This window comes from Glycine soja, chromosome 11, assembly GCF_004193775.1.
Source record: "Glycine soja cultivar W05 chromosome 11, ASM419377v2, whole genome shotgun sequence".
Classification (NCBI taxonomy): Eukaryota; Viridiplantae; Streptophyta; class Magnoliopsida; order Fabales; family Fabaceae; genus Glycine; species Glycine soja.
In genome coordinates, this window is record NC_041012.1 from 17,889,478 (window position 1) to 17,961,566 (window position 72,089).

Consider the following 72,089-nt stretch of genomic DNA (forward strand, 5'->3'; position numbering starts at 1 on the left):
CAAAAAAAATTTAAAGTAAATAAAAATAACACCGATAATTAATATAAACAATACTAATAACATATTTAAAAAATAATAGCAAATTAACACTATAATACTAAGAGAACTTTTTTAAACACGTTACTACAAAATAGTATAATAATATCAATTTAAAATTGCGCAAAAATATTATAAAAAGAAAAATAAACACGAGAAAAAAGTATTACTCATTAATAAATGGTTATTATAGTAACAATAAAAACTATATAATAATATAAAAATAAAAAAATAGGTTTAAATATGATTTTGGTTCTTAAAAAATATAATCATTTTAATTTTGGTCCTTTAATTTTTGGTTTTATTTTGATTTTACTCCTGGTAAATTTTAATCTTTGCTGTCAAGTAATAAAAATAATATATGACATAGCAATGAAATTAACAATTAAGTGACATGTCAAAATTATGTGTAGTTAGTAAGGACCCACCTTTGTTACATAACTAACAAAATTATTTGATTTTTATGTAATGTAGAAACTCTTTGATTAGTTTATTTATGAAAATACTATAATTTTTTAATTTCCAAAATCAACAAATAAAGCTCAAAACTACAGATATAAATGATAAGTTTATAAAACATGACTAAATCAAATATAATGCCTCATGCCACTTCAATCTTTTAAAAGAAGATATAACTTTAATTACATAAAACTCTTAGAAACACATGCTCAATTCAAATCTAAGTTGGTCATCTCTATACATGAAACTAAACTAAGGAAAAGAAAGAGAAGAATGCATAGTTTGGGATCATCACGGTCATAGTCACGTGTCACACACAAGAGCTAACTTACCAAAACAAAATATACACATATACAAATGAACAAATTCCATTTAAGGAAAAGAGAGAGAAAGATAATCTTATATACTTCGAAAAAGTTGAGGGATTAAAAATCTTAATGGAAAAAGAGTTGAGAGACCTTGACCAGTCAAACAAAAGTTTAAGGACTAAAAATAAAATTTTGAAAAAGTTTAGAGACTAAAAACTTAGTTAATCCTACTTCAAAAATACTTTCCATAATAATCTGAAATTTGTGTGCATCCAATGTGTTCCCAACAACAAGGTAATATTTTTGTCTACCCACCGAATTCCCAACAACAAAGGAATATTTCTATGCACCAACTAGGTACCCAACACATTTCAATGACAAAACATATTTGGAATCTCCTTTGATTCTAGATACATTATCTCCATATCCATCATTTCAAATGGTTTGACTTAAGGATCCAAATACATCTCAACAAACAACAATTCAGACAACAACAAAGAATCCATCTTAACATAATATAAACATCATATCCTCAACATAATCATGATCATCAATTTCAACACCTCAAGGGTTGACCATATGATAAACTCACCAACATTTCATTCAAATCTCATTCCATCTTTTCAAAATCATTCTCTTCTTAACAAGAAACAATATTTCTCAACACATATTTTAAGTATCTTAACCAACAATAAAATAGTTATTTCTCCTCTTTATAGGTAAATAGAAACTTGAGGACAAAAGGTATTAATCTCAATTTTCTTTCAAAGTTTTACAATATCATTAAAAATTCACCTCTTCAAATCACAGATATCTCAAACAAGGAAAATAATCCTCTTACAACACTGACAATTTTAATCAAGTTTGCAATATGTTTCCTTGCTTAAGCAAGAATTCCATAGACCATTTCCTTTATTATGGTTTTGGTGCTTAAGCATGGGTCAATCTATGCTTAAGTGTCATCTTGCTTAAGCCTGAATTCACTCTCGCTTAAGCCCCACAATCAACAACAAAATTGTTAGACAAGTGGTCTCAGAAATTTTAAGAAGGGGGGGGGGGGTTGAATTAAGATTTTGTTGACTATTCCTAATTGAAAATTTCCCTGCCTTAGATATTCCCTAGATTCAATTATTTCTTTAATTATAAGTTACTCAAATAATAAATAAGGAGAAGTAACCTTAAAGAAATATAAACACAACAGAAAGTAAAAGAGATTAAGGGAAGAGAGAATGCAAAATCGGATTTATACTAGTTCGGCCACAACCCGTGCCTATGTCCAGTCCCTAAGCAACCCGCTTGAGATTTCCACTATCCTTGTAAAATCCTTTACAAGCAATGAACCACAAAGGACTTCCCTCCTTTGTGTTCAATGATTACAACCAAGAAGTTATTCTCACTTCTTGCAATGAACCCCAAGGAGCGTTGGTCCCTTGTGTCCAATGATAACAACCAAGAAGTTATACCCACTTCTTGCAATGAACTCAAAAGACGTTGGTCTTTTGTGTCCAGTGATCAACCAAGAAGCAAATCCTGTTTCTTACAATGAACCCAAGGAACGTTGGTCCCTTGTGTTCAGTGTTTGCAACCAATAAGACATTCTCTTGAAAACAATCACCAAGAGTAGGTCTCTTAAAAAGCTTTTTGTAAGAATGAAGGAGAGGAAGAAAATAGAATAGCACAAGTTTTTGCCCAATGAACTTTTCTTGACAAAACAAGTGTTGAACAAAAACTCTTAGAAATATGTTGAGAATTAGTGTTAATCAATGTGTTGAAATTCGTGTCATGGTCATATATTTATAATCATTTGATGGCTCTTGAAGAACCATGTTAAAAGTTGTGACTTTTGACAATTTCTTCAAAACCAGTCACTTTAAAAAGTTGTGACTCTTGGCAATTTCTTCAAAACCAGTCACTTTAAAAAATTGTGACTCTTGGCAATTTCTTTTTCAAAACCAGTCACCGGTAATCGATTACCATTATGGTGTAATCGATTACACAGTTTATTTTATCAAATGTTGTGACTCTTCATGTTGAAGTTTGAAATCCAACGTTCAGAACCACTGGTAATCGATTACAAATATTGTATAATCAATTACACTATTTTGAAAATAATTTGTCACAAGTTGTGACTCTTGAGATTTGAAATTCAACGTTCAAAAACATTGGTAATCGATTACATGCCCATGGAAATCGATTACTACTTTGTAAAACAGTTATAAAACTGTTTTGGGCTTTTGGTAAACGATTATTGCCTTATGGTGGCAGTAATCGATTACCAGAGAGTAAAAACTCTGGTAAAAGATTTTTCTTTGAAAAATTCTTTTGGACAAATTGTGCTATTCAATCTTTTCTTTGAAAAATTCTTTTTATACTTATCTTGATGCTTTTCTTGAGGTTCTTGTATATCTTGAGTCTTCTCTTGAATCTTCACTTGAATCTTCTTGATTTCTTTAATCTTGTTTGAATGTATCTTTTTAAAAATTTTTGGCATCATCAAAATAATCTTGGAAGCTTTGCTTCTACAAAAATTTCCTCTGCAGCCTATCTTGCTTAACTGAGAGTAACTCTTCGTTTAAGCAACACAAGGTTGTAGGAGTTTGAAAATTTTCATATTCGTCTCCAATGGCTTCTATATCAACCCCAATTCGAATTCTACTCAAAATACATGCTTTCAATACCAATCAACACCAAAACAACACCATAGAAGGTTCCCAAAGACATAGAGGCAAGCTTCCCTTACCTACAACATCCACAAGCTAGGTCTTTGAAGGAGATACGGGATCTTGAGCTCCATCCAAGGGATTTCCTAAAGTCAACAACACCATCGCACCACAAACATGGAACCAAAACCAAAAACATCACTCAATTAAAGGTTCTATATCAAAAATCCATCATGGGTTTACCCAAGGGAAAAAAAAAAGAGAAGAGGAAGGAGCTCACTTTCCATGGAACTCAACCCAAGCTCACAAAGAGAAAGAAAAATTAGTTGGCCATGAAGAGTTCCAGCCTTAACTCAAAGAGATTCCATCGGAGGAGGAAGGAAAGGAAAACATGAGTGGAAAAGGAAGAAGGAGAGGGCTCTAGGAAAAGCAAAGGGAAGAGAGGGCTTTGGAGAGAAAAATGAGATTTTCTATTTATACTTGCTACCATCGACCATTCTTGCTTAAGCGCCACCCAAAACTCGCTTAAGTGCCACTTCTAGAGACCCATTTCATCCCCTTTAACACTTGCGCTTAAACATAGATAAAATTGAGCATAGGCATCATCTCACTTAAGCTCAATTTTACTCCTGCTTAAGCCCCAACTCGCTTAAGCTAGAATCTTCCCTCGCTTAAGTGACAGTTTGGCTGAGATGAATCTCTCCTCTATCACTCAACTCTCTTCAAGATAAGTGATCCAAAAAGGTAATGGGAAAAACCCAAACTACTCCATAGATCACTCACATACTTTATTACTTAAGGTTTTTAAATCCTCAAAATTATACTTAATTTTCTTGCATTTTAAATCAAACACTTATCATCCATTATGAAAATCATAGTGTTACATAGTTTTTTTTTTATAATAAATTGTTTTTAAATCCCTCATTAGCTAGTTTGATGTTATAAACTATTTTGAATTTAAAAATAGATCACTAAAAAAATTACACACAACTGCTTGTCATACTCTTCAATGACATGATAAGCCACTGGGATGTTAACGTTATTATGTCATCAATTAATGATGTTACTTGACTACAAGAATTAAAACAACAAATATCAAAATTTACAAGGACTAAAAAAAATTAAAGGACCAAAATCACATTTAAATAAAAAAATTAAACTTATACAAGATACCAAGTCTATTTATATAATGTGTTGAAATTTACTTAAGCTTAATTATATATTTTACCATCCAACTTTTATTGTTTCACAATTTTTGCCACACAAGTTTGTTTTTCACAGATACCACTCAAATTTTTATTTTTAGTGAAATTATGTTGTTTTGTTACTAATATGATGATAAAATGTAAAAAATTAAAAAATTGAGTGTTAGAATTAGCAAAATGATAATAATTAAGTGACAAAATATATAATTAAGCCATTTACATGTTGGCAGCCCTTTTCTTATATACTTTCTGAATCCGTACGTCTTTGCTTGCTAGCTAGACGTTTTGTGCGATTTAGTATCGTTTGCCTTAAAAACATGGTGTTGTTACGGAGGGGAGAAAGTAACTTTATCAAAGAACTCAGTGGTTATCATGCTTAACCCATATGGGGGATAACATATTACATTTTAAATTTATTTTAATTAAATTTATGAATATTTAGTGGATGAAAATGACATATTTTAAAAATATATAATATTATTTTATCTTTTGAAAATATAATACAATGAAAAGCATATGGAATAAACCGAATATTTATATTATAGGTGTTAATAATACATCATATCTTACTAATTCAATGTGAATAAAAGTTACTTTTTGTTTTAGTTTAAGATATTAGCTGTGTGGGATCATTAGGGTGGCTGGTGCTAACCTAGATTAGTAATCCTCTAATGTGATGCCGTTATGAGTAGTTTCATGCAAAAACAAAAATAGTCTACATGAATTTAAAGGCGAATTTGAATTATATTTCACACCATCTAAATTTAGTTTAAATTTTTAATGCCTTATATCTTTTAAGAAAATATAAATTCTAAATTATTATGTATTAATAATATTTTTTATTTAATGAATAATATTTTATGCAATATTATATTGTATATATATATATATATATATTATTTATTTTAAAACATAAATTATAAATATGTTTTAGTTATAATTATTTACTTTCTACAATATTAAGATTGCCATATATTATGGCAATAAATCAAATTAACCTAATTTTATCTCATATAAAGTTGAAGTCTTGATTAAATTAAATCTAAATATAATTATAAAAAGCGATCAAAATTTTAATTCAAACAGAGACAAAAAAAATCATTTTGAACTCGTTGGACACAAATGATCTATCAAATGTGTACTAGCTTATTCAACTAAAGAGGGAGAGAAGTTGCAAGAATCATTAGATTTGTCCAAGTTTATATAGAAATATTAAACAAGACTATGGAAGACGCACAAAGAAAGACCAACTCTCACCATGTTCTTGAGTCCGGTTGATGTGATATATGATTCTTAGTGCATGAGACAATTAACCCAAGAGAGGTGCGACAAGTTAAAAATTTCACGGTTAAGTTAGATCAAAGATGATGTGATTGTGGTTAATTCTAAAAGGTACACATGACTTGCTCACATGTTGTTGTTGCTTGTAAGCATGTTCGTCATGAATATAGGACCTACATAGATCCTGTGCATACATTGAAAAGTGTCTCAAACATTGAAAAGTGTCTCAAACGTGTACAAAGGGTTGTTTGGCAAATTGGACAATGAAGTATATTGGGTGCCACAATGTCATGAAACACGAATTTGTCCAACAAAAAAATGTTTAGAAATTCAAAAAATCATCCAATATCCTCTCGTATACACACTGAAATGAATATGAGGGAAACAAATCAACCCAACAAAGATTCCATGTGCCACATCCCAAAACATTCAAAAAACAAATGTATTCAACGTGTTAAAAATGCAAGCTCAAGCCAACAACATTAATTTTATGTTGTATTGTTTGTAATTATCAAATGAAAATGAAAATAAAATGGAAATCCACTGTTAAAAAAATGAAAAATAATTGAATAAACAAAAAATATGCAAAAAAAATATGCAAAATATTTTTTTAAAAAACAAATATATACGATTGATAAAAAAAAATATTTTAAAAATATAGAAAAAAAGGCAGTTAAGAAATTGGTTTGAAGTAAAAAAAAAAAAACTGTGCAATAGTGATTTGTATTATTGGGATAAATAATTTTTGCCTTACGTAATTTTTTTTATATCTTTTATGTAAAAAACTCTCGTAAAATCGATCAAAAAGTTGATCTAAAATGCATATTTCCCGTAGTGTACTTAATTTAATTTTCTCCCAAGTCACCGAAAATTATCATTTGGACTTAAACCAATCCAATTCGGCCCATTCCACTTAATCACCATCGATCGACTACCGTATCATCTTGGGTCTATGTTACTGAAAATTTAAATTTCGATTAGCAACACTAATATATCTTAATTATTTTTACATTTTTTTTTTGTCAATTTAGTTTTCTACAATGGCTAACATATTTATATAGGGAAGCTTAGGTGACAAGTTATATTGATTGATAGGTAAAACAAGGTAAGACATAAACCTCATTCCATTCATTTTTATCCGAACAAATCGGATATCAGAGTTATATATTTTCAAATTATTTGTTTTCGGATGTTGGCCACAGCCACAACTTGGGCCATCTAGAATGATTTATAATCAATCTCTCTACTAGATTATACCTTGTGTCTCTTTTTAATTATGTGGTCCTATACATATCTACTTCTATATTTGGACACTCTTGTTTTGCCTACTGCTTTATTCTCGTTCTGATCACTTTATGTAATCTCTTTCATTAATAGTGGATACATGACAAAATATTGTTCTCTTGTATATACAGTAGTTATTGTGAGATGACCTTTAACACAAGGCATCATGGGGATGATGGCCATCAAATGGGTAAAGCTTCATGTCTTAGAAGAGCCATGGAAGATACTCAAAACTTAACATTTTGTATTTGTCCATTTAAAGATGCTTTTCTTAGAGTATTTCTAATGCTAATTGCTTAATAAGTTGTTTATTTTTAGACATTATTGTTTAATTATTTTTACCATTAAAGATGATATACATGTCATATTACCTAGGTTGCTTGAAATTAAGTTTCAATTGCTTGTATATACAATGGTTGCTTATGAGTAAGAGAAAATATTTTCTTGTCATTTAAGGATAATTTAAGAGCTGCTGAAAACTATCTATTGGAGCAAAATATGAGTTGCTTAATTATAACATGACATTGTAGGAACCAATTAACATAAGATGAAAAACTCAATGAAGTTCTTATATTTCATCCGTTAAAAATGCTCTTATACATGTAAAGTCATTACACTTTTGGTTGCATTTGGTGTATGGAAAAGATTTTAGAATAATTTTGGATTTCATTGTTCTTTTAAGATCAAGATTTGATATATTTTTTTTCTTGCAGTGATACATTAACATATTATTTTCTAATACTTACATGCAAATATTTTTAATTTAATTAAATTTGATCTTAATTAAAAGCTAACCAAAGATTAACACACTATGATATGACATAGTAGGGACCAATAAACATAAGGTAAAAAATTCAAAATGAATTCCTTAAATTTCACTCATGAAAATACTCTTATACGTATAAAGTCATCACACTTTCGGTCGCATTCGGCATATGGAAAATGTTTTAGAATAATTTTGGATTTCATTGTTCTTTTAAGATCAAGATTTGATACATTTTTTTCTTGCAATGGTACATTAATATATTATTTTCTAAGACATACGGTGCATGCAATTTTTTTTAATTTAATTAAATTTGATCTTAATTTAAATTTAATCAAAGATTAACACACTATGACGTGACATTGTACAAACCAATTAACATAAGGTAAAAAAACTCAATAAATTCCTTAAATTTTACCCATTGGAAATGCTCTTATACATGTAAAGCCATCACACTTTCAATTGCATTCGGCGTATGAAAAAAGATTTAGAATAATTTTGGATTTAATTGTTCTTTTAAGATCAAGATTTGATACATTTTTTTTCTTTCAGTGATACTTTAATATATCATTTTCTAAGACTATACATGCAAATATTTTTAATTTAATTAGATTTGATCTTAGTTAAAAGCTAATCAAAGATTAACACGTTATGCATGACATTGTAGAAACTAATTAACATAAGATAAAAAAAACTCAAAATATATTCCTTGAATTTTACCCATTGAAATTGTTCTTATACATATAAAGTCATCAAAGATGAACACTTTCGATTGCATTTGGCATATAGAAAAAAATTTAGAATAATTTTAGATTCACTGTTCTTTTAACATCAATATTTAATACAATTTTTTTTAAGTGATACATTAATATATTATTTTTTAAGACTTACAGTAGATGTAAATATTTTTAATTTAATTAGATTTGATCTTAATTAAAAGCTAATAAAAGATTAACACACTAAAGATCGACAACAAGCTTGTCCTTTATCTTTCTTGTCAATGGAATCAGAGCAACAAATGTAAGGGCCCCGGTCTTAATTTATATAAGTACCCTAAGCTTTACAAAGGGAAATTAACAGGCATTTTGTTTTCACTTGATGAATAAATGACACTGATCAAAGTCACAACAAGAATAGAATTGGGGTGATAAGGGATTTAGCATTTAGATTTAACCTCTTATGATTGGTGGTGAGACAAGGAGACATTGATTAAAGTGGAATAAAGTGGGATGGGGAACATGATAAGAAAAAATATTTATAATCTAATGGTCTTTAGCATCCTAAATCAAATTTGTGCCCTACCAACCCCTCTAAGGAGAATATTTTAATCACCATGGGATGATGATGGGGATCGAGAGTACCCTTATGTGGCGATTCCGCCTCTCAAGTTCGGCTTGGTGGGTCCTTATCCTATTTGCAATATTATCATTCGTCAGTGAACAATTTCTGACTATCCAATCGTGATGAGGCTGATGCAGTAATATTTTTTGTTTTAGTTTTAATAATTAAATGGCTCGATTGTGAAATAACACTTGTGGGCAAGGATCCTCTCCCGTAATGGTGAGAACTGGAGGTGCACTCAAGAAGATGTCAGCGGTTGGATCATTTGAATTTCTCTGATCTCGTCACCTGTCCTTTATTAATAAAAAGAATAAATTCATATGGGTGAGAATAATTTATTTAATAAAAAATTTATATAAATTTATCATGTATAAATTTTTTTATTAGTGATAATTAAACATCATAAATGAAATTAGTTTATTGCCAAGTGAATTGAATGATCCACCTGACAAAAAGAAATTCAATCTCTTAGTACTTCAGTTCAGACTCTAAAAAATACAAAACACTGTTGTCTATCTCTTTACTATGTTATTACAGGAAAACTGAGAAAGATTACCCATTAATCGCATATTGACATGGCAAACAGGTGAACATAAACTTTCTCTGCAGTTAATGTAAATCGTCGGATATGACAACTCATTCTCTTCCACTTTCACCCTCTCAACGGCCTATATTTGTGTCCACGCATGTATGAAGGGAGTGTAGTGCCTTTCCATATGAAATGTTCACTGAGCAGCAATCAAGCCCGGCTCTATTATATAATTTCCATCTTTGGGCTTTTGGAGTTGGGGAAAGTTACCAAAAGGGTAATTATTTTTGTAATTTACTAAATGAAAGTGAATTTCAAATTAATATCCATAAAAGAATAAGTCACATTTTATGAATTTTGAAGATAGAGTCGTAAATTATTATACAATTTTTTTTATTGGAGTCGTAGAAAAGTAAACGACTTCTAATTTTTTAAAAAAAATTATTTTTTAACGAATTTAAATTAATTTTAATTTTTAATTTCTAGTTCAATGTTTTTAATCAATGCTTTTAATATTTTTGTTACTAATATTAACAAATAATATCAACTTAAAATTTATCAAATAATATTAAATTCTTTTAAAATATTTTTTATTTAATTTTTACAGTAAACTAATAATTTCATACAATATTATTAATTAATTTTATTTGATAAAATTATTTTAATATTAACAACAAAAAATAATTTAGTAATAAAAGTAGTTGTTAAAATAAAAACACCACACTACATTAATATAAAATAAACAATACAAATTAAGCACAAACATAAAATTTAAAAGTAGAAACAATATTAGTCGTCAACGTGCTTGTATGGACAATTATCACGATTATGTTCTTCAGTTCTCCACAATGAGTATCTCTTAAACCTATTTAGAATTGGTTCGTCCATCTCATTATGTATACGACTAGTAGTTGACCTTCTTGCTATGTCTTATCGCTTCGAAGGACCAGACATAAAATATAGTCCTAGATATTGAAGTCATTTATCTTCGCTTCCAAGGGAATGAAATTAATGATGATAAACTTTGTAAATGTTTTTCAACTTGTATACAGGGTAAAAAAAGTCATCGCATTCTAAATTGCAAGAAGAACATGCAGTAATTGCATGCGAGCAAGGAATTTGAAGTGCCTAAAATTCTCTACAATCACACCACCATTTGTTCAATTTGACCGTGTATGCCATTCATCGTCACCCAAGTCGGGTATTTGCAATCTATTAAACCTCAAACTCCCCTGCCTCCTGAACGTACATCCGAACATAATGTAAGGAAGTAATGTGTCGATTTTCTTGTATCATGACATATACCTTTTCATAGTACCTATGTCCTGCTTTTATCATATTCATGATTTTAATCCCATTAGTAACAAATGAGTAATTTATTTTATTAAATGTGTCCTTGACTAAGGTAGTAATAGGCAATGTCTGAGCTCCTTTCAAAATAGAATTCATACACTCGACAAGGTTGGTAGTCTTATGCTCATATCATTTTCCTTCATCATAGACCTTGGGAATTTGGTCCAACCAATTTGCTGCTTGTCGAAACTCTTATTGCATTGCGATAAACTTTGCCTTAAATCCTAGTTTTCTCATCTCATATCCTATGACAAAAGAAAAAACATAATGAGTAATAAATATGTTGAACATGTAATAAATAAATTATTTGACACATGAAGTGCTTAAATGTTTACCCATATTGATGACTTGTTTTATTAAGTCAACATTTTTAAACTTTTTATAAAAATTTGATGCAATGTGGTGAATGAATTACACAGAAGCTACATCCGGTCCAGTCCATCCAACTCATTCTGATTGCAAAGCTGCTAGCAAATCGGTTCCCTTATCTAATATAACACATAAATTTGGTTTATGTGTGACATATCTCCGTGGCATAGATATGAGATGGAGAAAAAATATTTTTTGGCCTTACAATCATCGTCACTGGATTAACAAATGGAATCATTAAAATGATTATATTGTTCAAGGTGAAGTTCACCATGGTATTTTGTATGAAAATTCAGAATAAATGCAATGATATATATGTCTAATTAGACGATATATATTGTGAAGGGACACTATCTATCGAAGTTGTAAGTTTACTTAAGAATTTTGATAAAGTATTACTATTATTATTCATTATTATTTCTAACTTGGTAATTCTTAATTTTTAGTATTATCCAGCTCATCACCACCATTAATCACATTTGAACCCAATGTAACTCTAGTGCATGTTTATGGGTATATGCCCCAACATCATTAATTGCGTACACAATCTATTTATTGATTAGCAGGCTTCTCTGGATATATGTCTCAAGGATGTGAACAAAGTTTTCAAAAATCGAGAGTCTCATCATATATGTCTCAATACTCATTTCAAGTTCTTTCTACTTCAAATATTTCTGAAGGACACTTACAAAAGTTTGCTATCACTTTCAATACTCTGCCATCTATATACAACCCACCAAAAATAGTTTCTTTCTTGTATTTTTGAGGATTTTCTTGTAATGGAAGGCTAAGCCTCTTTGTTTGGGAGTTACTACTGAACCTTTTGATGTAATACTCTTACTACCTATTTAATGTTATTTCTCTGTGCTCATTGCTTCTATGGCTTGATCACCCATTTGTATGTGTAGTTAGGCTTTTTAGTATTGGAAAATGCTTTAAAACCTTAGAACTTGATAGAGCAAGCTAGAAATTTGTATGTCTAGGAATGAAGTACAGTGATCTAATCCATTTTACACTGTAGGCTTAGTGCAACTCTTTTAGAACAAGTTTGTTGAGGAATCAAGGACAAAGTCTAAAGAGAGTTAGGCTCATTCATGTGAGGAATCATGATTTGAGTAGTTTCTCAGTGTAAGAACACTAGGATAACGTTAAATAGAGAAAAACACATTTTATATAGCAAGAGAAATTCAGTAGGACACTCCCCAACGCTTTTAACTTGATAGTTGTCACTTTTTATAGCTTTAAATATTTTGTTTATGTTCGAATAGATTTTACAGTACAAAACCCAACATTTGCTTTATTTCAACCCTTATAAGTGTTTACATACCGAATATATGTGGTCTAGGTGAAACAAATTTCTTGAGGATATGATACTTAGTCTTACCGCTTTATATACTACTTGTGCGAATCAGTACACTTGCCGATAGCTACCAACAAGTTTTTGGCACCGTTGCCAGGGAATTTCTTTCCTCTTAGATAGTATAATTCAGTTTAGAAACATTTATTCTTTGATTATTTCCTGTGAATAAATAGAATTCAATTTTTTTTCTCGACTTGGTTAACTGCTGCTCTGTTTAGTTGTTTCTTGTATGCGAGGTAATTCTTCAGCAGGGATTTAGCTCCATTAGATTTGGAGATTGAAGCTACTTGCAGGAGGAACAAGGTAGAAAGAAGGAGGAAAGCTTTACAAGAGAGGACAGTCCAACCAAGTGCCGAGGGAACTCTTTCATCATAATCATCTTCGTCATTTCCAACAAACTTGAGGGAATCCGAAGTTGTTGCATCTAAAGCTCACATCATGGTGGATGAGCAACCACAAAGGGTTACTCTTGAGGACTACTCCAGCTCTATCGTGCCACAATTTTTCCCAAGCATTGCGCGACCGGAAGTTCAAGCTCATAATATTTCATATCCATATTCCTTGATTCAGCTGATTCAAGGAAATCTATTCCATGGTTTGCCTAATGAAGACCCTTATGCACACCTTGCAACTTACATAGAAATCTACAATACAGTGAAGATCGTATGGGTGCCGGAAGATGCAATAAGGTTGAGCTTGTTTTCATTCTCCTTAGCTGGTGAAGCTAAAAGATGGTTACATTCTTTCAAAGGGAACAACTTGAAGACATGGGAGGAAGTAGTAGAGAAATTTCTGAAAAAGTACTTCCCTGAATCAAAGACAACTAAGGGCAAAACGTCTATTTCCTCATTCCATCAGTTTCCAGATGAGTCTTTGAATGATTTCGTGGTTTGCTGCGGAAGACACCTACTCATGGATTCATAGAGCCTATTTAGTTGAATATCTTCATTGATGGTTTGAGACCACATTCCAAGCAATTGTTAGATGCTTTTGCTGGAGGATAGATTAAGTTGAAGACTCCAGAAGAAGCAATGGAACTCATTGAGAATATGGCTGCTAGTGATCATGCTATTTTGTGTGATAGAACTCATATACCCACCAAGAGAAGCCTGTTGAAACTTTCTTCACAAGATGCATTGTTGGCACATAATAAGCTGTTATCTAAGCAGCTAGAATCACTCATCGAGACACTCAACAAGTTTCCAACATAGTTACAAACGACTTAGCCCTCTCATTCAGTTGTTATGCAAGTTGAAGGCTGCAGTATTTGTGGAGGAGCTCATGAATTCGGCTATTGTATACCCTAAGATGATGCTGCTAAAGAAGTAAATTACATGGGGAATCAAAACAGGCAGGGATTTCATTCAAGCGGCTTTTCAGGTTACCAGCAAAGAGGAAATTTCAATCAAAATCAAGGGCAAGGATGAAGGTCACATCCAGGGAATCAGTTTAACAAGGATTAAGGAGGACCTTCCAATAGACCTCCTAATCAAGGACCTAACTTGTATGAGAGGACCACCAAGCTGGAAGAAACTTTGGCTCAGTTTATGCAGGTGTTAATGTCTAATCATAAGAGCATTGAGTCAACCATCAAGAACCTGGAGATCCAAGTGGGGCAGCTGGCCAAGCAAATAGCTGAGAATTCTTCTGGAGGCTTTGGAGCTAATACTAAGAAGAATCCAAAAGAAAAGTGTAAGGCTGTCATGACCAGAAGAAAAAGGGAGACCATTATGGAGAATGAAGGAAGGGATAATGACGAGGAGGAGTTAGGAGTTGAAAAAGAAAAAGAAAAAGAGGGAGATCATATGGAGGAGAGAAAAATAAAAAAAAATGAGGAAGAAAAAAATGCAAAAAAGAGAGATAGTGAAGAGGAGAAGAAGACTAAGAGTGAGTTGGCAAGAAAGAAGAAGAAGGAGGTTGTCCCAAGTTCTGGAAAGGAAGCACTATACCCTTTGGTGTCATCTAAGAAGGACAAGGAACGAAACTTTGCTCGTTTCCTTGATATCTTCAAGAAATTGGAGATCACTATTCTGTTTTGAGAAGCCTTGCAACAGATGCCACTCTACTCCAAGTTTCTCAAAGATATGCTGACCAAGAAGGGAAAATGCATCCACAGTGACAACATTATGGTGGAAGGAAATTGTAGTGTTGTCATTCAGAGGATCCTTCCACCAAAATATAAGGATCCAAGGAGTGTTACCATCCCTTGCTCAATTGGTCTTGTGTTAGTTGGAAAAGTACTTATTCACTTAGGGGCTAGCATCAATCTAATGCCCCTATCCATGTGTAGAAGGATTGGAGAATTGGAAATCCTACTAACAAGAATGACATTGCAGCTGGCGGATCACTCAGTTACGAGGCCATATGGTGTAGTAGAAGATGTATTGGTCAAAGTGCGTCAATTCACTTTCCCTGCAGATTTTGTGATTATGGACATTGAAGAGGATGTTGAGATTCCATTGATTCTAGGCCGTCCATTCATGTTGACAGCCAATTGTGTGGTTGATATGGGAAAGGGTAACCTTGAGATGAGTATAGATGATCAAAAGGTTACTTTCAACCTATTTGATGCAGTGAAACATTCAAAGGACCAAAATGTCTGTTCCAAGATGGAGAAGATTGAGAATGAGACAACTCAGATTGCCAGAGCTAAAGTGTTACAAGACCCTTAGAGGTAACATATGTAAAGCTAGCGACGTTAAAGAAGAGCTTACTGGGAGGTAACCCAACTTTTTCTTAATTTTCTCAATCATTTTTCTGTTAAGCATTGCATGTAGTTAGGTTTTGACTCATTTGAGATTCCTAGAGTAAGGTGTTACGCATGTTTTGTATGATAAACGGGTCGGCCAAAAGCTTCTCAGAAGCATTGGATGAGGAAAGAACTTAGGAAATTTTCAGTCATCCAACTCGCTCAGCGTGCCCCATGCGCTAAGCGAGATGTACCCTATGCGCTGAGTGAGTATCAATTCTCGCTAAGGGAGCCAACCCCCATCCATTGGTTGTTGGGGTCTCGCTAAGTGAGATAGTCGTGCTAAGCCTAAGATCCTATGGGGTTGTGTATTTATTGAAATTGGGCTAAGCGAGTCATCTTGCTAAGCGCGGCATAGTCTCTCGCTAAGTGCGCCTATGCGCTAAGCGCAAAATGCTCTCTGCCTGGACCTTCATGATAATTGGGCTAAGTGGGCCATCCCGCTAAGCCCAAAACCCTCTTTGGAATGGCAATAGCGCTAAGTGAGACCATCTCGCTAAGCGCGACCCCACTACTACATCAAAAAAGCTGCATAACTCGCTAAGCGTGCCTCCTGAGCGCTAAGCCCAAAAACCTCTCGGGTTTCCTATTTTTCGAATTGAGCTACGTGAGTCAGTCCCGCTAAGCGCATGAGTTTAAATTCTAAAAATTCAAACGTCATTGAATGCTCATTTAGTGAGTCACTCGTGCTTAGTGAGCAGATCAAAATTGCCAAAAATAAAACATAACTGCCTTAGGCAGTTACCTTTGCATCATTTTATAACCTCGTACACACATCATTGGAAATCATTTGCATTCTTGCTTTGTGCTCATATTCTTTCTCTGCTTCTTGCCTTCAATTCACTTCAATCTCAGCAATCCAAATAAGTTTCCTTATTCTATTGTCATTTTAATTTTCTGAACCCTAGGGTAGAAGACCTATAAGTTGTTCTGTGATTTTGTGTTGTTGATGTTGTTGTTACTTTGTGTTTACTTGCTTAGTTAGTATGTTTTTAGGGCTTTAATTGAGTGTATAATTTAGGTTGTTTGTAGGTCTAAGCCTCAGGCTTCCTATGCCTGAAAGTGGCTAGGGAGTTGAGGCATCGAAGCCCTATTTTCTGGAAATTTCGATGCACTCGCTAAGCGAGCCCTGCCCGCTAAGCGAGTACATCCATTTTGGTTGAATTTCTGGGTTTTCTGATGAAAACGCTAAGCGGACCCTGTCCCGCTAAGCAAGTTCATCATTTTTGTTTAAATTTCTGCATATTTGTATGAACTCGCTAAGCCATTGCACTACGAGTTAGTGAGCCTTTAAATTTCAGTTTTTAATTTCTGAGTTCGCATGAACTCGCTAAGCTGGCATGCCGTGCTTAGCGAGTACACTTAGTTAGGTCTGTTACTAAGAGGCTTTTTGCATTCCCTTCTGTGAATGTATGAATACATGATTTTGATGATGCCAAAGTAGAATCAAACAAGGTTGCTTTAAAGGAGAAACATTGCTTCAAAATTTATACAAGGTTGCTTCAACAAACAAAGCCTTGCTTCAAGATTAACTAAAGATCAAGCCTTACCTCAAAACAAAGTGTTTCCAAGACATCCAAGGCTCTGTTAATGTTAAAAAGGGTTTTGAATTTGAATTTTGAACCTGTAATCGATTACCTGATGTTTGTAATCGATTACCAGCAACGAAACTCTTGAAATTGAAATTTAAAAGTCATGACCCTTCAAAATATAACTATGTAATCGATTACTAGAAACTCGTAATCGATTACCAGTGAAAAATTTCAGAATTATTTTTTTTTTGAAAAGACACATCTCTTCAAACCATTTTGAAAAGGCATGAAGGGCCTATATATATGTGTGTCTGATTTCAAAAAGCAAGAGAGAGAGATTCCAAAAGAACTTCATTGTAAAATGCTCTCTCAACAACTCTTGGGTAAACACTTGCAAATCTATTGAGAGTTCATCCAGGAACTTCAAATTGTATTATCCACTCTAAAGGAGAGAAATCTTTCTGTTCTTCTCAAAAAGTCAATTGTAATCAAGAAACTGGTTGTCTCTTGAATTGTGAGTTTCCTGAACACAAGGGAAAGAGATTCCTTGGGTGTTCAGAAGTTGTAAAAAGGTTTTTTACAAAGATAGTGGAAAATCTCAAGTGGGATGCTTGAGGACTAGACGTAGGCACGAGAAGTGGCCGAACCAGTATAAATCAAGTTTGCATTTCTTTCTTCCCTTATCTCATTTATGTTATTGCAATCAATTTTGTCTTACATGTTTAAAGAATACTATTAAATTGATTGCTGCTTCTTCTTCTGCATTCTGAGCCTATCATTTAGAAGGGGGTTAAAAGTTTGTTAGTGGGAAATTTTGAAACTTAATTCACCCCCCCTCTTAAGTTATTGAGACCGCTTGTCCAACACCTTCGTGGCTAAGCGGGCCATGCTCGCTAAGCCCAAAAGTGCCTCTGTAATAAAATTGGGTTAAGCGAGTCTGTCTCGCTAAGCCCAAGGTAATTTAGTTTCTGTAGGTTTTGTTCATGCGCTAAGTGAGTCATGCTCACTAAGCGCAAATACCTCTCTGTCTTAGAATAAGGCTTAGTGAGCCTGTCTCGCTAAGCCATTAATGTTGTAGTAGTTAAGTCCGCTAAGCGCTCACTGGCGCTAAGCCTAGGTAGTGTGTCGCGCTAAGCGAGCCATGCTCGCTAAGTGCAATTAGCTCTCTTAGAGAATAAAGCTTAGTGAGTCATGCTCGCTTAGCCAGTGTGTTGTTTAAGCTAAGCGAGGGTGTCTCGCTTAGCCAGAGTCTATGTTTTTCTATTGTCGTGCTAAGCGCGCCCTGGGCGCTAAGCACATATCTATTATTTTCTGAAGGCGCGCTAAGCAAGCCTGTCTCACTAAGCGCCTAACTCTTTTTCCTGTTTTGATTTTCTGTTATCTATTTTCAATAAACCTTATCTAACTTCATTTCTTTTGCTTGTTTTGGTGCAAATGGCCTCCAGGAAGAGAAGAGCGTCCACCTCCCGACCTCAGGAACCCTATGACACTACACGGTTCATTTTTGAGGTCGCATGAGAGTGATATGAGTAGAACATTCACACCATGAACATCCTCCCCGAGAGGAATGTTGAACTGGCTATTACACAATACGATGAGTTCTGCTAGGAGCTCGAGAAACGCAGATGGCACAGGGCCTTGACCAGGCAACCGGATAACCACATTGATGTGGCCCTGGTCAAGGAATTCTACGCTAACCTCTTTGATCCAGAAGACAAGTCCCTGAGGCAGGTCAGAGTGCGGGGAAAGCTAATTAAGTTTGACGCGGCTACACTGAATGAGTTTCTGGAGAGCCCAGTCGTCCTAGAGCCTGAGGAGAGATATTCTATATACTCCAGATTCTGTCACACTCACCCCGTTCCCCAGGAGCTCGCCGCCAGACTATGCATTCTAGGGAGGGGTTTCGTACTTAATGTTGAGGGAGCGCCTTGGAAGCTCCTTAGGAAGGACCTCACCATACTCCCACAGACCTGGAGTGTCCTATCCTACTCTAACCTCGCCCCCACTTCTCACATGTCTGATCTTAACATGGATAGGGCGAGATTGGTATATGGACTCGTCATGAAGATGGACATGGACGTGGGATCGATCATCTCTGGACAGATTTCTCATATGGCCCAGTCTAACTCCTTTAGGCTTGGTTTCCCTGCCCTGATCACAACTCTATGCATTGCCAGAGGAGTTGTCCCTGATCCCTTAACCTCTGAGTCCTTGAGCCCAGCCATTAACTTGGCTTACATCAGGAAGAACTGCTGGAACCTGGATGATCCTACCATCACATTTCCCGAGTCCCGGTTGGCCAGGGCTCGGGGACCCTCAGATGCTTCCACTTCTGCCCCTGCTCCTACTCCAGCTCTGGTTCCTCCTCTAGCACCTCTAGGACTCTCCGGTCCTTCCGTGTAGACCCCAGACGTCATAATGCCGATACTGCAGAGCCTCCACCATGGCTTATGCCTGGTGATGCAGAGTATCCATGACTTGGCTCAGCATCGGCCCATCATCAGCATAGAGGACTTTATGGCCCAGGTGGCCTGGCCAGGAGTCCAGCCTTCTTCTGCGGGGGAAGGTGAGACTTCTACAGCCCAGGAGCCGCAGCCAGAGCCAGAGGAGATGCTTAAGGGCACTCCTACTGCCACACCTATGGAGGTCACAGATGAGGGATATGGCACTGTCGACACAGATTACATAGCAGATATCACAGCAGCGCAGGGCACCTGGGATCCTTGGCCCACTACAGCTCAGGACACACCTATGCCAACTCAGGATGCCCCCACATCACCTCATGATGACCCAGCACCGGCTCAGGATGATTGATGACAAGATTCCATTTTATTTTTATGCTATTTAGACAACTTTTTAGTTTTAGTTTAGTTTTATTTATTTACTTAGCATAGTTTTATAGCTTTTTGAACAGTTTATGGTTTTTAAACTATGCACAGTGGGTTTTGGTTTTTGAAACATGTTTTGGTTTTAATTTTTGGTGTTTTTTGATTGGTTTGAATTTGATTGATTGCATGAATTGAGTGATTTGCGATACTAGACCACATGCCTTAAATAAGTATGCGGTAGTTAGAAGAGAAAGAACATGAAATTAGGGTCGTGAGTGAAAATGTTAGTGTGTTTGACAAGTAAATAGCGAAGGTAATCATTGGATATAACCTGGTGAGATGTGTGAATCAAAATTGTGAGAGAACGGCTAACATCAAGTACCGATTTTTGCATGAATCTCTGAATGCTGAATGAATGCATGATTTGGAAATAATGAAGGCCATGATTGATTGATTTAGCCACTTAGCCAAACAGCCTTACCTTGTTCATGAATGATTAAACCCTTGCACCCATTTTGAGCCTGAATATGATTGAATGAATTCTTGAACCCTAAGCCTGATTGAAATTATAATCTTCGTTGACCTTTCCTTAGGTTATAGAGACCATTATGGTTTAAGACAAATTTGCCCCAAAATTGGGGGAGTGTGTTTGGGTGATTTTGATTGCAGGAAGGAAAGCAACAATCATAAAAAGTTATATATAGTAGCAGCAATCATAAGCTACTAAAAAAAAAGAGAAGATGGAAATTTCAAGAATAAGTGAAGCTTTGTGTGTTGTTGCTTGAGCTGAATGTCTATTATGCTTGTGGCATATCAATAAAAGCTGGGGATTAAAGAAGAAGGTGATCTAAGGATGAATGCTCTCCTAGAACCTAAGATTTGCATCCTAGAAAAACCATGAATTGTTTGTAGCCTAGCCTCATTACAAGCCAAGAAAGTCCTTCAGATTCATTTTGTGTATTTGTGATTGTATGAAATGAGATGAAGTGAAAAAGTTGAGACTTGTGTTAGTTGTTGATTGAAGAATTACCTTAAACACTTGTGCTTATGAGAGAAATAGTGGTCGTGAGGATTAAGCTTGGTTAACCTTCCTTGATACCTGTCATGCTTGCTAGTTTATTTCATTTGTGCTGCTTAATAGACATGTTCATATCTTTGAAATAATGCATATCTTTGTGAAAGGTTGTTGGTTGAAGCATTGCTAGGTTTCTCTATTCCTATGATTGAAACATTTGAAGCAAGCACGATTTTGGCTAACCACTGTTGATTCCTTTCACTTGAGGACAAGTAAACTATTATTTCTTTGTTTAAGGACAAGAAAAACTATAAATTTGGGGGAGTTTGTTAGTTTCTATTCATAAGTTAACTTGATATTGAAAATTTGCAAGGAAATAGCAATGTGCCTCCAATTTGTGGTTCCTTGTGTAGGAATTATACATATTTTCTTTATGGTGTGATTTTAGAGGGTAGAAACTCCAATTTTGTGACCTAATGTTGAATCCAACTCAATTTCAGGCCAAAGAAGAGAAGGTTAAAGTTGTTGATGCCTCGCTTAGCGAGGCAGATCCACTCAGCGAGATGCATCTGCTTAGTGAAGCATCCAGCTTGCTTAGCGGATGGGAGACCCTAAAAGAGGACAAGCCAGAGATCTGCACGCCCAGCGCGCAGCCAGCCCACCCAGCGAGGATGTTGTCTTTTCTCACGCTTAACGCGCCCATGCTCACTAAGTGAAAATTCACTAACTTGCACTCAGTGAGACATGCTCGCTGAGCGAGTCTTCGGAAGTTGAAGAGTCCAAGATCCTTTAAAACACTGAAGTTGGCAGAGTTTCAGAGAGAACCAGTAGATAGTAGGTAGAGAACGAGTTTTGAGCAGCAAAGAGAGCTTAGCTTAGGAAAAAAAAGAGATTTAGGGTTTAGAGGTTGGAGAAGACATTCTCATCATCTTCTTCCAATTTCTTTCATCAAAAATAGTTTCTTTCTTGTATTTTTGAAGCTTTGCTTGTAATGGAAGGCTAAGCCTCTTTGTTTGGGAGTTACTACTGAACCTTTTGATGCAATACTTGTACTGTCTATTTAATGTTATTTCTCTGTGTTCATTGCATCTATGGCTTGATCACCCATTTGTATGCGTAGTTAAACTTTTTAGTATTGGAAAATGCTTTAAAACCTTAGAACTTGATAGAGCAAGCTAGAAATCTGTATGTCTAGGAATGGAGTGCAGTGATCTAGTCCATTTTACACTATAGGCTTGTGCAACTCTTTTAGAACAAGTTTGTTGAGGAATCAAGGACAAAGTCTAAAGAGAGTTAAGCTCATTCATGTGAGGAATCATGGTTTGAGTAGTTTCTTAGTGTAAGAACACTAGGGTAACGTTACATAGAGAAAACGCATTTTATACAGTAAGAGAAATTCAGTAGGACACTCCCCAACGCTTCTAACTTGATAGTTGTCACTTTTTATAGCTTTAAATATTCTGTTTATGTTCGAATAAATTTTATAGTACAAAACCCAACATTTGCTTTATTTCAACCCTTATAAGTGTTTACATACTGAATATACGTGGTCTAGGTGAAAAAAATTCCCTGAGGATACGATACTCGATCTTACCATTTTATATACTACTTGTGTGAATCAGTACACTTGCCGACAGCTACCAACAGAGCACTACCCCTAAGAATCCCATTAAGCTTCAATATCGGCTGGAGTGACCAAAAGATCCAAAGTTAGCCAGCTAGGAATATCATGATCTGTTACAGGAGGATTCTAACGAGCTCCTACATCATCCACAATGGCAAAAATTGATTCAAGAATTGATCTTGCAGATTTATTGGTGGTGGATTTGATACATAATGCCTCGCTAAGAATCGAATCAAGGGCATGGTGTTCAACTGTCGTGACCGATATGGGTACTTCAACGACAAACATAGGAAAATAACGAAGATCAAAAGTTGTAAGAACCAAAGAGGGTCAGAAACACTACTTAGGCTTTGTTTGGGTTTCATTTTCTCTAAAAGCAAAAAGATGGATTTATAAAGAAAAGACAAAAATAGGGAGCTTGTGGCCATAGGATTATCTTATTGAAGCAAAGTGATGTGAGAGGCATATTCAGATATAATGGCTTTAGGGTAGGAACAAATGAAGTACTCACAGTACCAATAGAGCAAAAATGCATTGTGTTTTTTTTTTTTATCTAAAATCATTGCATTTGATTTCTTCAGCAATGATTAAATGGGAATAGTTGTTTGAAGCCCTAGAAAAAGCGATATCCAGATTTTCACCTACAGTGGCATGACTTGAAGGGAGCTCAAGTCCAGCTATCGACAAGCCCAAGATTAGAGCTACATCGTGAAGGGTAATAGTCATTGCACCAAAAGGGAAGATAAATGCATTTATGATTGTGGACCAAAAGCTGAGGAAGCTGAAAATCAGAGGATAGTTGGGTGTGACATCCTGTTTGGAAAGATTGATGGCATACAAAATACCCCAATGTTTCCATTGAGTTTCCTTAGCTTTGGTCATTTGGCTAAGCCAACTGAAATAAGGGTTAGAATTGTGTGGCTAGGTACAAGATTGGAGGGGATATCTTGGATTCTAAACCAAGAGGTAATTAGCAATGCTTGACCATCTTGATGATGAAGGTAGTGTTTGAGGAGCATAACACCATCCTCAATGTCAAAGGCATTAGGAAAAAGGTAGTAATGGCCTTCATGAGCACCGAGTGCTATGTCTTTACCAAAAGAGAAGATGCAAAGTTGCGATGGCGGTTGCGACTCATCGTCATCATCATGGTCATAGTTGTGGTGAGATTGAGAGCTACCGTTGGAAGACATGGTGGATTGAAGTGCAAGAAAAACAAGAAGCAGAAGGGATAAGCAAAGAAGGAAGAAGGGTAAAGGTAATGTAGATGGTTTCACGGAACAATATAGTCTGCTATTTAAAGAAAGGTGAAAGAAGTGTTTTGTAATAGCTAGAATTTGAAAAATAGTTCAGATTAAGTCAAGAAAAATAGAAAGAGATTAACATATATCTTAAGTGCTTCATTTAAACCAAACAACATTAAGATATAAGGGGTCATTTGTTATCTCTCAAATTATTTTGATTAGCCGATATGATAAAACTAAAAGATAAGGTTGTTGTCGAATTATAGGAATGAAGATAAAGGCAAATAAATTCAAAGTTATTTTGAATTATTTGAATTTATTATCGTTAAATGGTTATGATTTGGCAGTCAAAGTCAAACCAAAGTGAACAAGATCTTCCCTTATCATGGGGCCAAAAAACTTGGGACGATCAAAGGGTTAAGGAAAGAGTCGCAATGGAAGATTAGCTTAATTGGGTATGCCTTGAAGATAAGAGCAAAAATTAGAGCCAAAAAAGTGTGTATGAAGATAAGATTAGCCAAAGCCTTTGTAAATAAGCCGAAATTGATAATATGGCAGCCAAGTAGTGGCCTAACGTGAGCAAGCACGATCTTAGACGGTTATAATTTTTTATCTTTTGTATAAATATGTGTTTGAAAAACGTTGGAGAATGGTTGAACCAATCAATCAATACAATTATCTTTTCCTAGCTATTTTTCTTCCAATTTACTTGCTTTCTATCTTGTTATTTTGAAATTCATTTATCTTTTAGTCCCATATCTTTCTAAATTATGTTACAATTCACTTCCAACCAAGTGTTTTTTGGAGTAACTTGGGAACCCATTGAAATTGAGAGGAAAAATTTCCCTTTCAGCTCACAAATCGCTTGATCACGGATTCAAATTTTGAAATCGGGTTGGAGCAAACATTAGTCGAAACACATTCGGCTAACCTTGTGATTTCACGCGACAACAATGTCTTATGAATGAAATTTCAAAAGAGATTAATCATGAACAAAGTTAACAAATATTTTACACCAATATCATAATGAAAAAAGAAACTAATTTTTCCAAATACCTTTAATTCCATAAAGCTTAACATCTTTTAATTAAAAGCTAACTTTTCAACAATATTTTTCCAACTATTGATGAAGCTTATTTTGGTTTATAAAAGTAGCATATGACCATGTTATAAACTCTTTTTGAATTATTTCGGTAAATGTATCAAAATAATCATTTTTAAGAGACCAAATTAAATTTATTATTAGCAATAAAAAAATATTAAGTAAACACTTAATTAAGCTATTTCATTTTTAATGTCCAAACATCTAATTAATAGGAGTTCCATCTCCTTCTATTCTCATGCTTAATGAACAACTTGATTGAGCTTGATCACTAGTTTGACTTTAATTAATAAACAACCCTCATTATATCGATTTGACTTCTCTGTTGTCTCTGTGCTGTCCCATTAAAACTATACAGTTTTCATGATTTTTAAAATTAAATGTCACTATTAAATATTAACATAGTTGTTGTGCATTGTTATTTTAATGGAACAATACAAAGACAATATGTAAAAAAACAACAAAGAAGCCAAATTCCTCATTGTATAATACATAACCATTTTATGAGTATCATGTTACCTATGCAAGTTATTAATATGGTTTTAATTTTGATCATTTTATTTGATCATTTTATTTAATTTTTTATAATGTTAACTCGTAATTAACTCACATTGTATGTCATGTTACATATATGAACGTATCTATAAGTTTCTTATAAAAGATTCAACAATACTGACCAAAGAAAGTCTCAACATGATTTTCTCATCACCGCCCGCTTATTGTTAAATATTGACAATTCTTCATTTTACGCTGCCTAAAAGGTGTTTCTGCTCTCCATAATCTAGGCATCAATGGTCACTAGAGTAGCCCAATAATGTGACCACCACTATACTTGATTAAGAGCATTCTCACATGATAATCACTCAGCTAACAATAATTTGTGCCCTGATTTATTTATTAATGGTCGGTCTCCTTCTAGAAAACATTGTCATCGATTAGGTTTCTCACCATAATTAATTAGGAAGACTATTACTTTTGTTTACATTTCACACTATTATAACCTAATTTTTCACTATTTATCACTCTAACAATAACAGTGAGAATGCACTCTTACTATAGAGACAAGAGCCCTTGCACTAGATATCAAGCTCGGGCACCAATCAAGTATTATAGAAGAATAAGGACTAAATTATACAAAAAACGAAATGGTAGGACAGGCTAAAGAAAGGAAAAGAAAATGAAGAAATAAAGCAAAATAAAACTAGAGTAAGAAAGGAAAAAATCTTAGCAATAAAACGCCAACATGTGGAATCCATAACCATGAAATTGAATATCCTAATTGGAACTCCTCACTAATTGACTCGACAGAAATAGTAATCCAACTTATTAAGGAGAAGAAAACAAAAAGAGAGACAAACACTTATCAATTATCATCATTATGTTTTCCCCTCATTGAAACATAGATGCTGCTACCTAGAGGCTATTTCCCACAAGTGAACATTTCCCACATAGATCAAGAAGGGAGAGGTTTTCTTTCCAATTCCAGGACCACATGCAACCCATTGGTGACCAAAATAAATTCAACAAGAGATTACGAATGCATGCTGTATAGCTTTTCCAATCCAATAAAGTGACAAGTTTTTATCACTCTAAGAAGCTGTAAAATCTCTCATTGGACCAAAAACTCAAGTTGCTATGAAAAAGGATAAAAGGCACACAAGAGTACAAGTACTAGAGTAATTCAATGCCACCCAAATACAATAACAAAAGAAAGCACTAATAAAAAAACTTGTTCAATAGCTGTGTACTAAAGATTCTAATAAAAAACATAGGCAGCAACAGCAGTGGTGGTTGTGCAGCATTGCATCAGAATGTAAGTAGCAGTCTTTCATTGTTTCCATTTGTTCTTGCAATAGCTTGACCTACAAAGGAGGGCCCCAAGAAGACCCTACATGGCCAATCAATAGCACAAATGGAACGAAACTTCACGTGTCACATGGACCAACATAGACCCCACCAATGTCATATCTCTCTCTTGAATGTATTCATACAACCCTGCAAGTCCTTCTCATTCAATTTAATGGCAGGAATACTCGATGTTTACACTCCGACAGTAATGGATTCACCACCACCACGACATAGTGAGGTAGACAGGAGCATTGGCATATCATAACTGCCCCAAGAGGCAGAGAAAAATATATGAATATGCAGTGACAAAAGGACTTGTTTTTTTTCTTTTTTCTATTTTTTCTAAATTCGGAAAAAATAGAGCATGCTTAAATTGGTTAATGATCAAAAAAATAGAAACATGTCTGTCCTTGATGGAAAGATGGGGGGGTTGTGGTAGGAACTGTTTGGAAAAGTGGCAAGATTTGTGAGATCTCTCTTTGGTGTCACTTTTTCCTCTTCAACTTGGCATAAGTATGATGGCTTCGGTTTCTCTTTTAAACAAACTCGCCCCAAAAGTGAGAAGAACCAAAAGGAATCCTTCCAAGAAATAACCATTCTTCATACGGATTCTCATAACTGAAAGGTTGACTCAACCACCTACAAACAAACTTCTATAAATTCTGCCCCTACCATCTCCTTCTTCACTTCATCCCTTACCCTTTTGTTTGTACTCACAAACCAAACCAAACCAAACAAACAAGCAAAGCCTACAATATGATGATTAAACTTCTCCACCACCCTTTAACCACCAACAAGTCTTCCTACAGAAAAATGAGATATCCGTCATTCAGCCTCCTTAGAGAACACAACATTCTGTTCATAAGGGGCTTCATGATCTTGTTCCTCAGCTGCATAACCATTCAGCTTAATTTCTGTATTTCCAGCACCCCTTCTTCTCTCAAAGCACTTCCCTTGGAGGGACACTTCAGTTTTGAAGAAGCTGACCTTAAACATGCAGCCAGTGACTTTGGCAACAGGTACCAATCTCACCCCATGGCAGTGCTGCATCCAAAATCAGTTTCTGACATTGCAAACACCATAAAGCATATCTGGAACTTGGGGCCAAGTTCTCAGCTCAGTGTTGCAGCTAGAGGCCATGGCCACTCACTCCAGGGGCAAGCACAGGCCCATGGAGGAGTTGTTATCAACATGGAATCACTCAGTGTCCCAGAAATGCAGGTGCATACAGGAGAATCATCTCCTTATGTTGATGTCTCAGGAGGGGAATTGTGGATAAACATCTTGCATGAGACACTAAGGTATGGATTTACACCAAGATCATGGACAGATTACTTACATCTCACAGTTGGTGGCACTTTGTCCAATGCTGGTGTAAGTGGCCAAGCATTTAGGCATGGTCCCCAGATAAGTAATGTTCAGAAGCTGGAGATTGTTACAGGTTGGTAACTTAGTGAAAAATCTTATGATATGGCAGATAAGAGCAACAAGGTCAAGGGTCTAAAGGGGAAAAACATACATATAAAACATGTTCTACATACAACAGCTACTATTTTGTCTCTTGTGAACTAATAATAATTCACTTGAAACTGACTTAATAACTTCCCATATATAATTAATTCCTTAGTAAACATTGTTTTGCTATGCTTTCTCTTGGATGAATGAAAATGATGGTCTATATAATAATGACTGCAGGAACTGGAGAAGTGGTAAACTGTTCTGAGGAGCAGAATGGTGAACTCTTTCACAGTGTACTTGGAGGGCTAGGTCAGTTTGGCATTATAACAAGAGCAAGAATATTCCTGGAACCAGCACCTGCCATGGTAATAATGCATCAAGGACAATAATAATATACCAGAAACAAGGTCCTATCAATTTTAATTAGTGGTATGCAATTAAGTACCGGTTGTGATCATGGAGTATTTCTGTTTTTGAACAGGTAAAATGGATCAGGGTGTTGTATGCAGATTTCACAGCATTCATTAGAGACCAAGAGAAATTAATATTTGCAGAAAAGGCCTTTGATTATGTTGAAGGATTTGTGATAATAAACAGAACTGGTCTGCTAAATAACTGGAGCTCATCCTTCAACCCACAAGACCCAGTTCAAGCTAGTGAGTTCAAGTCAGATGGAAGAACTCTCTTCTGCCTAGAATTGGCCAAATACTACAATCTTGAAGAAACCCTTCTAGTGAATCAGGTGAGGGACTAACTCCTTACACCTAAACCTAAAGTTTGATTTGATTTAATTATTTTTGCAAAATACAAAATCAAATAAATAATTATGATTAAATATGTTTAAGGTATCTTATAAATGATTCAATTTTTTTAATCCTTAATAATTTTTTTTGTTATTTTAAGTTTTGATATATTGAATTTTTTATTTTGAGTCTCTATTACTAATTAAGTGAGATATGTCATTATAAATTGATCTTCTTAATATTATCGACACTTGATGGTAGAAATCAAACAAAAATTTTAATATATTGAAAACTCAAAACAACAAAAAAATTATTAAGAAATTAGAATATAATTCGTTCATTTACCATTTACATTAAATATATATTAAGTTAAATAATTACTTTATTATTACACAAAATCAAATTAAAACTAATTTAACTATCTCTCTCTCACTCACTTTGTTATGTTATATTTATTTTTTCTTTGCAGGAAGTTGAGAAACATTTGTCCCGCTTGAACTATATCCCATCAACACTTTTTCTAACGGAAGTCACATATGTAGACTTTCTAGACAGGGTGCATACCTCAGAGGTCAAGTTGCGTTCAAAAGGCTTGTGGGATGTTCCACACCCATGGCTCAATCTTTTTATACCCAAAACCAAAATACACCATTTCGCAGAGGTTGTCTTCGGGAACATCGTTAAAGAAACAAGCAACGGCCCTGTCCTTATCTACCCAGTAAATAAATCAAAGTAATGCTTGTTTTCTTCTTTCTTTCTTTTTTTTCCACCACCAATCTTTAACATAAATTAAAATTGAGTTTATTAGGCATGAAATCATTGATGATTCTAATTATATTCTAATCAGAAATTATTATTATTATTTTTAAGATAGTTACAATGAAGGGTCAAATATATAGTCCTCTAATTAATTTATAAAAAACTAATAATTTTTGTTCCTCTTCACAGTAAAAATTATAATAGACAAAAATCATTATTTTTTTAAATTCAGAAACTAAATTTATTAAAGTTAAAATATAAATCAATTTTTACCGAAAGTATAATTAACTAAAAACATATTTTACACATGATAAATCTTTCACATAAGAAAATTTGTTACTAAATGATAATATAATGCCAGTACATGTCCTATTTATTAATGTTTTAATTTTATTTTATTTTTTGTGCAGATGGGACAACAGAACTTCTGTTGTTATTCCAGAGGAAGATATTTTCTACTTAGTGGCATTTCTTGCCTCTGCAGTCCCCTCTTCCAATGGTCCTGATGGCCTTGAGCACATTTTGAGTCGGAACAAAAAAATTTTAGAGTATTGTGAAAGAGCCAATCTTGGGGTAAAGCAATATTTGCCCCACTACTCTACACAGGAAGAATGGACGGCGCACTTTGGTTCCCAATGGGAGATTTTCAAGAAAAGAAAATCACTTTATGACCCTTTGGCTATACTTGCCCCTGGCCAAGGAATATTTCAAAAATCAATAACCTTCTCATGACGGTAGCCACGTTTTAGTAATGAGAAGAAAAAAAAGGCCCTTATGGCATATATATGTGAATATATTCCTGCATATGCATACTGTGTGTGTTGCACCAAGACAGCACAAGAGTTACTGGGTCAATACAAGAGAACAAAGGTTTCAAACGTGAATTATTATTATAGGGTTTCAAAAAATATACCAATATTATCAGTGCTAGAAACGAATGTATATATCAATTTTGCAAACAGCTCCTTATTTTGTTTTGTAATGTAGCCAATTTCAAGAACAAAAGTTATGTGCCCCTGCTACATAAATATTAAGACAACTAAAGCAAAAATCAATTCATCCATGTCATGGCTCTAAAATGCAGGACAGTCACCTGAAGCAGGGTCCATGGCATCACCCTGCAATAATTTTTTTGGCTTATCGCACTATGGTTTTACACTATTCATACACTGCTCATTAAAAAATTAAATAAATAAAAAAAACGCTATTCATACACCCAACCATTTGTTGCATAGGAAAGAGTAGAATTTTGGAGATTTTCTTTTTCATTATTTAAATAAGATGTTAGTGCAAATATCAACATAAGCAGAAAAACAAATTGTTTATAGGAATATAAAAGACGAATTGAACAATAGGGCCGAGTCACAGTCTCACAGACTAGGTCACTCTCTTTAAGATATTTCACAACTAGTTCTGCCTGAAGTGTGCAACAATTAACAACATCGTCGTTCCTGGAATAAAATAGCCTTCCAATATGAGTCAAAACCCTCTCTGTCCCACAAACTAACATCCACGTAAAATTCTAAATTGCTCGGAAACTTAAAATGGTAAAGAGCATTACCTTTAATTTTTTTTCTATATTGTCTCGCATATTGATGCCTCTATATTTTTTTTCTCTCAATCATATACCTTTTAAAAAGTTTTTTTTGTTTTAACTCTCTAGTTCATTAAGAAGAGGTCACTAATTTGAAGTTCGACCGAGAGGTAAGTGAAACCTAACCAAGAATTGTTTCCGTCAAATATCAAACTTGGGTAGTACCCGAACTATTTAACCTTAACTTCAACACATTCAACACTTCACTTGATTGCCTTTAAAAAGGTTTGAAACGGTCCCTTTAACTAAGTCGTACCTCGGAGAAAGGAGACCTAGTCAAGAAGCATTCAAGTGTAAAGTGTAATATGTATCTCTAGGTCAAATGACGAGATATATATAGTGACTGTCAGACCTTAATTTCATCTGAGTATGATGTTTTTATCATTCACCTGTGATGTTTTGATCATTACTAACTAAATTATGGTGTTTGGCACCGGTTGCAGCACAAGGTCAAGGGATCGCTCAAGTTGATATTTGATTGTCAGATCCAAGAACAAAAACCACGAGGAAAGGGGGCAAAATGACCATTTTTTGGATGTTTCTAAGCTTGAGTTCGCTCAGGCCAACATCTAGCTCGCTTGGGCCATGGAATGCCTTCATCCTTAAGCAACCAGCTCACCTGGGCGAGCTTACCTTTAAGCCTAAGCAACTGGCTCACCTGGGAGAGCTCCAGCTCGCTTGGGCTAGCTTCCCTTGCCCCAAATGCCTTTTTCTATAAATAACCATGCAGGGGAAAAGGTTAAGGTGTTGGGGGAACTGAAGAAAACAGAGGGAAAACGCAAAAGGAAAAGGAGAAGAAGAAAAGTAAAGTCAAGGCGTTGCCGAATCGTGAGCGTAGATTATTTCTTTCGTTGTTTCTCTTGCTAGCCTTATGCCCTGTGCAACGATCAGTTAGTTTTGCTTAAGAGTTGAATGTAATCCATGTACCCTTATGGGTCCCTCTTGATGTTATATATGTAATCTTTTCTGCTCAAATATCACTTGAGATCGTTTCAAGATCCAACGTCTTAACAATTCTCTCCGCTTTTCAAAATTTAAAACGTCGTTTCAAGGTCCAACACCTTAACAACTCTTTATTCGCAATTAAAATAAATCTTTCAAAACCATAAAATCAATTTAACACACAAACATTCAGGCTTAAAGAACTACGTATGCCTGATTTCCCCATTGCACCTAAGGATACGTAAGAGCAAGGGAAACGCCCTCGTCGATTCGAAATAATAATAATAATAATAATAATAATAATAATAAATAATTTTGAAGTCACGTTTTGCACACTCGATTAAAGGCTGTCGTCCCTTGTGATGGACGCGTGTGGTGCTAATACCTTCCCTATGCGTAAACAACTCCCGAACCCTTTTTTTCAAAATTTGTAGACCTCTTTTTGGTTTTTCTAACATTTTCCTTAAATAAACGTTGGTGGCGACTCTCACTTGTTTTTTGTCTGTTTTCTTTCGTTGTCCCGTTGTGAGGTAGGTTGCAACAGATGACGACTCCACTAGGGAAATTGTTAGAGAGTTAAGCCACTTGATCATTGTGCAATTTTATCGTGACTTTTTCTTTATTTATGTTCCCTTTTCTCTTTTATCCTTATGTTATGCTCACGTTCATGATCATTTCATTCTGCTATAGTTCTTTTTGTGGTTTTTGCTTTAACCCCATTTCTTTTATCCTTTGTTTTGTTCATACTTGTATATAATCTTTTCCATGTTATTACCTCTTGGTGTGTATCTTTGTATCTATTACCTTCATAGTTAGAAATAATTTGTGCCATTGAATCCTGGGATAGATGACATGTGATGTGCTTGTTGTATTTACTAGGGAATTTTTTGTCTACTTGGCAGGTAGGGTTGGTTAATTCTTAGGTTGCTCCGTTCACACATGACACCTACACTTTTTGCACACACTTTGAGATATCAAGCCCTATACCTGGGTTTGTGTGAGCCATAGGGAGTGGAGGTCGATCTGTGGTCATGCTGGGTCCCCGACTCGCTTGATAATAGTGAAGCCTCATCTAGAGTTTTCCTCTTTTGGTGATGCATTGTCGCTGATAGTCCCTATCGCCATAGTGTATTACCTAAGAGGATGATATCTCTAGAGGCCGGTAAGGTTACATGAAAATACCCTTGGGAGTTGTCACTAGATAGTGGACTTTTGGATCCTTTCCATTAGGTTCCTGAATTAAGGACACAGAGCAAACTCACCATGCCTAGTTTCCTTGATCGCATCATGTATCTCTTCATGGCATCATAATGGACATATCATTACTGCATTTATCATTTATCATATTCATGCATTGCATTTGCGTAAGTCATTGCATTGTCATACATTATTCATTTAGCATGTTTTTGTTCAGCCAATTGCATACATTCTGTTATCATCGCTCGCATGTTGCATAATCCTTTCGTATAGTTGCTCATGTCTTGCATTCCCTTCTTTGTCACCAAAAGTCATAGGGAAGTGTGAAAGTACACCCCGTTTTTAGTTTCATGTGTTGGGTACCATGGTAATAACTATAAACAAACCTTGTTGGGGCTATACAATCCGTTCTCCCGAAAATGATTGAAATCACATGAACATGGTACCCAATGCATTGTTAACAAGAAAGGGTGGTCTTCCGGGTGTCTTGTGTCGGTTTGATAAATACATTTGTCATGCATAGCATAACTATGCCCTGATTGTTCATCATATCTCCTCTATGATAGGTTGTTGAAATATTGGCGATCAAGATTTCTATTTCTGCAAACATAGGATCGAACCAAGCGCAGTCTTTTGAGAAGAGGATTTTATCAAGTCAAGGTCAAAGTATGGAAGTAACCAATTTGCAAAAGTTGGGGCAAAAGATAGGTCAAATTTACATAGCTTCTTTGACTATTTCCAACACATGATTGAGCTAATAACTCATAAAATTAGGAACCGTTGATGTTCCATGTTTTATTTCCAGTTGCACTTTGACTCTAACGAGATTTAATGAAAACTAGAGTTGATTCGACCCTATGTCCTGTGTAAAATTCGCAATTCTTCATGCTTGCTTGTCTTTCCACTTTGATTGCATTGCTCATTGCATTCTTTCCTTGAAATCAGAATCATAATCATTGTAACCAAAAAGAAATATCGCGCTTTATGGCACCTTACCAGACGCATGCCAAGGCCAGAATAATGAGTGAAATCGAAGAAGTATAGGAACAAATGAGGGCCGATATGGAGGCTATGAAGGAAAAAATGACAACAATGATGGAAGCAATGATGAGAGCATGAGGAAGATGATGGAGGATAACACTGCTACAGGTGTTGCTGCGAGTACTACTACTGAGATGGACCCGATTCACCCGGCCGGTTTTGATCAAGTGAATCGTCCAGTCTTAGATGTAGTAGGTCAAGGAGGCAAGGCAGGGAAAAATGCATGTGGGCCTCATCATGTTTAGGTTGAGAATATCAGCCCACTGTTGTATATGCCGCCCACTATTGTATACGCTTCTGGTGAGAATATCAGCAATTTTTCACCCATACTCATTGAGAATAAATGACCCCAATCTGATCATGCACATGTCTCTCAACCCATGGGGGAAACACATGAAGTTCCCCAAGACCACACTTTGGCCGAGTTCAGGGTTTATCCAGGATACACCACTAAAAGGCAGACATTTTCTAGCATCCATGTGCTGAACACTCCTGAAATAGTACTTGAGAAGGAAAGGATTGAGCATATAGAGGAAAGGCTACAAGCCATTGAAGGAAGAGGAAATTATGCCTATGCTGACATGGTAGAGTTGTGCTTGGTATCCAACGTGGTTATTCCTCCAAAGTTCAAAGAGCCAAATTTTGATAAGTACAAGGGAACCACTTGCCCAAAGAATCACCTGAAAATGTATTGTAGGAAGATGGGGGCATATACGAAAGATGAAAAGTTGTTGATGCATTTCTTCCAAGAGAGTCTTGTTGGGGTAGCTATTACTTGGTATACCAACCTGGAACCTTCCTGGGTCCATTCCTGGAAGGACCTAATGGCTACCTTCATTAGGTAGCATCAATATAACTCTGATATGGCTCCAGATAGAATGCAAGTACAAAACATGTGCAAGAAAGACAATGAATCTTTCAAAGAATACGCTCAAAGGTGGAGAGATCTAGCAGCTCAAGTAACACCCCCGATGCATGAAGACATAGTAGTCTTTTGAAAGCATAAATGATTGAAAGCATTGAAGTCTTTGAAATGTAAATGAAGACATTGTAGTCTTTTGAAAGCGTAAATGACTGAAGACATTGAAGTCTTTGTAATGTAAATGACAGAGGACTTTGAGTCCTATGAAAGATAAAAGCGAGGACTTTGAGTCCTATGAAAGATAAAATCAAGGACTGTGAGTCCTATGAAAGATAAAAGCAAAGACTTTAAGTCCTGTGAAAGATAAAGGCAAGGACTTTGAGTCCTATGAAAGATAAAGGCGAGGACTTTGAGCCCCATGAAAGATAAAAGTGAGGACTTTGAGTCCTATGAAAGATAAAAGCAAGGACTTTAAGTCCTGTGAAAGATAAAGACGAGGACTTTGAGTTCTATGAAAGATAACGGCGAGGACTTGGAGTCCCATGAAATCATAAAGCAAAGGACGTTGAGTCCTATGAAACAAGCCAATAGGCACTAGTACCAAAGGGCTCAACCATATGAGAAAGCAAGAGGTTGACTCTTTGAGAGGGCCTCTCATCCTAAAATTAAAAAATAGGACATTAAATTTAGAAAATTGGTATATAAAGAGAAATCTATGCACTTATAGCCTAATATGAACATGATTTTTCGAATGCAGATGCATGCAACCTTCGTCTTGAAATGCTAGTAATGCAAAAGGTTTTAAATCATGAAAATTGGGTAATGCTCATGACATTCTTTCCTATTTTTGTGATTTTGATTTTGATTTTTTTTTTTTTCTTTTTGTGGAAAACATAGATTGATTGTCTCTTTCTGAAAGACGTGATAACTCATGAGACCTCGTCCTATCTTTTGGCAAATATCTTTGGGGACTTCCTCAGAGTGTATGTTTTGTTTGATTTAGTCACTTGACAATTTTGGAGTGACGACAATGGAGCCGTTTGACATTTAATCAATCAATCGAAATATTGATCCTAGGGTTTTCCCCTTTCTTTTTTTAAAACCTCAATTATTCTGCACAGCAAGAAAACATAAGGCTTTGGGATCGATCGTGCGCCCCATTGAAGGATGGTAATGGATTTTCACACTTTGGTATGTGACCAAGTGAAACTTTCCCGATTTAAGATCGTAGAGTGATGCCAAGGGTCTGTCGATCCTGCTGAAACTTGATGACATGGGTCGATCCCAAAAGAATTTATACAACAAAGGACACCCTTGGATTCAAAAGGAGTCCTAAGGGGTCTGCGTGACCGACTAACATCAGATGTACCCTACTATCACAATTGTCTTTGGGCATTTTCCTTGAGTTCCTGGTCGAATGAACCTTCTTCTCAAATGTGCAAGGGCAAAACCTCAAGGATTCTTTGTGTGTGTGTGTATATATATATATTCAACAATCACAAGTGTGTGCGGGGTCCATTCCAAAATCCAAACTTAAAAGAAAAATTAGTCATTCCTTGATTCACATGGGCTTTACTGGGCTTGTAACGTGGTCAGGGGTAAGAAGGCCACGAAAGAAAGGATCAGAGAGGCTCAAAGAGTGTTTAAGGGTTATATTGAGTCAAAACTTCGAGATCGTTGCTTGTACTTTTATTCATTTCAACTTTTGGGTTGGGCTCTACTCTTTTTGTCTTATACATTAATCCTTATTTCACTTTTGTAGCTTCCTTGTAAAATTTGGAGATCTTTTCTCTCTCCTTTTTTCTTCACTCTCCTTTGGCGGATTTTATTTTCTTTTTCTTTTCATTGTTGTCCAACTTCATGCATGTGTTGTTTGCATTGCTCAACAACAAGATTACTTCTAGGAATTGATTTAGAACATGTTATGAACTAAATAACATGCATGAATTAGACGCAAAATTCTAAAGATACGCTAAGAATGACAAGAATACATGAACAAATGTATCTAGAATTCAATCAACAAAATAAAAATTCAACACAAACTTAGAACATAATGTGGCAATTACTATGACTAAACATGACTCTAAGACAACATGGATTAAGTGATTTACAGTTAGATTTTTGTGTTTTTTTTTCTAATCAATATTTTGGAAGAAAATTTAGATCTAAAGGTTCAGCACAAGAATATTATGACTGAAAAATGATAGAACCTAAAATCAACACAAAAACATGATTCAAGAGTAGATCTATAAAATTTGAACCATAGAAATGCAAGAACAAGTGTAGATCTAAGATTTAATCGATTTTTTTTTTTTGAATCTACTCTAAACAGAACCAAACCACAAGACAATGGAGGATATACATATAGAATAAGATGAATAACAAGGAATTAAAGTGAATTGACTGAACAAAAAGATAGAGGAAGCAAAAGAACATCACCTAGATGAAGATGCTCTTGATACCACATGATGTAGCTCCATGTGGAGCTTGTAGGCCTTGGATCTTCTTCATCAATGGAGTCCTTTGCTTCTTGAAGATCATGGAAGCGGAATGGGGAAGGAAGAAAGATGATTGGAGACGCCACTTCGAGGAGAAGCTGAGTCAAGAAGAAGCTCACCACCATAGGAAGCCATGAATAAGAGCTTGAAGGAGGGAGAAGATGAGTGGAGGGAGAAAGAGAGAAGGTGATGCAATCCTACCCCACAAGGGCATTAGATAAAAGACTCCAAGTAGATTGGGCCAGAGATCCAAGGGAAGGCCCTAGGGTTCTCATTAGAATAGGTATTTTGGCCATTCTAGTAGTATAGGGTTTTAGCCTTGTATTTCAAGGCATTTTGAGTAGTCTTTGTGATGGAAGCTTGCTTGTGGGGCTTCTATGGAGGCTGGATCTTTGAGCTTCAATGGGGTCCTTTAATGGTGATTTTCCACCATGGAGATGCAGCGGAAGACAAAGGAAAAGAGGTGAGAGGAGGCGCCATCCATTAAGGAATAAGCCATGGAAGAAGGAGCTTCACCACCAAGATGAGCCTTGGATAAGAAGCTTGGAGATGATGCTTCAATGGAGGAAAAGAAAGAGAGAAGGGGGGAGCACGAAATTGAAGGAATAAAAGAGGGAGAGAAGTGGAACTTTGAAGTGTGTCTCATAAGACTTTCATTCATCAAAGTTACAACAAGTGTTACACATGCTTCTATTTATAGACTAGGTAGCTTCCTTGAGAAGCTTTCTTGAGAAAACTTCCTTGAGAAGCTTCTTTGAGAAAACTTCCTTGAGAAGCTAGAGCTTAGCTACACACACCCCTCTCATAACTAAGCTCACCTCCTTGAGAAGCTTCCTTAAGAAGATTCCTAAAGAAGCTAGAGCTTAGCTACACATACCTCTCTAATAGCTAAGCTCACCTCCTTGAGATGAGAAGCTAGAACTTAGCTACACACCCCTAATAATAGCTAAGCTCACCCCCATGACAAAAAACATGAAAATACAAAAAAAAAGTCCTTACAACAAAGACTACTCAAAATGCCCCGAAATACAAGGCTAAAACCCTATACTACTAGAATGGCCAAAATACAAGGCCCAACCGAAGGAAAAACCTATTCTAATATTTACAAAGATAAGCGGGCTCATACTTAGCCCATGGGCTCGAAATCTACCCTAAGGCTCATGAGAACCCTAGGGCCTTCCCTTGGATCTCTAGCCCAATCTACTTGGAGTCTTCTACCCAATGCCCTTGCGGGATAGGATTGCATCACTTTGTAGTAAGGACTTTTTTGTTTTTTTCATGTATTTTGTCATGGGGGTGAGCTTAGCTATTATAGGGGGTGTGTAGCTAAGCTTTAGCTTCTCATCTCAAGGAGGTGAGCTTAGCTATTAGAGAGGTATGTGTAGCTAAGCTCTAGCTTCTTTAGGAATCTTCTTAAGGAAACTTTTCAAGGAGGTGAGCTTAGTTATGAGAGGGGTGTGTGTAGCTAAGCTCTAACTTCTCAAGGAAGTTTTCTCAAAGAAGCTTCTCAAGGAAGTTTTCTCAAGAAAGCTTCTCAAGGAAGCTACCTAGTCTATAAATAGAAGCATGTGTAACACTTGTTGTAACTTTGATGAATGAAAGTCTTATGAGACACACTTCAAAGTTCCACTTCTCTCCCTCTTTTATTCCTTCAATTTCGTGCTCCCCCTGCTCTCTTTCTTTTCCTCCATTAAAGCATCCTCTTCAAGCTTCCTATCCAAGGCAATTATTGGTGGTGAAGCTCCTCCTTCCGCTGCATCTCCATGGTGTAAAATCACCATTGAAGGACCTCATTGAAGCTCAAAGATCCAGCCTCCATAGAAGTCCCACAAGCAAGCTTCCATCAGAAGGAGCACGAAATTTAGTGCCTCTAAAGAAGTCTGAACTTCGAAGTTTAATTCTCAAATGATCAAAGTTGAAAAAATGCACACACATGACCTCTATTTATAGCCTAAGTTTCACACAAAATTGGAGGGAAATTTAAATTTCTATTCAAATTTCACTTGAATTTGAAATTGAATTTGTGGAGCCAAATTTTGGAGCCAAAATTTCACTAATTATGATTAGTGAATTTTAGCTATGGCTCAGCCCACTAATCCAAGATCAAGTCCAAGATTCTCCACTAAGTGTGTTTGGTGTCATGAGACATGTAAAGCATGAAGGATATGCAAAAAGTGTGACTATATGATGTGTCAATGGGGTGTAGGAAGCAAATGTCCACCTCCCCCTCTAAAATTTAATTGGATTGGGCTTCTCCCAATTCAATTACATTTATTTCTCAACACACACATCAAATATTCACTTAATGCATGTGAAATTACAAAACTATCCCTAATACAAAAACTAGTCTAGGTGCCCTAAAATACAAGAGCTGAAAAACCTTACATTTCTAGGGTACCCTACCTTCATTATGAAGCCCTAAATACAAGGCCCAAAAATAATGAAATCCTAATCTAATATGTACAAAGATAAGTGGGCTCATACTTAGCCCATGGGCCTAAAATCTACCCTAAGGCTCATAAGAACCTTAGGGCCTTTTCTTGCATCTCTGGCCCAATCTTCTTGGAGTCTTCTATCCAATGCCCTTGGGGGTAGGATTGCATCATGCCCCTCATTGCCCTAGTGTAGGGCTCTGAGGTATCTATTGTTGTCTTTTGTCGTGACCTTGTAGCAAGGGAAAAAAAAGAAAGAAACTGTGCAGGTTCTCGAAACTGAATCTTCAAGGACGAGAAATATTTAAAAGATTTTCAATTTAACAGATTAAGTCGAATGACTCTTGTTCTTGATGGCTCACCTTTCTCTCAAAAAGACAACTTTTAAGAATGATGGAATGAGGTCACATGAATGTTCGTACTTCTTATTTTTTATTTGAAACACACTCAACCAAACGTTTTTCTTGTTTTTTAGAGGAAAATGCAAGGCATGAGCAACTATGTGTCACGATCATGCATGAGTGAACATAACATGTGAGGAAAGATCACATTCAGATCTTAAAAACAAAACTAACCGACGGTCGCACGAAGAACACAGAACAAGAAACAAAGTAAGGAAAGATCGTGGTTGCGATTCAGTAGCGCCTCGACCTCATTTTCTCTTCTTTCTTCTTCTTCTTTCCCTCTTCTCTCAATATCCTTCAATGCTAAACCTTGGAACCCCTTCCTCAACCCCCTCCATGCATATTTATAGCCAAAAATGGCATTTGGTGGACCAGCAGCTCGCCCAGGCGAGCTGAGACTTAGCCATGAAGTAGCTAGCTCGCCCAGGCGAGTTGGTTACTTAACATGGAAGTCTTTTGGTGGCCCAAGCGAGCAAGAGGCTAGCATGGGCGAGCTAGGGTCCAGGAAGCCCAATAAAAAAGACCCTTTTGCCCTTCTTTTTTGGTATTTTTCGCATTCTTGATCAAAACACTGAATGATCATCTATTTTGCACTATAACTGGCGTTTAACACCGTAATTCGACTAGCAAGGATCAAAAGATCAACATTTGATAGCCCCCGGATGAAATTATGGTATGACAAGCTGTAAAGTATGATCGATGCGGGTTGGCTGAGATTTGAGGAGGAGAATCGCTTGTGAATTCTGATGTCGTCAAGCAATATTATGCATGATGCTTGGGGCAATTTGAAGGTGTCATACCCTAATTTCGTCCGGGGACCATCCGTTGTTGGGATGCGACCCTCGTTCGACCACTTCGAGGTACTTGGCACTCGTCGTTAGGCGATTCGTGAAGTTCCGTGACATGCCGAAAGTCAAGAGAAAGCATTGTCGCACAATCCGTGAAATTTCGTGACATGCCGGAAGTTAAAAGGAAGTGTTAGTGCGTAATCCGTAAAGTTCCGTAACATTCCGGAAGGCAAAAAGGGGATGATTACGTAATCCGTAAGGTTTCGTAACATTACGAAAAGAAAACAAGTGTCGTTACGAAATTCGTAAAGTTTCGTAACGTTACGGAAAAAGAATCAGCAAAAAAAAGGGCAAAGGGGGGTGTATTTAGTAAAATCCGTGAAGGTTTTCCTCCGTTATTCACCGTTCTTCATCCGTTCTTCATTCTTCAACGGGTAAGTTTCCAAATCGAGCTTTTCAATTCATTCTATGTACCCGTGGTGGTCCCCATTTGTTTTGTGTACATTTATTCTCGTTTCATTTACTTTCTGTACCCCCTTTTGACGTGCTTCAGTCATTTGCTTAAGTCATTTTCTCGCCTAAATCAAAAAAAAAAATTCCACCGATCGTTTGAATTGTAATATCCGTTAATTTCGTTTAAAATGAAATCTGACCGTTCGGTCATGCCGTAACCACGTTGAAAACCAAAAAGAGGTAAAATAATAATATAATAATAAAAAATATCTTTTAGTAAAATAAATCAAAAAAATCAATCGGACATTTTCCTTTGGGATTTCTCTTTCTTAATCGAATCGATTAATAACCAAAGTGAAACTAAGGGCTAAAATCAACATGTAGCTTTATTACCTCTTTCAAAAATAAAGAGAACATTAAATGGTCCAATGCCTTAATGTCTTCTCTCTTTTTCAAAAGAATCGAAAGTTTGTTTAACGGTCCAACGCCTTAAATAACCTTTCATTCAACAAAAACATATCTTGCAAAAAGGATAAAAACAACTTAACCAAACATTTTGTTCACAAAGAACTACGTAGGTCTGATTTCCTTATCGCAATTAAGGAATACGTAGGAGCAAGGGAAACACCCTCGTCGACCGCAAAAAGATAAAAAAATATAAAAAGGAATAAAGACGTAAAAGGGAACCTAAAATTGAAGTCATGTTTGCACATTTAATTAAAGGCTGCCGTCTCTTGTGACGGACACGTGGGATGCTAATACCTTCCACGTGCGTAAATACAACTCCCGAACCTTTCACTTAAAGTTCGTAGATCACGTCTTTTCTGGTTTTTTCGACGTTTTCCTCAAATAAACGTTGGTGGCGACTCCGCGCGTACTCCTTTCTTGGAACACGCATCCCGCGAGTCACGCGTCGCCCTCCCGCCGAAGGGTAGGTTGCGACAGTTGGCGACTCCACTGGGGACAATTTTTAGAGAGTTAGGCCATTTAATCTTGTGCAATGTTTTATCATGACTTTCTCCTTTGTTGGTTTCCCTTTATTTGTCTTATGTTCTTGTGTATATAAACTCTTTGTTGCTTTTAGTACGTTTTAAAATGTATGCATGAGGTAAATATTTATTCATTTGATGCACACAAACACCAACACTATTTGCACGCACGGTGAGTTGAAAAAGGGCCCTATACCCGGGTTCATGGGAACATAAGGAGTGGAGGTGAATCTGTGATCATGCTAGGTCTCCGACTTGCTTGATTACAGTGAACCCTCGTCTAGAGTTTTTCTCTTTGATGACATATTGTTGCTAGTAGTCCCTACTACTGCAATATGCTCTTCGAAGGGGATGATACCTCTAGAGACCATCAAGAGAGATACGACCACCTCGGGAATTATCACTAAAAGCCCTTTTAGCTCCCTCCCATATAGGTCCCTTAAATAGGGGCACGGAGCAAACACGCTGCGTGCCATTATTCACACTGCCATGCATAAAGTGTCATGCACCCTTTTTTGCTTATATTTGTTTGTGAATACTGTCGCACTATGTACATCCCCGTGTTGTACCTTTCGCATATGCATCATGCGTAGGTTCCGTCTTAATCCCCTCTCTTTGGCAAACCAACGGAGGGTCCGTGTCACCTTCTTAAATACATACGTCGGGCACTGTGGCGTTGTATCTAAGAAGGAGGCAATTTCCTGGGCTCCCGTGTTCATAAATTGCATCTGTATCATATGCATCTCTTCATGCATTCATCCATTCCACCCATGATAGATGTCGGGGTTTTTGATTCGCACTAGATTTTGTTTCACTTTAGCAAATTAATGCGAATCAAGTTACTCCCGCATTTTATCTCTAGCATGCATTGTATGTTGGTCTCGTCCTTTGTCACGGGAAGCCGGAAGGTCCATATCACCTTCTTAACTGTACACGTAGGGCACTGCGCCCCCAAATGTGCAAGTAAGAAGAGATAATTTTTTGGGCTCTCGTGTCCGTAAATGCATTCATATCATGCATCGCATAAACATATCTTCATGGCATCATAATGAACATATCGTTCCTGCATTTGTCTGTTATCATATTCCAGCATCACATTTTGCATGAGTCATTGCATCATCATGCATATGCGTTCAACATACTTTTTGTTCTACAAACTGCATACCTTTTTCATGTTCGCTCACGCATGATCCTTGCATTTTCCTCTGCGAAACTAAAACGGAAGCATGAAAATTCATGATGCATTCTTAGTTGCATATATTCGGTACCATAAGCCAACCATGTTGGGATCTGTTAGTGCTTAGCTTTACTAAGCTTTAAAAGATTGGCTAAGATTTTGTTAAAACATAAGCACTTAGACAATGAAGGAAAGCTGGAGTTGCTGCGCATGATGTCCAACGTTATGTCAAAGAATAAGATCGGGCTGCACAATGCACAAGGCAAGATGAAATGTCAAATGAAGAATTGAAGCTGCAGGATTCACGATGTCGGATACAATGTCCAGGACATCCTGCTCGAAAATACTGGAATTGCTAAAAGCATTGAAGCTGCAGGATCCACGATGTCGGATACAATGTCCAGGACATCCTGCCCGAAAATACTGGAAGGCAAGATAAAAGTCAAATGAAGAATGGAAGCTGCAGGATCCACGATGTCGGATACGATGTCCAGGACATCTGGCCCGAAAATACTGGACATATAAATCTGTTATATCTTTAACAGATTATTGTGCAGTTAGCAAGAGATTAGACGATCTATCTTTAGGAACGAATTAAAAGATAATTAAAGTTCGAATTACAAACTAGAAGAGTTCATTCAGGGATTAAAGATTAAAGATAAAAAACTAAAAGATCAAACTGTATCTTTTAGTTCTTTAAGTGCAGATTTTCAGGAAGAATGATAGATCTCATCCAGCACAAGCTGTTGCAGCCCAGAAACGCACATTGCTATATAAACATGAAGGCTGCACGAGTTCTGTACCAAGTTCGGGATTGAAGAGTTATTTTGTGAGTTTTGGGACTTGAGTGTTTTGTGAGCCACCTTGATGTTACTCTAACATCAAGTGTTGGACCTAAGTGTGTAGAGTTGATCTCTAGTGTGTAGAGTTGATCTCTAGTGTGTAGAGTTGATCTCTATTGTTCAGAGAGCAATCTCTGGTGTGTCTTTGATTTGTTTGTAAACACGGGAGTGTGATTGAGAGGGAGTGAGCGGGGTTCTCATATCTAAGAGTGGCTCTTAGGTAGAGATTGCACGGGTAGTGGTTAGGTGAGAAGGTTGTAAACAGTGGCTGTTAGACCTTGAACTAACACTATTTTAGTGGATTTCCTCCCTGGCTTGGTAGCCCCCAGATGTAGGTGAGGTTGCACCGAACTGGGTTAACAATTCTCTTGTGTTATTTACTTGTTTAATCTGTTCATACAGTCAAAGACAATCTGCATGTTCTGAAGTGTGATGTCGTGACATCCTGTACGACATCTGTCCCCAGTATCAGAATTTCAATTGGTATCAGAGCAGGCACTCGAAATCACTGAGTGAGATCTAGGGAGATAAATTCTGATGAACATGGAGAAAGAAGGAGGACCAGTGAACAGACCACCTATTCTGGATGGAACCAACTATGAATACTGGAAAGCAAGGATGGTGGCCTTCCTCAAATCACTGGATAGCAGAACCTGGAAAGCTGTCATCAAAGGCTGGGAACATCCCAAGATGCTGGACACAGAAGGAAAGCCCACTGAGGAATTGAAGCCAGAAGAAGACTGGACTAAAGAAGAAGACGAATTGGCACTTGGAAACTCCAAAGCTTTGAATGCTCTATTCAATGGAGTTGACAAGAATATCTTCAGACTGATCAACACATGCACAGTGGCCAAGGATGCATGGGAGATCCTGAAAACCACTCATGAAGGAACCTCCAAAGTGAAGATGTCCAGATTGCAACTATTGGCCACAAAATTCGAAAATCTGAAGATGAAGGAGGAAGAATGTATTCATGACTTCCACATGAACATTCTTGAAATTGCCAATGCTTGCACTGCCTTGGGAGAGAGGATGACAGATGAAAAGCTGGTGAGAAAGATCCTCAGATCCTTGCCTAAGAGATTTGACATGAAAGTCACTGCAATAGAGGAGGCCCAAGACATTTGCAACATGAGAGTAGATGAACTCATTGGTTCCCTTCAAACCTTTGAGCTAGGACTCTCGGATAGGGCTGAAAAGAAGAGCAAGAATCTGGCTTTCGTGTCCAATGATGAAGGAGAAGAAGATGAGTATGACCTGGATACTGATGAAGGTCTGACTAACGCAGTTGTGCTCCTTGGAAAACAGTTCAACAAAGTGATGAACAGAATGGACAGGAGGCAGAAACCACATGTCCGGAACATCCCTTTCGACATCAGGAAAGGTAGTGAATACCAGAAAAGGTCAGATGAAAAGCCCAGTCACAGCAAAGGAATTCAATGCCGTGGGTGTGAAGGCTTTGGACACATCAAAGCTGAATGTCCCACTCATCTCAAGAAGCAGAGGAAAGGACTTTCTGTAAGTCGGTCTGATGATACAGAGAGTGAACAAGAAAGTGATTCTGACAGAGATGTGAATGCACTCACTGGGAGATTTGACTCTGCTGAAGATTCAAGTGATACAGATAGTGAAATCACTTTTGATGAGCTTGCTATATCCTATAGAGAACTATGCATCAAAAGTGAGAAGATTCTTCAGCAGGAAGCACAACTGAAGAAGGTCATTGCAAATCTGGAGGCTGAAAAGGAGGCACATGAAGAGGAGATCTCTGAGCTTAAAGGAGAAGTTGGTTTTCTGAACTCTAAACTGGAAAACATGACAAAATCAATAAAGATGCTGAATAAAGGCTCAGATACGCTTGATGAGGTGCTACAGCTTGGAAAGAATGTTGGAAACCAGAGAGGACTTGGATTTAATCCTAAGTCTGCTGGCAGAACAACCATGACAGAATTTGTTCCTGCCAAAAACAGCACTGGAGCCACGATGTCACAACATCGGTCTCGACATCATGGAACGCAGCAGAAAAGGAGCAAAAGAAAGAATTGGAGGTGTCACTACTGTGGCAAGTATGGTCACATAAAGCCCTTTTGCTATCATTTACATGGTCATTCACATCATGGAACTCAAAGTAGCAGCAGCAGAAGGAAGATGATGTGGGTTCCAAAACACAAGACTGTTAGTCTTGTTGTTCATACTTCACTTAGAGTATCAGCTAAGGAAGATTGGTACCTAGATAGCGGCTGTTCCAGACACATGACAGGAGTCAAAGAATTCCTGGTGAACATTGAACCTTGCTCCACTAGCTATGTGACATTTGGAGATGGCTCTAAAGGAAAGATCACTGGAATGGGAAAGCTAGTCCATGATGGACTTCCTAGTCTGGACAAAGTACTGCTGGTGAAGGGACTGACTGCAAACTTGATCAGCATCAGTCAGCTGTGTGATGAAGGATTCAATGTAAACTTCACAAAGTCAGAATGCTTGGTGACAAATGAGAAGAGTGAAGTTCTAATGAAGGGCAGCAGATCAAAGGACAACTGCTACCTATGGACACCTCAAGAAACCAGTTACTCCTCCACATGTCTATCCTCCAAAGAAGATGAAGTCAGAATATGGCATCAAAGATTTGGACATCTGCACTTAAGAGGCATGAAGAAAATCATTGACAAAGGTGCTGTTAGAGGCATTCCCAATCTGAAAATAGAAGAAGGCAGAATTTGTGGTGAATGTCAGATTGGAAAGCAAGTCAAGATGTCCCACCAGAAGCTTCAACATCAGACCACTTCCAGGGTGCTGGAACTACTTCACATGGACTTGATGGGGCCTATGCAAGTTGAAAGCCTTGGAGGAAAGAGGTATGCCTATGTTGTTGTGGATGATTTCTCCAGATTTACCTGGGTCAACTTTATCAGAGAAAAATCAGACACCTTTGAAGTATTCAAGGAGTTGAGTCTAAGACTTCAAAGAGAAAAAGACTGTGTCATCAAGAGAATCAGGAGTGACCATGGCAGAGAGTTTGAAAACAGCAGGTTTACTGAATTCTGCACATCTGAAGGCATCACTCATGAGTTCTCTGCAGCCATTACACCACAACAGAATGGCATAGTTGAGAGGAAAAACAGGACTTTGCAAGAGGCTGCTAGGGTCATGCTTCATGCCAAAGAACTTCCCTATAATCTCTGGGCTGAAGCCATGAACACAGCATGCTACATCCACAACAGAGTCACACTGAGAAGAGGGACTCCAACCACACTGTATGAAATCTGGAAAGGGAGGAAGCCAACTGTCAAGCACTTCCACATCTTTGGAAGTCCATGTTACATTTTGGCAGATAGAGAGCAAAGGAGAAAGATGGATCCCAAGAGTGATGCAGGAATATTCCTGGGATACTCTACAAACAGCAGAGCATATAGAGTATTTAATTCCAGAACCAGAACTGTGATGGAATCCATCAATGTGGTTGTTGATGATCTAACTCCAGCAAGAAAGAAGGATGTCGAAGAAGATGTCAGAACATCGGGAGACAATGTAGCAGATACAGCTAAAAGTGTAGAAAATGCAGAAAACTCTGATTCTGCTACAGATGAATCAAACATCAACCAACCTGACAAGAGACCCTCCATTAGAATCCAGAAGATGCACCCCAAGGAGCTGATTATAGGAGATCCAAACAGAGGAGTCACTACAAGATCAAGGGAGATTGAGATTGTCTCCAACTCATGTTTTGTCTCCAAAATTGAGCCCAAGAATGTGAAAGAGGCACTGACTGATGAGTTCTGGATCAATGCTATGCAAGAAGAACTGGAGCAATTCAAAAGGAATGAAGTCTGGGAGCTAGTTCCGAGACCCGAGGGAACTAATGTGATTGGCACCAAGTGGATCTTCAAGAACAAAACCAATGAAGAAGGTGTTATAACCAGAAACAAGGCCAGACTTGTTGCTCAAGGCTACACTCAGATTGAAGGTGTAGACTTTGATGAAACGTTTGCCCCAGTTGCTAGACTTGAGTCCATCAGATTGTTACTTGGTGTAGCTTGCATCCTCAAATTCAAGCTGTACCAAATGGATGTGAAGAGCGCGTTTCTGAATGGATACCTGAATGAAGAAGCCTATGTGGAGCAGCCAAAGGGATTTGTAGATCCAACTCATCCAGATCATGTATACAGGCTCAAGAAGGCCCTCTATGGATTGAAGCAAGCTCCAAGAGCTTGGTATGAAAGGCTAACAGAGTTCCTTACTCAGCAAGGGTATAGGAAGGGAGGAATTGACAAGACTCTCTTTGTCAAACAAGATGCTGATAACCTGATGATAGCACAAATATATGTTGATGACATTGTGTTTGGAGGGATGTCGAATGAGATGCTTCGACATTTTGTCCAACAGATGCAATCTGAATTTGAGATGAGTCTTGTTGGAGAGTTGACTTATTTTCTGGGACTCCAAGTGAAGCAGATGGAAGACTCCATATTCCTCTCACAAAGCAAATATGCAAAGAACATTGTCAAGAAGTTTGGGATGGAGAATGCCAGCCATAAAAGAACACCTGCACCTACTCACTTGAAGCTGTCAAAAGATGAAGCTGGCACCAGTGTTGATCAAAGTCTGTACAGAAGCATGATTGGAAGCTTACTATATTTAACAGCTAGCAGACCCGACATCACCTATGCAGTAGGTGTTTGTGCAAGATATCAAGCCAATCCTAAGATAAGTCACTTGACTCAAGTAAAGAGAATTTTGAAATATGTAAATGGCACCAGTGACTATGGGATTATGTATTGTCATTGTTCAGATTCAATGCTGGTTGGGTATTGTGATGCTGATTGGGCTGGAAGTGCAGATGACAGAAAAAGCACTTCTGGTGGATGCTTCTATCTGGGCAACAATCTTATTTCATGGTTCAGCAAGAAGCAGAACTGTGTGTCCCTATCTACTGCAGAAGCCGAGTATATTGCAGCAGGAAGCAGCTGTTCACAACTAGTTTGGATGAAGCAGATGCTCAAGGAGTACAATGTCGAACAAGATGTCATGACATTGTTCTGTGACAACTTGAGTGCTATTAATATTTCTAAAAATCCTGTTCAACACAGCAGAACCAAGCACATTGACATTAGGCATCACTATATCAGAGAGCTTGTTGATGATAAAGTTATCACACTGGAGCATGTTGACACTGAGGAACAAATCGCAGATATTTTCACAAAGGCATTGGATGCAAATCAGTTTGAAAAACTGAGGGGCAAGCTGGGCATTTGTCTGCTAGAGGAATTATAGCAGCTACTGCTATCTGAACGTGCTCAAATGTCTCACTTAACATTAATAGCACGTTCACTACTAAGCCAAAACAAATTCGACCGTTGCTTCACACGTCCCTCTACATTCCTCATTCAAACTTATATTTTCGTGGGAATCTCGTTTTCAGCATTCCCCAACAGCTCTCAGAAATTTGCGAAACCATTCCAAACGCTCTGCATTTCCATGGCTACCTCACCAAAAGAAATTTCAGCTCCTGGTTCACCCTCCGTACCATCATCTCCATCATCCACCAAAGCACCATCAATCCAGGAACAACCTGAATTCCATATCCAACCCATACAGATGATTCCTGGTCAAGCCCCTGTTCCTGAAAAACTGGTTCCCAAACGACAACAGGGTGTGAAGATTTCTGAAAACCCTAGCCTTGCAACAAGTCCTAGGGAAGTAGACACAGAGATGGATAAGAAGATCCGCAGTATTGTAAGTAACATTCTGAAAAATGCCTCTGTTCCTGATGCTGATGAAGATGTTCCAACATCTTCCACCCCAGATGTTGCTGTTCCTGATGCTGAGAAAGATGTTCCGACATCTTCCACCCCAAATACTGAAGTCCTCTCTTCACCCAGCAAAGAGGAATCAACAGAGGAAGATGATCAAGCCACAGAGGAGACCCCTGCACCAAGGGCACCAGAACCTGCTCCAGGTGACCTCATTGACCTGGAAGAAGTAGAATCTGATGAAGAACCCATTGCCAACAAGTTGGCACCTGGCATTGCGGAAAGACTACAAAGCCGAAAAGGAAAAACCCCCATTAAGAGGTCTGGACGAATCAAGACTATGGCCCAGAAGAAAAGCACTCCAATCACTCCTACCACATCCAGACGGAGCAAAGTTGCAATCCCCTCCAAGAAGAGGAAAGAAATTTCCTCATCTGATTCTGATGATGATGTCGAACCAGATGTTCCCGACATCAAGAGGACCAAGACATCAGGGAAGAAGGTGCCTGGAAATGTCCCTGATGCACCATTGGACAACATCTCATTCCACTCCATTGGCAATGCTGAAAGGTGGAAGTTCGTGTATCAACGCAGACTTGCCTTGGAAAGAGAACTGGGAAGAGCTGCCTTGGATTGCAAGGAGATCATGGACCTCATCACGGCTGCTGGACTGCTGAAAACAGTCACCAAGTTGGGAGATTGTTATGAAAGCCTAGTCAGGGAATTCATTGTCAACATTCCCTCTGACATAACTAACAGAAAGAGTGAAGAGTATCAGAAAGTGTTTGTCAGAGGTAAATGTGTTAGATTCTCCCCTGCTGTGATCAACAAATACCTGGGCAGACCAACAGATGGAGAGGTGGACATTACTGTTTCTGAGCATCGAATTTCCAAGGAAATCACTGCCAAACAAGTTCAGCATTGGCCAAAGAAAGGGAAGCTTTCTGTAGGGAAGCTAAGTGTGAAGTATGCAATCCTGCACAGGATTGGCGCTGCAAACTGGGTACCCACCAATCATACTTCCACTGTTGCCACAGGTTTGGGTAAATTTCTGTATGCTGTTGGAACCAAGTCCAAATTTAATTTTGGAAACTATATTTTTGATCAAACTGTTAAGCATTCAGAATCATTTGCTGTCAAATTACCCATTGCCTTCCCAACTGTATTGTGTGGCATTATGTTGAGTCAACATCCCAATATTTTAAACTACACTGACTCTGTGATGAAGAGAGAATCTCCTCTATCCCTGCATTACAAATTGTTTGAGGGGACACATGTCCCAGACATTGTCTCGACATCAGGGAAAGCTGCTGCTTCAGGTGCTGTGTCCAAGGATGCTCTGATTGCTGAACTCAAGGACACATGCAAGGTGCTGGAAGCAACCATCAAAGCCACCACAGAGAAGAAGATGGAGCTGGAACGGCTGATCAAAAGGCTCTCAGAAAGTGGCATTGATGATGGAGAAGCAGCTGAGCAAGAAGATGAAGCAGCTGAGGAAGAGGTAGAAGCAGCCGAGGAAGAAGAAGAAGCAGCTGAGGAAGAGGTAGAAGCAGCCGAGGAAGAAGAAGAAGCTGCTGAGGAAGAGGAAGATACAGCAGAAGATACTGAATCAGATGATGATTCTGAAGCCACCCCATGACCATCAGACCTTTACTTTTGCTTTTTACTTTTACTAGCTATAAGGGCATGTCCCTTTGAACAATTGATTGTTATTGGTCTGTAATATTTGCACATTAATTTCATGCATTCTACTTTTGCCAAATTTATGTCTAAAAAGGGGGAGTAGTAGTATGATGTATGTATTATGCATGATTTTGAGTAGTAAGATACTATGTATGCAATAGTAGTAGGATACGATGTATGCATGATTCATGATTTTGAGGGGGAGTTGTATGTATACGATTTTGAGGGGGAGACTGCTGCTGCTGATGATGACTGATGGAAGCTACTAGAAGATGCTGCAGTAAGAGCATGGAGACAGGGGGAGCAGATAGCTGATGTCACATGAGATGTCTTGACATCCTGGAGAAGACTAGTAGCTGTTAGAAGATGCTGCAGTAAGCATGGAGACAGGGGGAGCAGAAGCAGAAAGCAGATGTCATGTGAGATGTCTTGACATCCTGGAAACGACTTGCAACTTGTCTAAACTACAATTTCCGCTGTGCTTGATTACTCTGATAATGGAAGTTGCTGATCCCACTTGCATAACTGCTCGTACCTGCTCAGGAAGTGTCTAAGTATGTTTTAGACAAAATTTGCCAAAGGGGGAGATTGTTAGTGCTTAGCTTTACTAAGCTTTAAAAGATTGGCTAAGATTTTGTTAAAACATAAGCACTTAGACAATGAAGGAAAGCTGGAGTTGCTGCGCATGATGTCCAACGTTATGTCAAAGAATAAGATCGGGCTGCACAATGCACAAGGCAAGATGAAATGTCAAATGAAGAATTGAAGCTGCAGGATTCACGATGTCGGATACAATGTCCAGGACATCCTGCTCGAAAATACTGGAATTGCTAAAAGCATTGAAGCTGCAGGATCCACGATGTCGGATACAATGTCCAGGACATCCTGCCCGAAAATACTGGAAGGCAAGATAAAAGTCAAATGAAGAATGGAAGCTGCATGATCCACGATGTCGGATACGATGTCCAGGACATCTGGCCCGAAAATACTGGACATATAAATCTGTTATATCTTTAACAGATTATTGTGCAGTTAGCAAGAGATTAGACGATCTATCTTTAGGAACGAATTAAAAGATAATTAAAGTTCGAATTACAAACTAGAAGAGTTCGTTCAGGGATTAAAGATTAAAGATAAAAAACTAAAAGATCAAACTGTATCTTTTAGTTCTTTAAGTGCAGATTTTCAGGAAGAATGATAGATCTCATCCAGCACAAGCTGTTGCAGCCCAGAAACGCACATTGCTATATAAACATGAAGGCTGCACGAGTTCTGTACCAAGTCCGGGATTGAAGAGTTATTTTGTGAGTTTTGGGACTTGAGTGTTTTGTGAGCCACCTTGATGTTACTCTAACATCAAGTGTTGGACCTAAGTGTGTAGAGTTGATCTCTAGTGTGTAGAGTTGATCTCTATTGTTCAGAGAGCAATCTCTGGTGTGTCTTTGATTTGTTTGTAAACACGGGAGTGTGATTGAGAGGGAGTGAGCGGGGTTCTCATATCTAAGAGTGGCTCTTAGGTAGAGATTGCACGGGTAGTGGTTAGGTGAGAAGGTTGTAAACAGTGGCTGTTAGACCTTGAACTAACACTATTTTAGTGGATTTCCTCCCTGGCTTGGTAGCCCCCAGATGTAGGTGAGGTTGCACCGAACTGGGTTAACAATTCTCTTGTGTTATTTACTTGTTTAATCTGTTCATACAGTCAAAGACAATCTGCATGTTCTGAAGTGTGATGTCGTGACATCCTGTACGACATCTGTCCCCAGTATCAGAATTTCAATTGGTATCAGAGCAGGCACTCGAAATCACTGAGTGAGATCTAGGGAGATAAATTCTGATGAACATGGAGAAAGAAGGAGGACCAGTGAACAGACCACCTATTCTGGATGGAACCAACTATGAATACTGGAAAGCAAGGATGGTGGCCTTCCTCAAATCACTGGATAGCAGAACCTGGAAAGCTGTCATCAAAGGCTGGGAACATCCCAAGATGCTGGACACAGAAGGAAAGCCCACTGAGGAATTGAAGCCAGAAGAAGACTGGACTAAAGAAGAAGACGAATTGGCACTTGGAAACTCCAAAGCTTTGAATGCTCTATTCAATGGAGTTGACAAGAATATCTTCAGACTGATCAACACATGCACAGTGGCCAAGGATGCATGGGAGATCCTGAAAACCACTCATGAAGGAACCTCCAAAGTGAAGATGTCCAGATTGCAACTATTGGCCACAAAATTCGAAAATCTGAAGATGAAGGAGGAAGAATGTATTCATGACTTCCACATGAACATTCTTGAAATTGCCAATGCTTGCACTGCCTTGGGAGAGAGGATGACAGATGAAAAGCTGGTGAGAAAGATCCTCAGATCCTTGCCTAAGAGATTTGACATGAAAGTCACTGCAATAGAGGAGGCCCAAGACATTTGCAACATGAGAGTAGATGAACTCATTGGTTCCCTTCAAACCTTTGAGCTAGGACTCTCGGATAGGGCTGAAAAGAAGAGCAAGAATCTGGCTTTCGTGTCCAATGATGAAGGAGAAGAAGATGAGTATGACCTGGATACTGATGAAGGTCTGACTAACGCAGTTGTGCTCCTTGGAAAACAGTTCAACAAAGTGATGAACAGAATGGACAGGAGGCAGAAACCACATGTCCGGAACATCCCTTTCGACATCAGGAAAGGTAGTGAATACCAGAAAAGGTCAGATGAAAAGCCCAGTCACAGCAAAGGAATTCAATGCCGTGGGTGTGAAGGCTTTGGACACATCAAAGCTGAATGTCCCACTCATCTCAAGAAGCAGAGGAAAGGACTTTCTGTAAGTCGGTCTGATGATACAGAGAGTGAACAAGAAAGTGATTCTGACAGAGATGTGAATGCACTCACTGGGAGATTTGACTCTGCTGAAGATTCAAGTGATACAGATAGTGAAATCACTTTTGATGAGCTTGCTATATCCTATAGAGAACTATGCATCAAAAGTGAGAAGATTCTTCAGCAGGAAGCACAACTGAAGAAGGTCATTGCAAATCTGGAGGCTGAAAAGGAGGCACATGAAGAGGAGATCTCTGAGCTTAAAGGAGAAGTTGGTTTTCTGAACTCTAAACTGGAAAACATGACAAAATCAATAAAGATGCTGAATAAAGGCTCAGATACGCTTGATGAGGTGCTACAGCTTGGAAAGAATGTTGGAAACCAGAGAGGACTTGGATTTAATCCTAAGTCTGCTGGCAGAACAACCATGACAGAATTTGTTCCTGCCAAAAACAGCACTGGAGCCACGATGTCACAACATCGGTCTCGACATCATGGAACGCAGCAGAAAAGGAGCAAAAGAAAGAATTGGAGGTGTCACTACTGTGGCAAGTATGGTCACATAAAGCCCTTTTGCTATCATTTACATGGTCATTCACATCATGGAACTCAAAGTAGCAGCAGCAGAAGGAAGATGATGTGGGTTCCAAAACACAAGACTGTTAGTCTTGTTGTTCATACTTCACTTAGAGTATCAGCTAAGGAAGATTGGTACCTAGATAGCGGCTGTTCCAGACACATGACAGGAGTCAAAGAATTCCTGGTGAACATTGAACCTTGCTCCACTAGCTATGTGACATTTGGAGATGGCTCTAAAGGAAAGATCACTGGAATGGGAAAGCTAGTCCATGATGGACTTCCTAGTCTGGACAAAGTACTGCTGGTGAAGGGACTGACTGCAAACTTGATCAGCATCAGTCAGCTGTGTGATGAAGGATTCAATGTAAACTTCACAAAGTCAGAATGCTTGGTGACAAATGAGAAGAGTGAAGTTCTAATGAAGGGCAGCAGATCAAAGGACAACTGCTACCTATGGACACCTCAAGAAACCAGTTACTCCTCCACATGTCTATCCTCCAAAGAAGATGAAGTCAGAATATGGCATCAAAGATTTGGACATCTGCACTTAAGAGGCATGAAGAAAATCATTGACAAAGGTGCTGTTAGAGGCATTCCCAATCTGAAAATAGAAGAAGGCAGAATTTGTGGTGAATGTCAGATTGGAAAGCAAGTCAAGATGTCCCACCAGAAGCTTCAACATCAGACCACTTCCAGGGTGCTGGAACTACTTCACATGGACTTGATGGGGCCTATGCAAGTTGAAAGCCTTGGAGGAAAGAGGTATGCCTATGTTGTTGTGGATGATTTCTCCAGATTTACCTGGGTCAACTTTATCAGAGAAAAATCAGACACCTTTGAAGTATTCAAGGAGTTGAGTCTAAGACTTCAAAGAGAAAAAGACTGTGTCATCAAGAGAATCAGGAGTGACCATGGCAGAGAGTTTGAAAACAGCAGGTTTACTGAATTCTGCACATCTGAAGGCATCACTCATGAGTTCTCTGCAGCCATTACACCACAACAGAATGGCATAGTTGAGAGGAAAAACAGGACTTTGCAAGAGGCTGCTAGGGTCATGCTTCATGCCAAAGAACTTCCCTATAATCTCTGGGCTGAAGCCATGAACACAGCATGCTACATCCACAACAGAGTCACACTGAGAAGAGGGACTCCAACCACACTGTATGAAATCTGGAAAGGGAGGAAGCCAACTGTCAAGCACTTCCACATCTTTGGAAGTCCATGTTACATTTTGGCAGATAGAGAGCAAAGGAGAAAGATGGATCCCAAGAGTGATGCAGGAATATTCCTGGGATACTCTACAAACAGCAGAGCATATAGAGTATTTAATTCCAGAACCAGAACTGTGATGGAATCCATCAATGTGGTTGTTGATGATCTAACTCCAGCAAGAAAGAAGGATGTCGAAGAAGATGTCAGAACATCGGGAGACAATGTAGCAGATACAGCTAAAAGTGTAGAAAATGCAGAAAACTCTGATTCTGCTACAGATGAATCAAACATCAACCAACCTGACAAGAGACCCTCCATTAGAATCCAGAAGATGCACCCCAAGGAGCTGATTATAGGAGATCCAAACAGAGGAGTCACTACAAGATCAAGGGAGATTGAGATTGTCTCCAACTCATGTTTTGTCTCCAAAATTGAGCCCAAGAATGTGAAAGAGGCACTGACTGATGAGTTCTGGATCAATGCTATGCAAGAAGAACTGGAGCAATTCAAAAGGAATGAAGTCTGGGAGCTAGTTCCGAGACCCGAGGGAACTAATGTGATTGGCACCAAGTGGATCTTCAAGAACAAAACCAATGAAGAAGGTGTTATAACCAGAAACAAGGCCAGACTTGTTGCTCAAGGCTACACTCAGATTGAAGGTGTAGACTTTGATGAAACGTTTGCCCCAGTTGCTAGACTTGAGTCCATCAGATTGTTACTTGGTGTAGCTTGCATCCTCAAATTCAAGCTGTACCAAATGGATGTGAAGAGCGCGTTTCTGAATGGATACCTGAATGAAGAAGCCTATGTGGAGCAGCCAAAGGGATTTGTAGATCCAACTCATCCAGATCATGTATACAGGCTCAAGAAGGCCCTCTATGGATTGAAGCAAGCTCCAAGAGCTTGGTATGAAAGGCTAACAGAGTTCCTTACTCAGCAAGGGTATAGGAAGGGAGGAATTGACAAGACTCTCTTTGTCAAACAAGATGCTGATAACCTGATGATAGCACAAATATATGTTGATGACATTGTGTTTGGAGGGATGTCGAATGAGATGCTTCGACATTTTGTCCAACAGATGCAATCTGAATTTGAGATGAGTCTTGTTGGAGAGCTGACTTATTTTCTGGGACTCCAAGTGAAGCAGATGGAAGACTCCATATTCCTCTCACAAAGCAAATATGCAAAGAACATTGTCAAGAAGTTTGGGATGGAGAATGCCAGCCATAAAAGAACACCTGCACCTACTCACTTGAAGCTGTCAAAAGATGAAGCTGGCACCAGTGTTGATCAAAGTCTGTACAGAAGCATGATTGGAAGCTTACTATATTTAACAGCTAGCAGACCCGACATCACCTATGCAGTAGGTGTTTGTGCAAGATATCAAGCCAATCCTAAGATAAGTCACTTGACTCAAGTAAAGAGAATTCTGAAATATGTAAATGGCACCAGTGACTATGGGATTATGTACTGTCATTGTTCAGATTCAATGCTGGTTGGGTATTGTGATGCTGATTGGGCTGGAAGTGCAGATGACAGAAAAAGCACTTCTGGTGGATGCTTCTATCTGGGCAACAATCTTATTTCATGGTTCAGCAAGAAGCAGAACTGTGTGTCCCTATCTACTGCAGAAGCCGAGTATATTGCAGCAGGAAGCAGCTGTTCACAACTAGTTTGGATGAAGCAGATGCTCAAGGAGTACAATGTCGAACAAGATGTCATGACATTGTTCTGTGACAACTTGAGTGCTATTAATATTTCTAAAAATCCTGTTCAACACAGCAGAACCAAGCACATTGACATTAGGCATCACTATATCAGAGAGCTTGTTGATGATAAAGTTATCACACTGGAGCATGTTGACACTGAGGAACAAATCGCAGATATTTTCACAAAGGCATTGGATGCAAATCAGTTTGAAAAACTGAGGGGCAAGCTGGGCATTTGTCTGCTAGAGGAATTATAGCAGCTACTGCTATCTGAACGTGCTCAAATGTCTCACTTAACATTAATAGCACGTTCACTACTAAGCCAAAACAAATTCGACCGTTGCTTCACACGTCCCTCTACATTCCTCATTCAAACTTATATTTTCGTGGGAATCTCGTTTTCAGCATTCCCCAACAGCTCTCAGAAATTTGCGAAACCATTCCAAACGCTCTGCATTTCCATGGCTACCTCACCAAAAGAAATTTCAGCTCCTGGTTCACCCTCCGTACCATCATCTCCATCATCCACCAAAGCACCATCAATCCAGGAACAACCTGAATTCCATATCCAACCCATACAGATGATTCCTGGTCAAGCCCCTGTTCCTGAAAAACTGGTTCCCAAACGACAACAGGGTGTGAAGATTTCTGAAAACCCTAGCCTTGCAACAAGTCCTAGGGAAGTAGACACAGAGATGGATAAGAAGATCCGCAGTATTGTAAGTAACATTCTGAAAAATGCCTCTGTTCCTGATGCTGATGAAGATGTTCCAACATCTTCCACCCCAGATGTTGCTGTTCCTGATGCTGAGAAAGATGTTCCGACATCTTCCACCCCAAATACTGAAGTCCTCTCTTCACCCAGCAAAGAGGAATCAACAGAGGAAGATGATCAAGCCACAGAGGAGACCCCTGCACCAAGGGCACCAGAACCTGCTCCAGGTGACCTCATTGACCTGGAAGAAGTAGAATCTGATGAAGAACCCATTGCCAACAAGTTGGCACCTGGCATTGCGGAAAGACTACAAAGCCGAAAAGGAAAAACCCCCATTAAGAGGTCTGGACGAATCAAGACTATGGCCCAGAAGAAAAGCACTCCAATCACTCCTACCACATCCAGACGGAGCAAAGTTGCAATCCCCTCCAAGAAGAGGAAAGAAATTTCCTCATCTGATTCTGATGATGATGTCGAACCAGATGTTCCCGACATCAAGAGGACCAAGACATCAGGGAAGAAGGTGCCTGGAAATGTCCCTGATGCACCATTGGACAACATCTCATTCCACTCCATTGGCAATGCTGAAAGGTGGAAGTTCGTGTATCAACGCAGACTTGCCTTGGAAAGAGAACTGGGAAGAGCTGCCTTGGATTGCAAGGAGATCATGGACCTCATCACGGCTGCTGGACTGCTGAAAACAGTCACCAAGTTGGGAGATTGTTATGAAAGCCTAGTCAGGGAATTCATTGTCAACATTCCCTCTGACATAACTAACAGAAAGAGTGAAGAGTATCAGAAAGTGTTTGTCAGAGGTAAATGTGTTAGATTCTCCCCTGCTGTGATCAACAAATACCTGGGCAGACCAACAGATGGAGAGGTGGACATTACTGTTTCTGAGCATCGAATTTCCAAGGAAATCACTGCCAAACAAGTTCAGCATTGGCCAAAGAAAGGGAAGCTTTCTGTAGGGAAGCTAAGTGTGAAGTATGCAATCCTGCACAGGATTGGCGCTGCAAACTGGGTACCCACCAATCATACTTCCACTGTTGCCACAGGTTTGGGTAAATTTCTGTATGCTGTTGGAACCAAGTCCAAATTTAATTTTGGAAACTATATTTTTGATCAAACTGTTAAGCATTCAGAATCATTTGCTGTCAAATTACCCATTGCCTTCCCAACTGTATTGTGTGGCATTATGTTGAGTCAACATCCCAATATTTTAAACTACACTGACTCTGTGATGAAGAGAGAATCTCCTCTATCCCTGCATTACAAATTGTTTGAGGGGACACATGTCCCAGACATTGTCTCGACATCAGGGAAAGCTGCTGCTTCAGGTGCTGTGTCCAAGGATGCTCTGATTGCTGAACTCAAGGACACATGCAAGGTGCTGGAAGCAACCATCAAAGCCACCACAGAGAAGAAGATGGAGCTGGAACGGCTGATCAAAAGGCTCTCAGAAAGTGGCATTGATGATGGAGAAGCAGCTGAGCAAGAAGATGAAGCAGCTGAGGAAGAGGTAGAAGCAGCCGAGGAAGAAGAAGAAGCAGCTGAGGAAGAGGTAGAAGCAGCCGAGGAAGAAGAAGAAGCTGCTGAGGAAGAGGAAGATACAGCAGAAGATACTGAATCAGATGATGATTCTGAAGCCACCCCATGACCATCAGACCTTTACTTTTGCTTTTTACTTTTACTAGCTATAAGGGCATGTCCCTTTGAACAATTGATTGTTATTGGTCTGTAATATTTGCACATTAATTTCATGCATTCTACTTTTGCCAAATTTATGTCTAAAAAGGGGGAGTAGTAGTATGATGTATGTATTATGCATGATTTTGAGTAGTAAGATACTATGTATGCAATAGTAGTAGGATACGATGTATGCATGATTCATGATTTTGAGGGGGAGTTGTATGTATACGATTTTGAGGGGGAGACTGCTGCTGCTGATGATGACTGATGGAAGCTACTAGAAGATGCTGCAGTAAGAGCATGGAGACAGGGGGAGCAGATAGCTGATGTCACATGAGATGTCTTGACATCCTGGAGAAGACTAGTAGCTGTTAGAAGATGCTGCAGTAAGCATGGAGACAGGGGGAGCAGAAGCAGAAAGCAGATGTCATGTGAGATGTCTTGACATCCTGGAAACGACTTGCAACTTGTCTAAACTACAATTTCCGCTGTGCTTGATTACTCTGATAATGGAAGTTGCTGATCCCACTTGCATAACTGCTCGTACCTGCTCAGGAAGTGTCTAAGTATGTTTTAGACAAAATTTGCCAAAGGGGGAGATTGTTAGTGCTTAGCTTTACTAAGCTTTAAAAGATTGGCTAAGATTTTGTTAAAACATAAGCACTTAGACAATGAAGGAAAGCTGGAGTTGCTGCGCATGATGTCCAACGTTATGTCAAAGAATAAGATCGGGCTGCACAATGCACAAGGCAAGATGAAATGTCAAATGAAGAATTGAAGCTGCAGGATTCACGATGTCGGATACAATGTCCAGGACATCCTGCTCGAAAATACTGGAATTGCTAAAAGCATTGAAGCTGCAGGATCCACGATGTCGGATACAATGTCCAGGACATCCTGCCCGAAAATACTGGAAGGCAAGATAAAAGTCAAATGAAGAATGGAAGCTGCATGATCCACGATGTCGGATACGATGTCCAGGACATCTGGCCCGAAAATACTGGACATATAAATCTGTTATATCTTTAACAGATTATTGTGCAGTTAGCAAGAGATTAGACGATCTATCTTTAGGAACGAATTAAAAGATAATTAAAGTTCGAATTACAAACTAGAAGAGTTCGTTCAGGGATTAAAGATTAAAGATAAAAAACTAAAAGATCAAACTGTATCTTTTAGTTCTTTAAGTGCAGATTTTCAGGAAGAATGATAGATCTCATCCAGCACAAGCTGTTGCAGCCCAGAAACGCACATTGCTATATAAACATGAAGGCTGCACGAGTTCTGTACCAAGTCCGGGATTGAAGAGTTATTTTGTGAGTTTTGGGACTTGAGTGTTTTGTGAGCCACCTTGATGTTACTCTAACATCAAGTGTTGGACCTAAGTGTGTAGAGTTGATCTCTAGTGTGTAGAGTTGATCTCTAGTGTGTAGAGTTGATCTCTAGTGTGTAGAGTTGATCTCTATTGTTCAGAGAGCAATCTCTGGTGTGTCTTTGATTTGTTTGTAAACACGGGAGTGTGATTGAGAGGGAGTGAGCGGGGTTCTCATATCTAAGAGTGGCTCTTAGGTAGAGATTGCACGGGTAGTGGTTAGGTGAGAAGGTTGTAAACAGTGGCTGTTAGACCTTGAACTAACACTATTTTAGTGGATTTCCTCCCTGGCTTGGTAGCCCCCAGATGTAGGTGAGGTTGCACCGAACTGGGTTAACAATTCTCTTGTGTTATTTACTTGTTTAATCTGTTCATACAGTCAAAGACAATCTGCATGTTCTGAAGTGTGATGTCGTGACATCCTGTACGACATCTGTCCCCAGTATCAGAATTTCAGGATCATAAACCCGTTTCACTTAAAAACAAAATGAGTGAACATGGTACCTAATGCATGGTTAACTAGGAAATGATGTTTCTTTGGGCATCTCAATTTCATAATTACATTTTCCATGCATAGCTTAAAGTATGCCCGAGTCATTCATCCCTATGAAAGGTTGTTGAAGTATTGGCGATCAGAATTGTCATTCCTTGGATTATAGGGTTGAACTAAGCTCATGCTTTTTCGAAAAAAGTTCATCAAGTCAAGTTGAAGTATGGAAGTAACCATCTTGCAAAAATTGGGGCAAAAGATGAATCGAGTTACATCAGTGTTTCGTCTACTGCCAAACACATTTAGGACTGTTGATATCCTTGTTACTTCCAGTTTCACCTTGACCAAGATGTCATGAACCATGTTGAAAAATCTAAATTGATTCAACCCCATGTCCAGCATAAAAATTTGCAATACTTCAACTTGCATCATTCACATACATCCATGTTTTTCATTGGTCGCATTGTTCATTACATTCTTTCCTTGAAAAAAGAAAAACGAACTTAATCATTGTTATAAAAAAGAAAAGAACATGCTTTACGGTGCCATTACCGAACCCGTGCTAGAGCTAGAGTAATGGGTAAAGTAGAAGAGGCGCAAGAGCAGATGAAGGCTGACATGGAGGCCATGAAAGAGCAAATGGCCACAATGATGGAGGCCATGATGAGCATGAAGAAGATAATGGAAGCCAATGCGGTTACAGTTTCCGCTATCAGCGTTATTGCTAAGGTGAACCCGATGCCCCCATCTGGCCTTAACCAAATGAATCATCCAACCTCAGATATGGTAGGCCAAGATTTGGGAAGTACGGGCGGCCCCCCATTATGCACAAATTCAAAACAAGCATACCTTCCCACCATATGGCTGGCCTCCCAACTATACACCACCCAATGTGGCATACATTCCCAATGAGGATGTCAATAACTCCGCTCCCATACTCATTGAAATGTCTCTCAACCCATGGGGGAGGCACATGAAATTCCCCACCACAATCTAGCTGACTTCGAGCCTTGCCTCGGATATGCCACTAAAGGGCAAGCAGTTGGTGATATACCCCTGCAAAACACTTTGGAGGGCCCTCAGTTTCGCCCACAACCACAACCCTTGCATTTTGCGATGGGAAGAGCCCCTCCTGCTATGGCTGAAAAGGGAAAGGTGGATCATCTAAAGGAAAGGCTCAGGGCCATTGAAGGAGGTGAAGATTATGCCTTTGCTAACCTAGAAGAGTTGTTCCTAATACCCAAACATGGTCATTCCCAAGTTCAAGGTGCCAAACTTTGACAAGTACAAGGGGACTACTTGCTCCAAGAACCATCTAAAGATGTATTGTCGGAAGATGGGGGCATACGCAAAAGATGAGAAACTGCTGATACATTTTTCCTAAGAAAGTCTTACTAGGACAACTGTCACCTGGTATACTAACTTAGGAACCTTCCTGAGTCCATTCTTGGAAGGACCTAATGGTTGCCTTCGTTAGGCAGTGTCAGTACAATTCTGATATGGCTCCGGATAGGATGCAACTACAAACATATGCAAAAAGGGGGCACGAATCTTTCAAAGAATACGCCCAAAGATAGAGAGACTTGGAAACTCAAGTAGCACCCCCAATAACAGAGAAAGAGATTATCACAATGATAGTAGACACGTGACCGGTGTTCTACTATGAAAAATAGTGGGTTACACACCTTTAAGTTTTACAGATTTGGTCTTCGCCAGCAAAAAGATCGAAGTGGGTCTAAAAAGAGGCAAATTTAATCATCCTGCTTGGACGAATGAGAAAACTGGGGCAAATGAAGAGGGTGAGGATGAGGGAGAAACCCATGTTGTGACTGCCATTCCTGTACGGCCAAGTTTCCCACCAACCCAACAATGTCATTACTCAACCCTTCTCCTTACCTACCGCCCATTTATCCACAAAGGCCATCCCTAAATCGACAACAAAACTCACCTACCACACAACCTATGCTAAACACCACCTTTGGCACAAACCAAAACACCAACCAAGAAATAAATTTTGCAGCGAAAAGCCTATAGGATTCACCCCAAATTCCGGTGTCATATGCTAACTTGCTCCCATATCTACTTGATAATGCAATGGTAGCCATAACCCCTGCTAGGTTCCCTCAAACCTCCATTTTTCTGAGGATACGACTCGAACGCAACATGTGCATATCGTGGAGGAGCCCTAGGGCATTCCATTGAGCATTGTATGACCCTGAAGCATAAGGTGTAAAGTCTAATTGATGTGGGCTGGCTGAAATTTGAGGAGAATCGCTTGTTGAATCCTAACACTGACAAGTGACACCACACATGGGGCAATTTTGAAGGCTGTTATTAGGTGTCTCTAATGACTCATTAGGATTTCCAAGTTTAAGCCATTATTGTAAACCACAGTTACAATGCTAAAATGAATGAATTTGACATCCTTGTCTCTCTCATCCTTTCACAAACACATCTTTTCTTATTCAACTTCCACCGGAATGTGAGTGTAAGCCATTGGTTTGTTTGCTCTAAGCGACCTGCGCTCTTGAGTCTTAACTTCCAAGACCGTTCAATCAGAGATTTCTCATCCTGCACGTTGGTGGGGGTTCCGTAAAACAACGAGTAAAGTTCAAAACAAATAAGTTTCAAAAAAAAAGGAAAAAAGAAAAAAAAAAGCATTTGATTGACTGTGTTTTCAAGACGTTCATGTGACCTCATTCCGGAAAGTTTGTCTTTTTAGAGAGAAGTGAGTTATCAAGAATAGGATGTTGGACAAATGGCCTCAGTTATCTTAAGAAAAAGGGGGATTGAATTAAGATACAAAGACTATTCCCCAATTAAACTTTCACTCTCTCTTTTCGGATTAACAATGCACCCTTAACATAAATTACTCAAAAGACAATTCAAAATAAACTTCTTTAAAGAAAAAGATAAATAGCAATAAATAAAAGAAGTTTAAGGGAAGAAAGGAATGCAAACTTGATTTATACTGGTTCGGCCACTTCCCGTGCCTACGTCCAGTCCTCAAGCAACCCACTTGAGATTTTCCATTCTCTTTGTAAAACTCTTTTTACAAAGTCTGAACCACACAGGGACAACCCTTCCCTTGTGTTCAGGAATCCTCTACAACAAGAGACTCATGGTCTCTTAATCCCTTTTCAGAAATAAGAAGAAGAGAAGAAGAAATCTCTCTTAAAAGGGATAGATTGTACAATGAAGATCAATCAAAATTCCTTATTGAATATGCAAGTGGTTGACCAAGGAATCTTTTTGAAAAGATAAGACATTTCAATTCAGAAAAACTCTCTTAATCTTTTGAGAGGATAAAACCATTTTGGGCAATGAAAACTCTCTTTAAATTCGTGTTTCCAAGTCACCTTTGATGGCCATTCATAAAACATTTGAATATATGTGACTCTTGGAAATTATTTTCTGAAAATCCCCTCTGGTAATCGATTACAAGACTTGTGTAATCGATTACTGGATTTAAAATTTGAAGTTCAATAAACTACTGGTAATCAATTACCATCCATGTGTAATCAATTACACATTATAAATTTTGAATTCAAATTTCTAGTAACTGTCATAAACATTTTCAGCTGGTGGTAATCGATTACCAGAGAGTAAATCTCAATTTGAAATGATTTAGATAGAATTCTTTGGCCAAACCTTTTGCTTTTTCAATTTGGAAACTTCTTCCTAAGATTCTAGAGATCAACTTGATCATATATCTTGATTTTCTTGGATTCTTGGATTCTTGTCTTGAATAAAACTTAGAAGCACTTGATCCTTTGGCATCATCAAAGCATCAAAACATCTTGCTTCTACATAGGAGTCATTTGACTTAATCCATCAACTGAAAAATCCTTCGACTATTTCTCGTCCTTGGAAAATTCTTTTTTCAAGAATCAACTGCTTCTTTCATTCTTCCTCACTACGAGGTTGTGAAAACAAGACGACAATTGGTACCTCAAAGCCTTACAGTGGGGCAATGAGGGGCACCATGCATAAACCTCAAACGAACCTAGGGGCATATTAGAAGTTCTCACCCAATAGGTTCCTTGCTACAAGGTCATGACGAAAGACAACGATTGTACCTCAAAGCCTTACACTGGGGCAATGAAAGGCACCATGCAAAAACCTCAAGCGAACCTAGGGGCAGATTAGAAGTTCTCACCCAATAGGTTCCCAGCTACAAGGTCATGACGAAAGATAACAATTGGTACCTCAAAGCCTTACACTGGGGCAATGAGGGACATCGTGCATGAGCCTCAAGTGAACATAGGGGCAGATCAAAGGTTCTCACCCGTCGATGTTTTTAAACAAGAAAGAAAAAGGGGGGGAGACAAACCCTGGAATTTCAATAGATTGATTAAACGTCAAACGACTCCATTGTCGTCACTCCAAAATGGTCAAGTGACTAAATCAAACAAAACATACACTCTGAGGGAGTTCCCGGAGAGATATGCAAAAGATAGGATAAGGTCGCATGAATTATCACCTTTTTCAAAAGGACAGTCAATCTGTGTTTTCCAAAAAGATTAAATCAAAATCAAACTCACAAAATAGGGAAAGAATGACATGAGCATTGTACAACTTTCCGTTACATTGCATTATTTCATATGAAGTCCGCATTTACCAAATTTCACAACAAAGGTTGCATGCATCTGCATCCCTAAAAATCATGTTAACTGCATAGATTTCCTACATCTAATGTCCAAATCTTTTGAATTTGGGATGACCGGCTCTCTCGATGAGTCGATCTCTTGCTTTCTCATAAGGATGGACCCTTGGGTACTAGTACCCTTGCCTCCAGAGGACTACACATCCTCGCCTTCAAAGGACTACACGTCCTCACCTTCAGAGGGCTTCACGTCCTCGCCTTCAGAGGGCTTCATGTCCTCGCCTTCATAGGGCTACATGCCCTCACCTTCAGAGGACTGCATGCCCTCACCTTCAAAGGACTGCACGTCCTCACCTTCAAAGGACTACACGTCCTCTCCTTGAGAGGGCTACACGTCCTCGCCATCAGAGGGCTGCACGCCCTAACCTTCAGAGGGTTGCACACCCTCGCCTTCAGAGGGTTACATCCCCAAACTTAAGAGGACTACACATCCTCACCTTTAGAGGGCTACACGTCCTCAAACTTCAGAGGACTACACGTCCTCACCTTCAGAGTGCTACACGTCCTCACCTTCAGAGTGCTTCACGTCCTCACCTTCAGGGGACTGCACGCCATCGCCTTTAGAGGGCTACGCATCCTTACTTTCAGTGGGCTCCATATCCACGCCTTAAGAGGATTTAAGGTCCTCTGTCCTTAAATGCTTAACTGAGACTTGCGCTCCCGGCTAAGGGGCCAGTAGTTTCCTTTTTTTAGTTCCTGGGCCACCCCCTAATATTGAAGGGAGACCAACTGTGCGAGCACGACCAGAAAGGGAAGCTATCAAGCAGCTACTATGCATATCGGGGCAAGATTTCACCCGTGCCACTGCAAAGAAGCGAGTGCGGATCATGCGCACCAACATGACCACTCTTACACAGATATAGATGACGTTGCTACTTAGCAACATTTTGCCCAGCGACCGCAGTGTCGATCTCCCCCTGCGGAAGTATCAGTTGGTCTGTGTCGTCACGACATAGGTAAGTATGCATTTGGTTCAAATGATTTCTGATGTCATCTATTATTTGCAGGGGTAGCGCCCACAAGACACCCAGTGGACCCGAAGGAGCCCAACAGGGCCCTGGGTTTCCAGTTCTGGTTACGGGCCTCTGTCAGTCCTATAGGGCGCCCGTCCCCCCATCAAGTTCATGCCATCGTGACATAGGTAAGTACGCACCTCCCCCAACTGATTTCTGATGTCATATATTGTTTGCAGGGATCGTGCCCGCAAGACACCCAATGGACCCGAAGAAGGCCAACAGGGTATTGGAGTTGCCAGCTCTAATTACGGGCCTCTGTTAGTTCTACGGAGTGCCTGTTGCCCCCAGCAAGTTCATCAGGCCCCCTATTAACCGGGCTTTCATCAAGAAGTACTGCACCCCTAGACAGGCGCAAGGCAAAACACCACAGCAGCCTGGGGAGGGCTGGCAGCGGGCAATAGACGCACCGCCACCACCTCTAGAGTTCACCTCAGCTCATCCACAAAAAGGTTAGAGCGTTGCCTACGACACGCGGCCGACCAATAGGCGACCAAATCCAAAGCCAAAGGTAAGCAAAGTATTAGGTCCGTGACCGACAAGTCATAAGGCGTCCAGCTCAAGATGTTAAAGAAGCGCTACTAGGAGGCAACCTAGTAACTTTTAAATTTTTGCTTGTTATTTGATCACCTTTTTTTCTCAAGTCATAGTAGGACACACCTAGTTGCTCATGATCCTAGGAATTTAAATAAATCAAGCACAAGCTTGAAAGGTAGTCATACCTCACAAAATATATATATATATGTATGTATGTATATTTAGGTAGAAAGATACCTTAGATATGCATGTATGTAAACAAAAAAATACTTCACAAAATATATATATGTATGTTTAGGTAGAAAGATACCTTAGATATGCATGTATGTAACAAAAACATACTTCACAAAATATATATATGTATGTTTAGGTAGAAAGATACCTTAGATATGCATGTATGTAAACAAAAAAACACTTCACAAAATATATATATGTATGTTTAGGTAGAAAGTTACCTTCGATATGCATGTATGTAACAAAAAATACTTCACAAAATATATATATGTATGTTTAGGTAGAAAGATACCTTAGATATGCATGTATGTAAACAAAAAATACTTCACAAAATATATATATGTATGTTTAGGTAGAAAGATACCTTGGATATGCATGTATATAGCAAAAATACCTTACAAAACATATATATGTATGTTTAGGTAGCAAGATACCTTGGATATGCATGTATATAGCAAAAATACCTCACAAAAATATACACATGTTTAGGTAGCAAAATACCTCATGAAAAAAAAGGAAAAAAACAAAAAACAAACAAGAAAAAGAAATAAACAAATGATAATGATAAAAAAAAAAGGAGAAAAAAGAATAATAAGTTGTCTAGCTAAAAAACCAACATGCTTTTGAAAAGAGATAACTTCCAGCTTTTCTTTGAAAAAATTCACTGATCATAACCAATTTTTAAAAAAAAAATGTGTGTACACATTTGAAGGGTAAATGCTGTGAAAGTTTTTCCGAACACCCAAGATAGACTTGGATGAATGCACAAATTGATAAAAGAACATATTTTGGAAATACTGGGTTGACTAAAATAGAGGAAATGAATCCTGAGCCCTAGCATCACATGACCATAAAAATTTGACACTTGAGTGTCCACATAGGTGCATGCATGACCAGTTTTGCATAAAATTTCCAAATCATCATTTTTGCATTTGTGTCATGGAAATAATGTGGGGCATCCCTTTTATCCTTGAACCAAACCAAACCCTGACATGTGTCATGTCTAGCCATTTTACAAGCCTTGAGCCAAAAATCCTAACTTACCATAAACTTTGACCCAGGGTGAGAATGTCAATCCTTACCCTTGGAAGAAAAAGAGTGGGAGAAAGCAAAAAAAGAAAAGAAGGAAAATTCCCAAATCAAAGAGTGGGAGAAAGCAAAAAAGAAAAGAAGGAAAATTCTCAAATCAAAGAGTGGGAGAAAGCAAAAAAGAAAAGAAGGAAAATTCCCAAATCAAAGAGTGGGAGAAAGAAAAGGAAGGAAAGAAAATTCCCGATCAAGGATCGAAGGAAAACGGAGGAGATGTGCAGAAAGGTCGTTGGACCAGGCGATATCTGAACAATACAGAATTGTCACCAAATAAACAAAAAGAAGGAAAGGAAACCACGACCTAAAGTGGTCTTCTCCCTTAGATTGCCAACCAAAATCTTGTGCGTCGGTGACTTGTTCGCCTTGTGTAAAACAAAAACAGAAAAGAAAAAGGCCAGAAAACTTAGAGCCAAATTTCCCACCAAAAGAACCCAATTCCCAAGAAAAGTCCTATTGATCCATGATCGCGCATGTAATCTTTGATTTGATAGGAAATGATTTGCAAAGTCAAGTCATGACATATCTATGGTTCGGAATTAGGATGAAACACTTACCTGTGTGAGATTGATACACTTTGAGTGATTTTCTTCTGTTTTTGTTGAACCCAGTGTTTCCTCTAAATGGTCATTTAGAAACGAAATGCTAACATCCAAAATCTCATTTGAGGTTATGGGAGGATTTCATCAACGTACTCTCCTTCCCCGGTAGACACATTGTTTTTCTCCCAAAAAGCATATGTTGCTCTAATCATTTGGAATATTTGTCTCTTTACTAAAGCATGTTCGCATTTTAGTGAAGAAAACACCGAGACTATTTTTAGTCTCACAAGGTATCCAGAACTACGTAGGTCTGAATTTCTCATTTGAGGATACGTAGGAGCAAGAGCCTCGCTTTTGTCGGCCGCCCCACAATTTTTGTCATACTGACACTGGAGTCATGTGACATGCGGAGATACCTGAGTGGTTGTCCGCACTTTCAAAACTTTATTTTGCTATCTGTAAGACAAAAAGCCTGATAGCATGCAGAGACTAACATCGTCATCTGCATCCTTCGTCAATCGTAGCCCAACAAGCTCGTTGACACGCGGAGATTTACGTCATCTTCCACGCTCACAAGATTTGTCATACTGACATTTGAGTCACGCTGATGGGCGGAAATACCCGAGTGGTTATCCGTATAAACATTCTTTTGCTATCTGTAAGACAAAAAGCCTGATAGCATGCAGAGACTAACGTCGTCATCTGCATCCTTCGTCAATCGCGGCCCAACAAGCCCGTTGACACGCGGAGATTTACGTCATCTTCCGCGCTCACAAGATCTGTCATACTGACATTTGAGTCACGCTAACGGGCGGAAATACCCGAGTGGTTATCCGTATAAACATTCTTTTGCTATCTGTAAGACAGAAAGCCTGATAGCATGCAGTGACTAACGTCGTCTTTTGCACCCTTCGTCAATCGCGGCCCAA

The 72,089-nt window shown here is 38.3% G+C and overlaps 2 protein-coding genes across 2 annotated transcripts; both read left to right on the forward strand.

Moving 5' to 3' along the window:
• Window positions 1-15,002: 15,002 nt before the first annotated feature.
• Window positions 15,003-15,620, forward strand: LOC114372990. The gene has a single exon (XM_028330550.1). The coding sequence runs from the start codon at window positions 15,003-15,005 to the stop codon at window positions 15,618-15,620; it is 618 nt and encodes a 205-aa protein (XP_028186351.1).
• Window positions 15,621-27,172: 11,552 nt separating this feature from the next.
• On the forward strand, window positions 27,173-30,855 carry LOC114374357 (cytokinin dehydrogenase 6-like). Its single transcript, XM_028331998.1, has 5 exons — window positions 27,173-28,331; window positions 28,586-28,713; window positions 28,830-29,090; window positions 29,561-29,823; window positions 30,261-30,855. The coding sequence occupies exons 1-5, from the start codon at window positions 27,647-27,649 to the stop codon at window positions 30,580-30,582; spliced, it is 1,659 nt and encodes a 552-aa protein (XP_028187799.1). The 5' UTR covers window positions 27,173-27,646; the 3' UTR covers window positions 30,583-30,855.
• Window positions 30,856-72,089: the final 41,234 nt, after the last annotated feature.

Bases quoted from the DNA above. Each gene is read 5' to 3' on its own strand.
- LOC114374357 (XM_028331998.1), top strand. From the start codon at position 27,647: ATGATGATTAAACTTCTCCACCACCCTTTAACCACCAACAAGTCTTCC. The intron at 28,714-28,829 runs GTAATAATGCAT...GTTTTTGAACAG, and splicing joins TGGAACCAGCACCTGCCATG to GTAAAATGGATCAGGGTGTT. The intron at 29,091-29,560 runs GTGAGGGACTAA...TTTTCTTTGCAG, and splicing joins AAACCCTTCTAGTGAATCAG to GAAGTTGAGAAACATTTGTC.
- LOC114372990 (XM_028330550.1), top strand. From the start codon at position 15,003: ATGCCACTCTACTCCAAGTTTCTCAAAGATATGCTGACCAAGAAGGGA.